General features: G+C 38.4%; 2 protein-coding genes across 2 annotated transcripts; one reads left to right on the top strand and one right to left on the bottom strand.

The window, feature by feature from the left end:
- The first annotated feature begins 18,078 nt into the window (after positions 1-18,078).
- Positions 18,079-43,219, top strand: LOC139713501 (putative nuclease HARBI1). Its single transcript, XM_071625230.1, has 4 exons — positions 18,079-18,159; positions 40,492-40,758; positions 42,180-42,316; positions 42,932-43,219. The coding sequence occupies exons 1-4, from the start codon at positions 18,079-18,081 to the stop codon at positions 43,212-43,214; spliced, it is 768 nt and encodes a 255-aa protein (XP_071481331.1). The 3' UTR covers positions 43,215-43,219.
- On the bottom strand, positions 39,415-53,182 carry LOC139713344 (uncharacterized). The gene is made up of 5 exons (XM_071625090.1): positions 52,862-53,182; positions 49,628-49,735; positions 47,904-48,072; positions 47,248-47,366; positions 39,415-46,335 (listed from the first exon to the last, which is right to left on the bottom strand). The coding sequence occupies exons 1-5, from the start codon at positions 52,883-52,885 to the stop codon at positions 45,763-45,765; spliced, it is 993 nt and encodes a 330-aa protein (XP_071481191.1). The 5' UTR covers positions 52,886-53,182; the 3' UTR covers positions 39,415-45,762.
- Between the last annotated feature and the right edge of the window lie 18,907 nt (positions 53,183-72,089).

Genomic DNA, 72,089 nt, shown 5'->3' with positions numbered 1-72,089 from the left:
ATGGCGGGTACATATTTACGCGTGATTGATAGTGATACAGTGGCGCTGTCGATTTCCACAGCAGCCATACATAATCTTTTGTCCTTTCTTCTTTCCTTTTTTCACTTTGTTCTTTCACCCTTTTTATTCTTGGAATCGAAGGACTTCCTAAGAAATGTCCCTCGACTGATTTAACCAGGACTCTTGAGTCCTGGTAAACCTAACCTAACCGAGTAACCGTTAACGTTTGCTAGGCCTAACATAACAGTAACACTGACTTAGCCCTGTATTGACTTTGTCTTTGGCCGACTTACTGAGATGGCGAGTGTAACTCTTTAACGTTAGTCTAAACGTAGTCGTTAGATATGTCAGTGTCAGTGTCACCGGTTATTGTATATGGTGCCATCTCTAACGTACGTTAACAAGTTGATGTTATCTATGTCAACTTATTTAGTAATAGTGGTACTGTCATCCTGTTGGACATCGCCGAAATATCATCCGTGACGTGTTAATTTCGTGTCACAAAGACAAAAGTTGCCAAGATCTAATAGTATTAGATGTCTAGATCTAGATGTAGTCTAGATCTAAGTAATATAAAATATGTGTAACTTAAAAGTGAAAGGTCTAGACTTCACTTAGTCTATAATTAGACCAGACATTCATGAGGCAAAGGCCTATTTAGTAGATCTATTCTTATTCTATTTTAACGTCAATTCCTGCTAACTCGCCACGTGTTATTCCTAAGGCCAAGGACTTCCGGGTTAGTGATTTTTTTTTCTTCATAAATACCAAACAGCAGACGTGTTTCATTTGCATTCTTGCACAGACTTCATGAAAATATGTGCAGTATCAAAGAAATATGATGCACATGACAATGCCACTGTTTTATAGGTGAATGGTTAATACATTTAAAAGCTGAATGATAATGTAGAGTCTAGGTGTAATTAAGATGTTACAGTCTCTGATAAGAAACAGGTTTGATTGTCGTAGACTGTTTCCCAAATGCAGGTAGTAATATTCAGCTATTTCAATGCAATGCCTTGTTTACAAGTACATATAGATTTATATTCATGTGAATGATAATTCAATTTCTACATGAGACTTACTAAGTGCTAAACATAATATCTTGCATTATTAAAATATGTAAATGACGAGACAATTTGAATATGCATCAAAGACGAACAGCAGTATTTTTTGACATTCTTTGATCCTGCATAGGCCTACCATTTTGTTTTATGTTTAATATAAATAGAGCCAAATAATTTCAACTTCACTTTTGTTGGCTATTTTTTTTTCTTCTCAAAATTAAAGTTGTATCTTGTACCATGATGTTTGATTTTAATCAAAAGTTCTTAATTTCTGTCTTTTCTTTCAGATGACTGGTGCCATGTAGTAGCGAAGAACTGGACTGTCTCAGAAAAGAAAAGGAAAAGTACAGGGTCGTGTACATCATCAACGGATGTGAATACAATGGTAATGTAGAGTCTAGGTCTAATTAAGATGTTAAAGTCTCTGATGATAAACAAGTTTGATTGTCGTAGACTGTTTCCGAAATGCAGTTAGTAATATTAAGCTTTTTCAAAGCAATGCCTTGTTTACAAGGACATGTAGATTTATTCATGTGAATAATAATTTAATTTCTACTTGAGACTTACTAAGTGCTAGACATAAGATCTTGCATCATTAGAATACGTAAAAGGCGAGACAATTTGAATATGCATCAAAGACGAACAACAGTATTTTTTGACATTCTTTGATCCTGTATACCATTTTGTTTTATGTTTAATATAAATAGAGCAAAATAATTTCAACTACAGTTTAGTTGGCTGATTTCTTTTTCTCAAAATGAAAGTTGTATCTTGTATCATGATGTTTGATTTTAATCGAAAGTTCTTAATTTCTATCTTTTCTCTCAGATGACTGATGCCACGCAGTACGAAGAGCTGGACTGTTTCAGAGAAGAATTAAAAGTACAGCATCGTGCTTATCATCAAGGAATGTGAATACAATGGCTTAGGAAAGAAGACAATCTACAGATAGGATTGAAGGGAGAAATTGGGATGAAGGGCGACAACATAAGGACGGGATATCTACAGTAAAATGTGATTGTAAAGTGGAAACATGAAAGGAGATTGTAAGATTGAAGGTGAAAACAATGCATTCCATTCTGCGATGTCGTAATTACAATTTTGCTACACTTTAATAACACTACAGAGAGACATTTATATCAAGGCAAGCTTCATGTGGATATGGAATGTTAGATTCTTTTTAAGTGTTCATTGGTATGTATTTCATGATAATAAATCTTTAAGGTTCTGTGTGGTAATCATAACCTTGTGATACATCTTGATAGATTTCTAAGTGCACATTTGCAATATTTAGATGATGCTGCAATCGGATTAAGTTAGACGGTTGAATAATCATTGCATAGTTGTAATAGTTATCGACTGAGGATTAACATGCCCTTCATTGATTTATTTTTCGTAAACAGTGATAATTGCGAGAGTCAATTTAAATTGTCGGGGGCATAACCAAATGTTACACACTGTCAAAATGTATATATCAGAAACTTTTAGCTGACTGTACGAATTTTCACAGAAAATAGATTTATGAGAGTCACAAATGGTAGCTTAGACCCATTAACAAAAAGTTCCAGCTTCATCTTCAACCATGTTCATGATACATGTTCGTATACATTTTGCAAACATTCTGAATGTTGATTGAGACATGTTATACATGTATGTATATTTATGAAATTAATGCAACAATTAATCAAATATGCATCTCTGCTGGATGATATTATAAATCCAGTTAATGGCAAGCCAAACTCACCTCAAACTTAATTCATTCTATTCTCCTTTATTCTTTTATTTATTATTTTGTTGTCTTCAACCCTTTTTTAATGTGTCACGTATGATTCTTATAAACATGGGAACATGCACTCCATGTAACTGATAGGACTTAAAATTTGAATAATTGACATAATTATTCAACCATCACTAGACAGTTCTGTTATAAGATGTTTTTTATTTAACTAAAATTGTAAATTATGATACGTGTATGTTCCCACGCAAACTCACAACAAAACACAGAAATATGATTTCTTTTAATAATAATTCATTATGTCTCTCAATGTACAATTAAAGAAAGTGATTACAAAAAGGATGCCAAATATTGTATATTAAGATAATAGATTATTCATTTGTCTCCATCCGTAGTAACACACACAACTGCAGTGTGCAGTTTGTGGGCTGCTGTGAAAAAAACAAAAAAAAAATCACAGGCAGCCCGGAAGCGGGATTCGAACCCACGACCTCTGGATTACTAGACCAGCGTCATAACCACTAGACCACCGGAGTGCCCTAGCACTACCTTTTCACATGAATAATTAAATGTAGAAGGGCTTGGGGGCGCTTCGAAGTTTACTGCTCTTATTAAATATGTACATGTCATTTGCTACTCAACTAAAGATGATTAAACACACTGAAATTCTTACTTTAAATAATATTCATAATCTGTTTTTTTTTTTCTTTAATAGCTTGGGGTATACACTTTATACACTGTACCGGTCTACATTTCGCCTACAATATGGAATTCTTTACTTCGAGACGTTCGTTTTTAACAAAAAACAATTTAGAGTCCTTTAAAGGTAGGGGATACCTTTTACAGACCTCCCAAAATGCAGCAGAACATTAAATATGAACCTCAGGGGACTTGTTTAGGCTACTGCTGAGAAATTTGGAAGTCAACAGTTATCTGCAATTTGAATAATGCACAAAACTCAACTACTCAGTAGTTCTGTGTGTTAGCCACACTTAAGCCTTTTTGTTGCAGTCTTCTGTATTTTTTATCTATAAACACAAATCTAAAAGTATAAGAGCTGATGTAATAGCATAAAGAGTGTGTGGCAAGAATGTATATAGAAATGTTTGTAAGTTTTGATGAACTTTCTTCACAAAATATACATGATGGACACACATGCAGTGCATGGGTCTGCAAAGGTAGCCTAGTAATGTACTGGAATTTACGGTGAGCCCCGAAAAAAATTCAATTCAAAATCTAACGGTCAATAAAAATGTACTAAATGTTACCTCCCACTTTCAATACTTTATGGGAGTTTCTAAAATGATACTCTCTTCAACATACCATGGTATTTATACAACTCTTCATGTAAGGCATGCAAATGGTATTCCCTACCTTTAAAGGTGCTGTATAACAGTGGCGTTTTTTTTTTTTTTTTTTTTTTTTGGGGGGGGGGAGGGAGTCAAATTAGCCTTGGCCCCTCTCCACCGTCTTTTTTTTTTCTTTAGCTGCATTTTTTTAGTCATCACATGAAAATTCGTCTGCATCCACCCCATAGTTTTGCTGATGACCTTTCTTTTTAATTATTTTAGCCACACACAATTTTGGCCGAATTTACCCACCCCTCTTGTGAATTTGCTAGTACATGTACTAAAACACATTCTCAGAATGTATTTATAGTACTGGTGGATTAAGGATTCACAGGGAGGGGGGGGGGGGGGGTCGGCCAAAATTTCTCTTTTCTCATATGTAACAAGCCTACGGGGCGAAAGGCTGATATTATGGGCTTTCTACACACATTTTTAGATGCTGATTATTGGTTAACATGAGCACGATCATTTATGTTGTGATTAATTTGTTTCCTTTTCATATATGTATGACTTCTACTAGAGACTTAATTGGCTTGGCACTCCTTACATGGACCTATTTTAGACACCCATTTCCTTCTCTCTCTCTTGCTTTTTCTTTACTGTCCTGTGAATAGTGTAACTACATGTACATGCAGTACCTCTTCCCTTTTGTATGATATACATCAAGTTTCCATCTGAGCATATGGGTGTGCAGCACTCTCAAGCTTTATGCATATGCAGCAAAATCTTTGTGTGTTCATATACATAGTTATGCTTGATATATTAATTTGAGAATGTTATTCTTTCTCTTGTATATGTTCCGTCCGCACTCTATAGATGTAAATGTACATTGTAAGATTTGGTGTGCATGTTCTAACTGTGTTCCTCTTTTTGTGAACACACAAGAGCAGATATAATAATGAACTTGAATTACACGTATTCTTGAATCTTGATTCCATCTCCATTTGCCATTAGATATTTATTGATTTATGGAGCTCTTCCACAATTGTTATCCTTCCCATTGTCATTACTCATCTCTGAATAATTCAAATTTGATATTTTATTGAGGGCCTATTTTTCTTCGATACCTCTTCAATATATTGCTGCAAAAGGCATAATAAAACATGACCATTATTATATATTTAAAATGAAGCTTGAAATTCGGATAGTGTTGATATTTATGTATTTTTAGGAGTTTATCAGTTTCGAAGAGTATACATGCAGGATGAGTTTTGTGTTTTTATATGATCAAGTGCAGCTATCATAGAATCTATTGAGCAGGAAAGAGAAAGATGGAAAATGAGGAATTATGAGTGAATTCGCATGCGAGCCAAATGATAATAATGACACCGATAAAAATTGTGACAAAGTAAAAGTCACAAATATGTGGAACAATAAGAAATAAAGAAATTAATAGATTATTTCAGAGAAAGAAAAAACAGAGTGCATGAGTATGAAAGATGAGTAAATGCAAGTAATTATTACTGACTGGCACGTCTTTTTCCCAATATTTAACGGTATCCTTCATCTTAGAACAAATATTCATAATTATTATGAAAGAAGTGAACTGAATTTGAATTAAAAATAATGTGACAAAAATAAAAAAAATAAGTTAAAAAAGTGAAAAAAAACAGTAAAAAGTAAAAAAAATATGAAACACAGTATACCGAGTACATGTATTATCAAATGATATGTCCACATGCAAAAGTGTTAGATAATATATCCACAAAAAAGGGGGGGGGGCAAAGAAATCTTTGGAACGATCAACGACAGCTCTAATAACAATACTAAATGAAGATGAAAACAATGACAACACGCTTTTTAGAACAATTAAGAGAAGCTGGCTTGTATTATCATCTTAATCATCACTAAATGTATTATAATCATCACAACAATCATTACATGACAATTAATTTTAATTAATAAGGTTATTGTTGATAAGCAGGTATAGCCCTAAGAGTATTTGTATGTAAACACATACGAAAATGAAATAGCGACGGTTCGTAAGTACACGCGTATTGCACGTTACCTAGTGTACAGGCCCTACAGCGCGGGTCTCACGAACCGGCGTAATACAACTTACGTCGGTTCGTGAGACCCGCGCTTAAGTACATAACCTATGGTGCGCGCAAGAAATGATGGATTTACGAACCGACGCAGCAAGTTTGAAGACAGAAATATCGTAATTTTTTTGAATTCACACTAAAATTACACTATGGATAGGAAGAACAACTTCCATTCTCATCACCCTGTCAAAATTTTCACACACAAGACAGGAAAAGTCATTGAAAACGTTGTCTAAAACTTGTGAGATCTTTAAACGCGATTTCCTCAGAATTGCAATTTCGCTCAAAAACGAAATAGCGTCGGTTCGTGAAACCACCGACGATATGATATGGTGACTACCGCCGATTACCCTCCACCCCCACTCCTCGGTACCTCGCACCATTTACATCTCCAAAATGACTTCTTGCAGGCACTTGGCAACCGGAAGGCAGTATTTGTTCTCTCCCTTGACCTGTCGTCAGCCTTCGACACGCTGGATCATTCATTGTTGTTGTCCAGAATGGAAGAAGTTTATGGTGTAACAGACCTTGCTTTGAATTGGCTCAAAACGTATCTCGCTCATAGAAGGTCCCACGTGCGAATTGATGGCGAGTCATCAGTAGATGTTCCACTTGAATTTGGAGTCCCACAGGGCTCGGTGATGGGTCCTCTCCTGTTTACGTTTTATCTCAAACCTGTAGCTGATATTTTTAATAGGCACAACGTTCGTTATCACATGTATGCAGATGACATACAAATCTACCTGACTTGTGACCCATCTCAAAGAGACGATGTAAACCAGACATCAAGGAAGATGTCAACTGTTATGTCTGATGTTAGGAAGCGGATGCTAACGAATAAGTTGAAATTGAACCAAGAGAAGACGCAGTTCTGTGTCATATCTTCTAGATCACACCAAAAACACCAGCAAAATGTGAGCATTTCCCTGGGTGATATAGTGCTAAAGCCCTCGCCATCAGTTCGCATACTGGGTGTTGTTTTTAACAGCCAAATGACTACCGATGACCAGGTCACCAATGTGTCGTGCAATATCAGATATCATTTGAGGAACCTGGGTCGCATTAGAAAATACCTCGATGAGTCTTCTGCACATGACGCAGTGAGAGCACTTGTACTCTCCAGACTAGATTACTGTAATAGTTTATTATATGGCACTACATCACAAAATATCCAACGTTTACAGCTTCTCCAAAATCATGCTGCTAAATTAGTGTACAATAAGTCCAAGTTCACCCGTGTGACACCCCTCATGAATGATCTGCATTGGCTTTCTATCTCTAAGAGAATTGAATTCAAGACTGCTACACTTGCATACAAAGCCCTCCATAATGAAGTACCAGTGTATCTTTCTGAGCTCCTCCACATCCGTCAGTCAACATATAACCTCAGGTCCACCACACGTATTGTGCTAACTACCACAAGAACCCGAACAACAGCCGGACGTCGCGCCTTCAATATTGCAGCACCTCAATCCTGGAACAGTCTCCCTTCAAATGTCCAATCAGCAGTTAACACAGATCAATTTAAAAAACTGTTGAAAACTTATTTGTTCCAGAAGTAAGGCCTCCAATGCTAGTGATCTGACAAGTGTAAAGTCATTGTTTATTTGTTTTGCTTTGTACTTTCTCTGTTTTGTTTTGTAAATACTTTTTTTTGTATTTTAACAAATAAAGACAGAATAAACTGACCAGAAAGAATATAAATTATTAGTGGAAAAGTGAGCAAAGAAAATGGGATTCCATCGGGATATTTGTATTTGTTTATATTTGTATTTTGTTACAATTGTTGAAGCGCTTTGTGTCTGTTTAGAAAAAGCGTTATATAAATATTGGTTATTATTATTATCAATGCCAGCGAAGGGCTCACTAGAGCACTATTTTGTCAGCATGTGGAGGTCTATTACAGGCCTATACGTGGAGGCACAACCATGTGTTGAAGGAGCTTGCAGAGGTGGTGAGGGTGGCAGTGGAGGCAAGGAAGAAGCATGGGCCTCCTAGGGTAAGGGGAATCCGGCTTGTGAAGGAGGGGGTAAGATGCAGTGTGAGAAGGAAGGGTCAAAGGGATGATGGTGGGGGGATCTTAGCAGAGCGGCCGTTCCACGGTAAAAGGATCATGTCAATTATTGTAGCAACACTTTACATGTACATGTTACCACACGACATATTGTTAACATGTAAATAAGATTTGTCCTCGAAGGTTCGTTAGTGTCATGACGGCATGTACATCACTCTGCAGCAGTGTAAACAGGGTGAAAATGTGATTATGCTTAAGAGGGCCTGAGGTGATACTAAATAGCCGTGACATTATGTCACATCATATCAACCAAAATTGTGGTGCTTATAAATCTGCTGACAAGAAACAAACCCAAACAAGGAAAAACAAAACAAAAGTTCCCAGATTTTTTGCTACAAAATTTGGTGCCCAATTCATGGTTTCCAATAAGGTTTTTAGAATCGGTTCCCATTCAGCTGATTGTGTTGCCACATCGGCTGACAAGCAAGGTTCTAACATATGTCACCTGACCCGTTTCTATAGTTGCCCTTTCCAATCACCTCACAAGCAAGCAAAAGAAAAAAAAAATGTCCTTATTTGCAGCCTGCGAAGCCAAAAAAGGTTTTCAGATTATGTGCTTCCATTTGCACGGCGCAATCAGCTTTCGAGCAAAACTAAAAACATCAACAATATAGCTGCCAAACGAGCAACAACAACAACAACAAAAAGATACCGCAGTACACAAAACGCAGAGTTATTTTCTTTTTGTAAACAATTGGGCTAGAATAATGTAGAAAACAGAGAAACTATGCCTAGCATAACGTTAGATGCTGAAGCGTCAAAATTAGCATAATTATGCCAGTTCTGCCAACGTAGCTCTGCAGGGTGCTATCTTCAACTATTATTATGAAGGATGCCCTTCTACAAAAGAAGAAGAAGAAGAAGAAGAAGAAGAAGAAGAAGAAGAAGAAGAAGAAGAAGAAGATGATGATGATAATGATGATGATTACTATCGGAAATTCGGAACTTGGGTAGGCCTATTTGCTCCAAGTTCATCGTGTCACTGCCGGCAACCAAGGATGGCCTGGTGGTACTGTCGCTGTTCGAATGGCAGATGACGGGTCCGAATTTTGCTCGACCAAAAGACATTGTTTTGATACATGTAACCATGAGCATCACCTCCTAAACAATGCGCTTTTTGCAGTCTCATTTTGCATCTTTCCACATTTCAAAGCTTGTTTGATAAGAAATCCTTTTCCCCTTTTATTTCCTTTTTAAACCTTTTTTAACTTTTTAACATGATCTCAGAGAGAGAGAAAGAAAAAGAGACACTGATTAAAGGGTCTACTGAAGTGTTTGTTGTCATTGGAGATTTTTCAAACTACTCGCGCTTGTTGGAACCATGTTACCAATACCTCAAAGCATTGATACAACCAGCTTCTACCGAGTGTCGTGGAAAGACTATGCACGATTTTGGCAAGACGCCCATAAATTGAATGAGTCTTTAATGATTCACTGCGCCCATGGTGTGCTCCGTAAAACGAGATGTGATCGGTAGTGCGAGACTGACACCATTAAGCGAATGACAACATCAATGATAATAAATGGAATGTTAAATGCTATAATGCATTATCAATTTTCTCTTTCAGGGATATACAGCGCCTAATAGAGAGATTCACACTGCGACACTCCATATCATAAGAAAACGAGATGGTGCAGAAAATAGCGAATTCACCCACGCCCAAGGTGAATGCATCTAGTCATGGCAATTCTCCTGAAAGGACATTCACATCGCGAAGAAATTAATGATTCGCACCATTTTATCAGCAGATGTGGCTCAACTCATATGGCTTTTGCAACATGTGAAAAATAAAGAAGAGGATTAAAGTGAATAAAATACATTAGCAATTGTTTTCCATGACAGTAAAATAAAAATCAGAAAAGTACCATTTTAATCTCCGTGCAGTATCCGAGTACCACTCAGATGGTAAAATGTTACGAGCATGAAAACAAACTCTTTCTGTGTCAGGTCAATCTCGTAAAACAAACAAACAAACAAACAAAACAAACAATGTGAAATAGATACCGTCCTTTCTCTTCGACCTGATCCTCCCTCATTCTATGGTGACTCTGCATCACAAAACTAACAGAAAGTCGCATCCATAGATTTGAGTTGTTGTTAAGGGGCAGATTCTGATAGGGCAGACTTTACACTTTAAAATGATGTATAGCTCAATTGATGTGGACTAAATATCTAAATATTGGAAAGAAAGCAAACACTCTGGAAAAGTGTGAAGCGAGAAAAGAGGCTCTAAAGTACAGGGTCTATTCAAGTGGTTAGCCGTGCTATACCTGTGCGTTGAATGGCACAAAAAAAAAAGACATGATATAAACCACTGGAGCAACAACAATGAAGGAATTATCAGATTAAATTGAGATTGACGATGCTCTTTTAACACATTCGGTGCATGATGAATGCCAACGTTCAAAGCAGGAGCATTATCCCTTCAAAAGGTATCAGACTAGAAAGTCAAAAGGTATCAGACTAGAAAGTCAAGAGTGTGCAAAGGGTTATCAAGAAAAGGGGCCTCTAAGACGTACCTAATCTTACTACTCTACAAAAAAGTGTTGTCGAAAAATTGCTAAAAATGCACGTTCTAAATCATTTTGTGATCCCAAACCTAAGGAAAATGTGTAGAAGAAGGATAACGCTTTCAGAAGATATGAAAACTTAATATTATTGACTTTGTTGACTCGTTTCACTCTTTTTTGAGTCCTCACGTATCAAGGGGTCCGATTTTTTGTTCATTTGGTAATGCACGGTCACGATAGGTTTAAACCCAAAGAGAATGTAGATTGAGTGAAAGCAGCAAAATTAGTAGGACACATTTGTGAAAGTTTTAGGAAAATCGAAAAAAAATTGTATTGATGCAAAATTCATGAATTGTTAAAGTCTTGGTGGTGAAACCGCTGGATGAGCTAGAGATGTTATGATGTCATGTGTCGACATCAATAAATTATAAATAAAATATAAAGGGACTTCCACCAAAAAAAAAAAAAAAAATCAATTTTCTACCATAATGAAAGAGTACTAGACTCATCGCTTTCAGAAAGCAAGGGGAATAATTGCTACCCTGAACATATGTCTGTGCCAAGTTGATGGAATGTGTAATTTTCATAAAATATGAATTTTTGTGTAATTGCCTTTATATTGTGTTTATATTGTTGATACTGTGTTGCTGGCTGATAATGAACAAGACCTGAAAATAATTGTTGATGTAATATACCGCCAAAGTAAGGCATTTGGCTTGGACATGAATGTGAAAGAGACCAAAACGATGGTAATATCTCGAAAGGTGGAAATACCATGGTAAACATCCTCTATCAGCAATACTCTCCTGGAACAAGTCCGTGAATTCATCACATATTTAGCACACAGTGTTAATGAAGATGGGAAGAATGGTGGAGAAACATTACATGCATTAGGAGAAAAATTGGAACGGCAGTAAGTTACCTAAATGAGTAAAGTGTTAACATCAATGAAGATATCTACTGCAACCAAGCTCAGACAAGTAAAATGTTATGTGCGTTCAACTTTCCTTTACTGTTGTGTAACATGGACGATATGGACGATATGAAAAGGCTAGCTGCATTCGAGATGTGCGGGGATCTTCAGACGCCTGGGCCGTATTATCATGGCCAGACAGGAAAACAAATCAGTATGGTTCTAGATCATCTGAGTGTCACAAAAAAAACCTTGATGAAAGGGATTAAATCAAGAAAACTCAAATATTTTGGTCATGTTAAAAGACAGCAGAACATCCCAAAAAGTGTACTTGAAGAGAATATAGAAGGCAGGGGGTGCAAAGGACGCCAGCGCAGTGTGTGGTGTAACAACATAAAGGAGTGGACAGGAAAGAGTGTGGCCGCATGTAGTAAGGCGGCCATGAACAGAACAGAGTGGAGGTCCATAGTCGCCAACCTTCGGACTAAATTTTAAGACGGCACTTAAGGACGTTCCTCGGTTAAAGTGAAGTCCATGTCATTTTCTTCAAACTTTCCATACCATAACTTTGAGCTATCTTAAGCCCAAATATGCAAATAAAACCATAGATTCATGTGCTTGTTTTTCTTCTACGGGACTTTGAAGAATATGACTAATCTGCTGCCCTGTACCAAAATGATAGCGTTACAGGATCAAAACCATGATTGGCAACAAAATCTGCAATGGCAAACTTAAATCCCCATAATTATGTCAAAATCCACGTTATTTGCGCCGAATTTGCAAATATTGTAGAAAAAAGGTACCCAAATCGAGGAAAAGGTTTTAAAGTTAGGGTTTACACTCATTCTTGAGCAAGCAGCGCCCTCACGCGGCAGAAAACACCGAAATCTCTCAAATCCTTCTCATCGACGTTTTCTGTTAGGGGTGAGGTAAAGGACAAGATTTATAAAACTCATGCTGTACATCCCAAACCCATGTCATTTTCACGAAACTTGACCAAATTGTAGAAGAAGGCTTAGTTATTCCACAAAAATGGTAAAAAGTGGGGGTTCATGTGTTCGTTTTCGTGCTAACAGCCGGGGTGATCCGGGATGTCTATGTGACTGGGGCATTGTCTCGTGGGATAAGTATGTACTTGGCTGTTACGGTGAAATAAGGAATACAATATTTTGGGTAGATGGCTGCAGTTGCAATTAAACATAAATTGACCAAGTTGAAACAAATACAACTCTTTTATTTTCAGAATTTTGTGTTCATTGAACAGCTTGTTGGTATGTGCTCGGATATGAAGGTTAAATCAAATTCTGAGCGCCATCATTTGCAGAAGAAAACGTGTATCTAACAATGTCGAATATGTATTCCCCCAAGCAAGAATTCCGTAATTCAAGTACGGCAATACCAAACTTGAATAAAGTGTAATCAACGCCGAAGAAGGAAGATGATATTTCAATCTATTCATTATGCCTATGTTACGTGCAATTACATTACAAATATTGTTTATATGACACTTCCATGATAACTTATTATCAACACAGACACCTAAAAATTTGATAGACGAAACCTCTTCCAGGGAAGTAGTGTCAAATATGACATTACCTGATAATCTATCTATTGGAATTACTGAAAAACATATACTTTGTTTTCTCAATATTCAGTGACAATTTATTTTCATATATCCTTTGTTTGACATTCTTCAATGCATAATTCAATGTAGTAATTAAGATATTAGGGTCAGGGTGGGAATGAAAAAGATTGGAATCATCCGCAAATAATATGAAAGAGAGTTTAAATGAAGATCTATAAAAATCATTAATGTAAACTACGAATAACAGTGGGCCTAGCAGACCTCCTTGCGGAACGCCACATTTGATTTTCTTCATAGAGGAATCAAAACTGTTCACATGTACATATTGAAATCTGTCAGATAAATAACTCGTGAACCATTGCAAGGCTTTTCCTCGAATACCATAATGGGATAACTTAGAGAGAAGTTTACCGTGATTAATCGTATCAAAAGCCTTGGAAAAGTCCAGGAAGATGCCTATTGCATGCGAAAATGTATCAAGGGCATGTGTTATCTTTTCCACAAAGGTAAGTAAAGCGTGGGTGGTGTTGTGATTTTCTTTAAATCCAAATTGAAAATCCGTAAACATATCACTCATATTAAAAAACAAATTACAGTTTGAATATATTCTATTCTTTTCAAAACTTTAGAAATTGAAATTGAGTATATGAATATAAGAACGACCCAAGTCCAATTTTTGGCCAAATTCAGTTTGACATGGGAAATTGTAGATTGTGCATGGACTCATCTTGTGTGTAAATGATAAGTCCTAATTACCCCCGGAAGTGCCTGAAATAAATGAGTTAAATCTTATATGAATGTAATAATGAAGGACTTGGGTCATTCTTACATTCATATTATAGCGCCCTCTCTCGTCCTTCTCTCATCTCTATAGCAGAATATCATGTATATGAATAAAAGAACGACCCAAGTCCATATGAATCAAAGAACGACCCAAGTCCATCACACAAAATGGCGTCTCCACAATTAATGTTAACGTTAATTGTCATAATAATATATGTTCTAATTTGTATATACAATGTTGCCTTCCCATCACAGTTAAATAGAATATTATTGGACAAACAAAAAAGATATGAAGTTTTTTTTAGTTTACTTGAAATGGTCTTCCATGGACTTGGGTCGTTCTTATATTCATATACTCAATTAATAACGATATTGGACTGTAATTATTGCCATCATTCTTCTCCCCTTTCTTATGTATAGGTATAACTTTGGCAGTCTTCATTGGTTTGGTATAAGCCAAGTAATGAGTGATAAATTAATGATATATACTAAAGGATCTATTATTTGAAGAATTACATTTTTTTCAACAAATAATTATCGATTCCATCACAACCTGGGCTTTTCCCTTCTTTCAAATTATAATTAATGTCAATAACTTCTTCATTATGCGTAGGGTCTACAAATGTAGTTTTGGGGTTAGGTATATCTAGAAGATAATAAAACACTTTATTAGATGAAAGGATACTTTGTGATAAATGTGATATGGTGACTACTGGCGATCACCCCCCCCCCCCCTCCCCCACTCCTCGGTACAGTTTTACGCCCTTGACCTCGCACCATTGACCTCAAAATGCCACAGGCCGTATCGGGGCAATTACCCCCAGAGGGCAATTATTACCCCCCCCCCCCCCCGCCAAATACCGGTTAGTGGTAAGGTAAGAGTAAAGATTAGGGTTAAGGTCAAAAGAGATATGTGGTTAGGGTTAGGTTCAGGGTTAGGAGTTTGGGTTAGGGTTAGGATTAGGTTCAGGATTAGGTTCAGAATTAGGATTGGGGAAAGGGGAAGGGTCCGGGGTAATTGCCCAGGGGGTAATTGCCCTTACTTCCTTATTGTTCATCCGATTTCGATCAAAATTATACCGTTGCGCTAGTAATATTTTACTCTTTCTTTTCAGACTAACTTATATTTGTACTGGATTTCCCCTTTAAAGGGACTGTACAATACTGGTTGTGGTAGGGATTCATGTTTTGAACATTCCTAAGTGAGATAATGAAAAACCTCTTATGAAATATGAAAGAGCATGTACTTTAAAGAAGGATTCAACGTTTATTTGACAGAAATTGGTTTTCAAATGGCCGAGATGTGGCGACATGCCACAACTTTATTAGGCTCTCTTTATTTCACCTTCTTTTTGGATATCTCAGCCATTTCAAAACCGATTTTCATCGAATAAACTTTCGATACCCCTTAGAACTGCATGTTCTTTGACATCTCATAAAGTGGTTTCTGAACATCTCGCAAAACGTTAAAAGCTAAATCTTCACCTCGACCAGAACTGTACACACCCTTTAACAAGGTATCGAGGGAAACCTATAATCTAGCGTCACGTCATGTCAATTATTGTAGCAGCACTTTACATGTACATGTAACCGCACGACATTATTGTTCACATGTAACTATGATTTGTCCTCGATGGTTCGCTAGTGCCATGACGACATGTACATCACTCTGCAGCAGTGTAAACAGGGTGAAAATGTAAATGTGATTGTGCTTAACGGGCCTAAGGTGATACTAAATAGCCATGACATTATGTCACATCATATCAACCAAAATTGTGGTGTCCAATCTGCTGACAAAAAAAAAAACAAAAAAACAAAACGAACAAGCAAAAAAAAAGTTCCCAGACTTTTTGCTACAAAATTTGGTGCCCAATTCATGGTTTGTAATTGGTTTTTAGAATCGGTTCCCATTCAGCTGATTGTGTTGGCAAATCGGCTGACGAGCAAGGTTCTCACTTAATGGCGCCTATCATGTTTCCAGAATTGCCCTTCCCAATCACCTCACAAGCAAGCAAAAAAAAAAAAAAAAAAAATGTCCTCATTTGCAGCCTGAGAAGCCAAAAAGGTGGTCGGATTCTGTGCTCCCAATTGCACTGCTCAATCAGCTTTCAAGCAAAACTAAAAACATGTCTTCATAACTTTTTGCTGTTCATTTCATCAATAATATAGCTGCCAAATAAACAAACCAAAAAATACCGCAGTACATAAAAAAACGCAGTTATTTCATTTTGGTAAGCAATTATGCTAGAATAATGTTGAAAACAGAGACTACGTCATTATGCCCAGCATAATGTAAGTGATGAAGCGTCAAAAAGAAAATATGCCGGAAAGCATAATTATGTCAATTCTGCCAACGTAGCTCTGCAGGGTGCTGATCTTCAACTATTATTATGAAGGATGCCCTTCTACAAAAGAAGAAGAAGAAGATGATGATGGTGATTATTATCATTGTCAGCTCTAAGATCTGTATTTATCTACGACTGACGATAAGTCTGGTTCTGCTATGAGATACACTGTAAGTAATGCGCTTCGACACTTTGTGAGTTTACTGAACAAAAAAATGCAACTCTTATGCTATTCATTTTTCCGACAAAAATCCAATAACCATATATATATATATATATATATATATATATATATATATAATACACTTGGTGATTCTATCCTTCTATGAAGAGTGCTCGATATCCTCAAAAGAAGAGCTTTAGACAGAAGTATAGGAAAAAGTTCACTCGGTTGACAGCAGGTTCATCTGTATTTTATAGCTACTCGGAGTTTCATGACATGACTGACAATGACTTGTCAGTCCTTGCGCGCACATGTACTTTGATGCGCGAAATGAGCGTGAGAAAGGGGACATGCCGCGCACTCGTGTATTTGACCCTACGTCATTGTAATATGCGATTGTCATTGGTTAGTTCCTTATGATACGGCATTTCGCATTGGCATAGGAAAGGAAATGGGCGGGGATAAGGATGGCCTAATTTGCATTAAGAAGTGCCTAGGAAGAACTTTCAGAATACCAATTTTGTCTTTCCTAGGCACTTCCTAAGTTTCTTCCTAAGTCAAAAACTTAGGAAGAAACTTAGGAAGATTTTCAGAATACCACCCCTGGGATTTCTATACATCAATGCAAATTTCCAGATGCTGTTACTCATACGTAATAATGAATGTGATTCAGTACGCATTGGCCTCTATTGTTACTTTGTTACTTTGTTATAGTGTCACGCGCTATAAAGCGCGTCAAGTCTATCCGATGCATTGAACAATTGCAATTATTATTGCGTAATAATGAATGTGATTCAGTACGCGCTGGTAACTACGGTCATAGCGCACCAGCTTATGGTGTCGATGCATTGTCCAACGGTTTAGTCATTGCCTGATATACGTTATAATGTATATGATTAAGTGCGCAGTGATCACTATGGTCCAGGCGCGTATAGTTTGTTTTGTTTTGTTTTTGTTATGGTATCACGCGCTAAAAATGCGTTAATTCAATCCAAATGCATTTATGGGATGTATTTAATCATTGCCTGCTGATGATTGCCCCTAAATAAAGGTGGCATGAAACTCCGAGTAGCAATAAAATACGGATGAACCTGCTGTCAACCGAGTGAACTTGTTCCAATACTTCTGTCTATATGTATATATATATATATATATATATATATATATAATAATTTCCCACAAAAAAAAATAGTACAAATTCGTTCGTAGTTACACCAAAATATTGAAATATGCAGAAGCAATTCAATAAAATAAAAACGTTCAGGAGTAGATCAATGAAATAATTACATTAGTAAATCCTATACTCATATAAACACATCCTACATGTCCTAAAGTCATGTAAACACATCCTAGACTAATCTTATAATCCAGGGTGTAACCAAATACCTCTGGTTCAATACTTAACTGTGTGCACGTGTGGTTTTACTTATTTTGTCCAACGGAGATGGGGATGAAGCGGGTGGTGAAATAGTCCGTACGGTAATGCAGACGTTGCCAAGATAATCGCGATGTCGAGGATGTCGTCTGGCTGGCTGGAATTGTCGTCGTGTCGACCGAGATGCCACCGCGTGCACCGGAGAACTACCAAGGTACGGGAATTCTGTCCGGGTAGCGGGAATTGCCCTCACGCTAACCGAGATGCCGTGGAGGTAATGGTGATGCCGTCAATATGATGCCGTCGAGTTACCTGACGGTGACGCCGTCGAGATAACGATGATTCCGTCGAGCGTATTAGCGATGCCGTCGAGTTACATGACAGTGACGCCGTCGATCAGTGGCGTAACTACGGGGGGGGGGGGGGGGGGCATGGGGGGGGGGGGCACGTGCCCCCCCCCCCCCCATCCGCTGGTTAAAACAAAAAAAGAAAGGGGAAAAAAAGAAAAAAACAAACCCTACCAAAATGGTAATTCAAGGGTTAGTAAACTGCTTTTGAAATCGACATGAAAGGTTGATCAAGAAAAAAGATATTTTTCTAAGATTTCTTTTAACCATAATTAAAGAGGTATATATAGTGAAACATTGTTCAAAAAGCCCGGAGACGACAAAAGATTGCGATTCAGCTTGATTCGTGGTTGGCATTTTGAATATAAGCAGGATGTGCGCAGTGTATACTCAGAACATCGGAACGGCAAAAAGAATCGCTGCAATGTTGCGCAATGTGATGTAGGTTGTACACATTTGCTATCAAAGCTAGATCATTGATTTTGCAGTGTTGCTTTACATACTAGTCTATATTAAAATGCCTTGCATTGCCAACAATAAGACTTGACCTTGGCTATTTCCTAACTTTTCCATATATATGAAACACACACACTCACAAACACAAACAATTAGGGGATGCTCTATATAAAGTGCAGATTTTGGACATCCTTCTCCCGCTTGGTCACTTCGACGCCCCCTCGCTGGTCATACCTCCTCCAATCATGAACATAAACCGACACCCTTGACTACCACTGGTGGATCCAGGGGGCGCACTGGGCGCCCCCTCCCTCCAAAGCGACAAAAATATACATGTAGCTACAAACGACAATTTTTGGATTGTAAAATGTCAACATTTTCAAGCTCGCTCGCTTCGCTCGCTCGCATTTAACCGTTATATGCCATTCTCCTCATGTTACTGCCAGTAATTGCCAGCAGTTGCGCCCGGTGAGCCCCCCCCCCCCCCCATGAATTTCCAAAGCGAAAAAATATAGCTACAAACGGCAGTTTTGGGACTGTAAAATGTCAAAATTTTCAAGGTCGCTCGCATTTAATCGTTATGCCATTCTCCTGATGTTGCTGTCAGTAATTGCCAGCAGTTGCGCCTGGTGCACCCCCTCCCTTTAATTTCCAAAGCGAAAAAATATAGCTACAAACGGCAGTTTGGGGACTGTAAAATGTCAAAATTTTCAAGCTCGCTCGCTCGCATTTAATCGTTATGCCATTCTCCTGATGTTGCTGTCAGTAATTGCCAGCAGTTGCGCCCGGTGGGCCCCCTCCCCTTAATTTCCAAAGCGAAAAAAATATAGCTACCAAACGGCAGTTTTGGGACTGTAAAATGTCAACATTTTCAAGCTCGCTCGCTTCGCTCGCTCGCATTTAACCGTTGTGTGCCACTCTCCTCATGTTACTGCCAGTAATTGCCAGCAGTTGCGCCCGGTGCGCTCCCCCCCCCCCCCTGAACTTCCAAAGCGAAAAAATATAGCTACAAACGGCAGTTTTTGGACTGTAAAATGTCAAAATTTTCAAGCTAAGCTCGCTCGCATTTAATCGTTATGCCATTCTCCTGATGTTGCTGTCAGTAATTGCCAGCAGTTGCGCCTGGTGCACCCCCTCCCTTTAATTTCCAAAGCGAAAAAATATAGCTACAAACGGCAGTTTTGGGACTGTAAAATGTCAAAATTTTCAAGCTAAGCTCGCTCGCATTTAATCGTTATGCCATTCTCCTGATGTTGCTGTCAGTAATTGCCAGCAGGTGCGCCTGGTGCACCCCCTCCCTTTAATTTCCAAAGCGAAAAAATATAGCTACAAACGGCAGTTTGGGGACTGTAAAATGTCAAAATTTTCAAGCTCGCTCGCTCCGCTCGCTCGCATTTAATTGTACCGTTATGCAATTCTGATGTTGCTGCCATGAGGTGCCCCCCCCCCAATGTCTTGACCCACGGTACGCCACTGCCGTCGATGTATTGATGATTCCGTCGAGCGTATTAGCTATGCCGTCGAGTCCAGCTCGTCGGTGTCGATCTATATAGGGATATTATAACCACCTCACATAACATTATATATTCACAGGGTAATATCAATCATGAACCACAGTTCAATACTTCCTTATACTTAACCAATAATGCTCCTGTATAACACCATCACCACAAACCTATATATACATTCTACAGAAATAAACCATCGCCATGTCTATAATCATAACTCACTTAACATATAAACATGGTAGATCATCTCATATAAACCATCTCACAATCAAAAACCAACTAAAACTGTATTCTCTTAACATATTATCAATTTCTCATTATAATCCTTCAGCAAACAATTTGTGACCCGCTACAACAAAATGATCCCAAAGTCGGGCGAGGTCGATTATTTGAAAATTGCATGACACAAGTCCCTAATCTTTCTGCTTTTGATTGATATATAACACGTCTTATAAAAATAATCGGCTGCGGAGATATCGATGTTTAAAAGAGAGCATGTCAAGACGTCTGGGAAATGACTGTTTCGAGAAAAGCGCCCTAAAAGTTCTCCTTGCGACACAATCACAATCAAGAGATACGCAAGTCAGTATTCACCTCCGGACAATAGAAGTTAAGCCCTAGCAACCCCCGAAATGCTCATTCAAACACAGCGTCGGCGGTCTCCTCACCAACCAATCAGTGACCAGGATGTCAGGTGAAGCGGCTAGGCATAGCGCAACCCGCCCGCACGCACCAGTCGACTGGGCAGTGAGCGAGCTTCACGCTTCGGTTAGCGGCAAGCAGCAAACTGACCAATGAGATCACTCTGGTCGTTGTTAGGGGCGGAGCCTATGTGTGGCGCTCAATCCAAATGTTCGAACCAATTTCTGCTTCGTTGAAACGCCAAAAAAAAAAAAACATGGCGCAGAAAAATGCTATTTTTTGGTCTTTCCTTTCATCATTTTGCTTTAAAATTTCGACAGATGATAGAAGACATGTCAGACTCTAATAATATGTCAAATTCAGAAAATCGTAAGTTTTGACCAATTTTGATGCTCTAACTTCACACTCGATTTTCACAGCTTCCACCGTGCGCGACTTTAGGACCATTTTGTTGTAGCGGGTCACATTTACAGTCTAAGTTATCATTTACCAAACTCCTAACTCCATTCACTTTAACTATGAACAACAGAACCTGGATTGTATTTTCCTGATACAACCGTAAAAAAAAAACACACACACACTGTATCCACAATTATCGCTGTAAATTCAAAAAATTCTCATATAACATTCGCCTGCTGACTTGGCCTGCCGTTCTGCCAAACTAAAACAAAATTCTATTTTACCATTATACAACATATCCAATCTGATATACAGCACAATCTTTACTCTAAAATAATCAATCTACATATTATAGTGAACCAGCAATCATAACATAAATCTCTATATGTGATCGTGCACCTCAAAACGAACATAAAGTCGCACACACTGATTTTGCGTGAGGATTGAAAATAAGTGAAATGGGTCAACCTAGCCGAACTTGACTTTTTCATATTTTCTGAAAGAGCGGGTCTTCGTTTACATTATGCTAAAATTTGGTATTATAAAACGAGCAGGAAAGTGTGTTTTTTAGCAGTTTATCTCGAACATTTTTGGTAGAATAGTGTGATTAGGTTGTGTCTTTAGAATCCTTTTTTCATTTCTGAAAAACCTTGTCCACACTCTTCACTTTCAACTCTTATAACTTTTGAAAGGATAGTGTTACTGCTTTGAAAGTTGGCATTAATTATGGACAGAATGTGTTAATGAGGCATATTTAATTTCTGTGTAATCTGATAATTCCTTCATTGTTGTTACTCTGGTGGTTTACTTCCTGTTTTTTGTCCCATTCATCGCACAGCCAGCACGGTTTGGTAAAGATTAAGCGCTTGAATAGACACTGTACTTCAGAGCCTCTTTTCTCAGTTCAAACTTTTCCTGAGTTTGTGCTTTCTTTCCAATAGTTAGATAGGTTCGGAGAGTCCATTTGATTTGAATTATAAATCATTTTAAAGCTTAAAATTTGCTCTTTCAGAATATGGTCTTAACTAAAAATTCATGTTTGGCCACTTTTTTGTTTGTTTTGAGGTGCAGGGTCACATATAACAAAAAAAAAAAATCACAATAATGACAAACTCATAATATTACAAAAAGAAACTTAATACAGCCACAGAAATACTTACGTCTAATTTGGTGTTCAGACCCTACACACAGAGAAATTACCGTTCTAATTTGCACCCTAGAGGGTGCATATCGTTGTAACACCAGCGGCTCCATTTAGGGTTCTATTTTTGGGGGTGCTTATTTAGCACCCTATATTTAACACCATATACGGTGCATATTTGCACCCCTCCATTGGGTTCCCTTTCTGCACCCAATGGGGTTCATATCGTTGTAACACCAGCGGCTCCATTTAGGGTTCTATTTTCTGGGGTGCATATTTGCACCCCTCCATTGGGTTCCCTTTCTGCACCCCATAGGGTGAACAAAAATTCAGGTGCAAATTTGCACCCTTTCTGGTTCATATCGTTGTAACACCAGCGGCTCCATTTAGGGTTCTATTTTTGGGGGTTCTTATTTAGCACCCTATATTCAACACCCAAAAAGGTGCAAATATAGACCTCTATACAGGGTTCCTCTTCTGCACCTCATACCTGCACCCATTATGGTTCATATTGTTATTGTTGTAATTTTGCACCCTATGGGGTGATAGAGTCACCGCAATATAGGATGCAATACAATTTGCACACGTCTCTATATAGGGTTACCTTTCTGCACCCCATATGGTGAAAATTATAACCTTTTCGTTAAAACCAAAATAATTATATACTGGATGCCTTCACTAACTTCACAAACAATTACCTAAGGTCTACTGGATGCCTTCACTGACTTCACAAACAATTACCTAAGGTAACACTCCAGACATGACGCAAAATAGCATGCATAGATTTACACACAGTTTCTCAGTCAATTAAATCCACATTCTTTCGAAAACTGAAGTCAGAGACTTCAATTCAACAACAAATAGAACATAAACATGATGAATACAGTGCATACTTACATATAAATTATTAACATTTTAATATATGTTTCATGGAAGAGGGACAAGTTAACAGCGATTTTCTTTTTCATGGTTTACTTTAAAGTGAACATCAAATATACATTGTATTTCTCCAAATTCTAATACGAGATGCATATTTTGTCATAAAAAGGGCAATGTAAATCAAAAATGTATGAAATTTGGTCAGTACATTGAATAAGAAAAAAAAATATTCGTTCTTTCCATCAAATGATTACTTTTTCTTCTTTTAAAGGAAGTTACCACATTGAAAAAAAAGCACTAATTCTTTTTATTTAAAAAATCCCTGAAGCTTGTGCAGAGTAATAGTGAACTATGTGACAAACATCTTTCACATTGTCCTTCTACTTCTAGAATGGATCATAGATATGTACCTTGAATTTACCGGTACATCTTAAGGTAATCAAAAGCACCTTTATGACGCTCTTAGACATTAACAGCGATATGTCAACTCTGATTTCTCGTACACAAGTTATTGCCAAAACAATGAAGGGTATGGCAAAGTTCTGTCATATATATTTGAAACTCACTACTTGTACTGACATATTCCATCCAATTCCAAGCTTGAGAGCTTGCAAATGTGCCTCATTATACAATTAGTATACTTCACATTTTGTTTTTCATATACAATTACACCAACGATAAGAAAGGTGAAAAAAAAAAGAATCAAAAATGAAGAATGCACATTTAAATTTGGTTACTTTTTTATGCACACAGCTAAAGATATGTCCCAGTTATAAATCTTGGGCAGAATAGCACATCTGAAAACACTTTTCATTGCATCAAATTAACATTAACAATTCCACAGAAAATGTTACCTCAGAAAGGGAAAATAAGGTTAACCAATCAGTGGTATGGCAAACTGGACATAAAGAGGAAGGAATATGTCTTGTGAGACAAGTTTAAAAACAATTTTTTTTGATATATTGTTTTTTTTTTTTCAAGCGATGGAAACAAGAAGCACATTGTACTCAGTAGACCATAAATATAATTACACAATGTATGCAGTTTAGCCCCAACATTCAAAATATTGTAAAGAGCAGTCGATTTTTCACATTCATAAAGCAGGCATTGGTATTGGCACCATCACAAGCACAATGATCAGAAGCAAAATATATTATTATTACTATTATCATCATTATTATTACTATCACTATTATTATTATCATCATTATTATCATTATCACTATTACCATCAATATTTTACAGAGATTTATGATCATGCATGAGAAATACCTCAAGTGTTGATGTTACAGTCTCACAACTCTTCCAATCATTTCAACACTTAATTTTCACCAAACCTTACACAAATATATCAGCACTTTATACAAAGCTTAAAATTATAATCAGAATCAGAGGGCAAGTCCACCTTCATATAGATCTACATGTATATTGAGTGAATGCGCAGCAATAAGCCAGTCCGGAGATAGCTCATGTGCACATAGGTACAACTGACCTTTCATTTTCTCAGTTGGTTAGGCACTTCATTCAATTCAAAGTGACATAATGCAGCAGCTTGCCCACCATAGCCATTTATGGAACTCATATTCAAACAAAGAATGAACCTAACCAGTGTAGATGAAGTGACCAGTATGGTTCGTCAATCAACACTTAGGGAATCATCTATCTTATTAAGTGCTGTTTTGAATATGTTAACAAACTTTTTGTGTGTGTTAACATTGCCAAATACCAGGCTTGCTGTCAAGTGGATGTACTGGCAGGCACCATTTATAAGGATTCATGAATAATCCTAGCATTACAGATGCTTATCTCAGTGAAATAAAAAAAAAAAACCTGTCTCTTGGTACAAATAACCTTTTTCAGCACATGCTCACACTGGTACCCCGAACTGGCTTATACTATTAGAACACATCAGTAAAAAAAGTGAAAAGTGGACATTGAGTTCAAAAGTTAATAATCTTTAAATCATTTGTGCAGTCGCAGCAGAGTGAGAAGAGTTTATGATGTCACATGCGTAGAACAATTCAAGGAAAACCTAAAGAGAATTTCACATTTTTTTCTTTTAGGAAAAACATGCACATTTTCTCAACAAGTCATTGACGTATGTAAGGGCAATGATAATAGTTTCTACCTTCTTAAAGAGTGAAGTCCAGTGTTCTTTTATATGCAAAAAAAAAGTAGATATGATATGTTGAGTTTTTCTCAGGTTTTGGAACAAACTCTATTTTTCAATCCTTATATACATAAAGGGTTTGTGAGAAAATCATGCTTTTGTCAAGTGTCACAAAGCTACTCCACTTATGACATTGCATTGCCAGAGATTGCCCAAAATTGACATACATTGTGTGGCTGTCTACTACATAAAACAGCAGGCGACTTATTTTTTTTTGTTTGTTCACTACTTAAATAATCAATTCAAAGTGTGCATGTGTTGTTGAAGCACTGAGGCTATCGATGGTGAAGAAATATCTAAAATGTGAACAATACAAGCTAACCCCATCTAGTATGAAATGATTATAATGGAAAGCATAATTTGAGTATTTCATATCCATTAGCAGATTCATATTTTCATCCATAATCCCCCCTCCCCCCCCCCCCCCCCCAAAAAAAAAAGAAAGATAAAAGTGAATAGAAGTCAAGTTCTCTTTAGGTTGTGTTTAAATTTGTAATTTGCAAGTTCGTTCTCTTGTATTTTTCTATTATATATTTCTTTACAGTATTCTTGTAAATATTCAAGGCCAGTGCATTCTAAGAAAGGGAATAACCTGACAACAGTTTAGAAGACAGAATAAATAGTTATCGTTTTTTATGAAATGAGAAATTTTCACATATATTTTGTAAAAAAAAAAATGCTAATCTTCATTTCATGGAGTGGCTTCATGCTCACCCTCGGCTAAAAACAGGGAGGTGATTACTTTCTGGATTAAAATAGAAAGATGTTTCTAGAGCCGTGGTGTTAAGCAATTCTAATGGGGGGGGGGGGGGGGGATTCAATGTGACCCGTCTCAAATTGTATATGGTTTAAACATACATGACATATGATATAGGAGTCTCATTATTATGCCTCCGCCCTGAATGGTGCCGGAGGCATATGTTTTCAGGTTGCCTGTCTGTCTCCCGGTCTGTGCGGATGTATCTATGGAAAAATTGATGGGCTTTCATCAAACCTGGTTCAGGGATACTACATGATGCTGATGATCTTATTGGCTTTAGGACTATATCTGCTAAAAGTCAAAGAAAATTTAAAAATAACTTTTTTGCTACTTCTCTTGTCAGGGAAATCGGTGTACTCGTGTGTACTGGTTGGTTGGCGCATTCAGTTGGGTACAGCAAGGTTTCATCCTCTGCTTTCACAGGAAAGCCGACTCCCAACTTCTTGTTCTCGTAGTCAAGGTATAGCTGCTCCTCTGCTTCAGCAACCTGCAGCTTGGTCTTCATAGCTAATCTCATCTTACGCTGCATAAGTCGAAACTCCTCGAGCTCTAGTTTTTGATGCGTTTCTATAGCAGCTGCTTCAGCTGCCAAATAGTATGCCCTTCTGGCCATCACTCTCAGAAGAACTGGCATGGCTTCCACACTGACTCAACGAGGAACCAGGATTGACATCCTGAACATCTTCCATCTCCAGCTCTGGCATCCTATATGGCTCACCAGTCTCTCGAGGTTGACCTGGATCACTCATCCTGAAGACCATTATTGAACTTGATGCATAGTGAACTCGATGATAAATAATCAAACACAGGTCCCTTTGGCCCAGTATGAGACCAAGCTAACACCATGCATCAGCATGGATCAGCAAGGTTCAACCTGTAATTGAATAAAACAAAGTTCAACATACAATCAATATTGGAATATCTACCTGCTAAAGTATGGGATCAAGACAAGTACCGGTAGTTGTACTTCTGAAGTGATTTACCGTTTACATACCTTGTTTGTGTGACTTATTGTTGTATTTATTATTATTTTTTTATTTATGTCATGTCTAGCACATGCAACTTCTCCAGTAGATATTATCTAAATTCACATATCGTGTATCATTGCTTATGCTCTGTGACTATGGCATTGCTAATTTATAACACACATTCTATTTTCATTGATAGACAACAAGGAGTCAAGGCCAACCTAAATTTTCTGACTTCAATCTTCATACATGTCTTAAATTCTCCTAAATGAAACAGGAACACTATTTTTCTTCATTAGGCACATCATACATGCCTACATCGTTCTTTCTGTCAACTTCACAGAAACCAATATCCAATTGAGCCTCAACTCGGCTCAAACGTAATAATTCCCATTAACGAAAATGATGCGACTATATCCGGTCACCTATTTACGTACGTACCTTGGTAACTGCGTCCAGCAGCCCCATACGCATAGCGTAATTACGCTATGCGTATGGGGCTGTTGGTCGTAGTTAGTACCGTGGTTGAGGCTTTCCGTATTACCGTGCACTTTCATTGACTTATTCGCTATGCTTTACTGTATGTATGATGGCACTTCTGACATGTAAGTACACATGTACCTCGATACAACTCTTTCGCATCAGTTTTCACCACTCAGCATTCTATGAGCATAATTCACACATATCATCATCGATTACTGTGAAATATTTTCAACGGAATTACAGTACAGTTATCTACTCACAACGTTTGGCTCATCAAAAAGATTAATTCATCATCCCAACCTCACGGTCGTCTGTCCATTTCAAACGAGGAACGTCAGTAGTATGCACGTACGTACGTATACCGCGCGACCAACGGCGTGGCGTGCGCATGCGATTTTAGCTTTGCCATTGACCAAGTGCTCAACGGTCCACGCGTGCACGCATAATACGTGTACTCTATGATAACGTCATTGAAATGATATTCTTGATCCCGGTGCCAGAAGAAAAAACAATTGTTTAATTCAAGTAGTAATTTTTTTATTACAGTATTACTGATGACACTGTTACTCTTTAACAACGTGTAGTTATATTTTCAAACAAAAATATACGATAATATCCAAAAATAGTGTGGCATTTCAAGCAAACACCATTCAACACCCACATGTCAGCTTTCGGGAAAGACTATGGAATGGTTCCAAATTCGAACCCTTAAGACTCGGCTCCCTTTAGGGTTCGGATTTGCACCCCTACATCCATCCCGAACCCTTAAAGGTGCCACTTAGTTAGATTTGCTCGTAGGGTGAAAATAAGAACCCTAATAGAACCCTAATTTCTCTGTGTGTAAAGTAATGGTGAGGAGGAGACTTCAGCTGTTGTCAGTGCCTGCAGCATGTCTTGCGCGTGCCCTGCCCTTATGCGTGGGGCTGCTGTGCCATGTCTCTCCTGCCTGAAATGCAGCGCTGCGTTGTTATAGGCCAATCAGCTACCTCTCTACTCCTATCACCATATCCTGCTCTGACAAATGTTCAGATCCAACTGATTTTCCCTCCAAATTTACCTTCCTTGTCGCCTCTAATATAACTCCACCCTCTACTGTGCTTAAACTGGTTCCAACTAGCTTTCCCCTTTTTATTTCATGTCCCTTTTCTTTCCACTAATTCTCCCTGTTTGTGTTAAACCTATCTATCCCAATTATCTCCCCCTAACTAAATACCTATTCTTTCCAACCAACTCTTCCTTTCTACATTAGCCATTCTACCCTGACTCCACTGACCCTCCCACTTTCTTCCACACTGTCCTTTCTCCCTAACCACTTCTCTCCACCTGACTTGCCCGAGTCTGAATTTCTATGCTGTGGACGCCTGCTGTCCCCATTTCCACCTGATAACTTGCCTAAACAAAGAACCTCACACCTTCCACACTAGCACCCTCAGTCACATCGTGACAATTATCATCATTAGGCGTTTTCACATCAGCCCGATGTTTCGAAATAGAGCGCTATTTTCTGACTTTGGAAATTAACCCGCTCATGAAATAGCACGCTATTTGATAATGTGAACACAAATTAGCGCGCTAATTGTATCGCTCAGATCGAGAATATTTCTCGAGTCCACCTCGGGAAATTTCTGAAATAGCGGGATAGTTGCGCGTTATTTGATAATGTGAAAACGACTCGAGAAATTAGCGCGATGCATCCCATCATGCCTAGCGTGTGTGACCCGATCGATCGAGGCAAACTGCACACAAATCATGAGGAGTTTCTGAGAGTGCATACAAATTACTGATGCTATTTGCACATACTCTGCTGTCGAATTAGCTCGACAAAAATTCGGGCTATATAATTCTCTTCGGGTTGATGTAAATGAGAAATGAAATAGCGCGCTAATTCGCAATCGCGAAAAATATCTCGAGCTTGCATTTTCATCGGGCTGATGTGAAAACGCCTAATAGGCGTTTTCACATCAGCCCGATGTTTCGAAATAGCACGCTATTTTCTGACTTGGGAAATGAACCCGATCACGAAATAGCGCGCTATTTGATATCGTGAACACAAATTAGCGCGCTAATTTTATCGCTCTGTTTGAGAAAATTTCTCACGTCCAACTCGGGAAGTTTCTGAAATAGCGGGATAGTAGTGCGCTATTTGATAATGTGAAAACGACTCGAGAAATTAGCGCGATGCATCCCATCATGCCTCGCGTGTGTTACCCGGGGCCCTGTTTTATGAAGATAAAGTTAGCGTTGATTGTGAAATCAACGCTAACTTTATCCAACTTGAAGTCTGCTATAACTTTAAATCAACTGCAAGTTTCCGTTTTACGAAGAGACGTAATAGTCGATTATAGTTATAGCTCATCACCATGACTTAATTATTGATTTAGTCAAAACTAAAAACACGGGACGAGGCTGGTTTCCGGTACTGTCTGCTTAAAAACAAAACAATACATTAAGCAAAACAAACAACAAAAACATGATTGTTTGCCATGGCCATGGATTCGTAGTCTGCTTGTGCGACGCAGTATTATTAGCGCTATACAGCCGCTGAATTAGAAGTTTGCAACAAAACCGCAAAATACGCCGTTTTGCGTTGTATTGAAAAAAGTAGGTCGATAGATCTAGCACATCCCGAGCTCAACGAAAATCTAGGTACGCGCGTACCGTCAAGATTCCGCACATACGTAGGATTATAAAAACACTCACGTATTCATTGAAATGGATCTAAAAACGTACAGTAACTGTCTGTCCAAGGTGAAGGTCGTGTAGGCCTACCAATGCATTGTTTTTTTAGTCCTGTGTGTTTACGTGTAGGATTATGGAAACTTGTGAGAGTGTGGTGACTACAGTAGCTTATATTTACCTCTACGGCGCAGATCGGCTTTGTAAAGAATAGATCACGCGTCTACATCATCGACATGTCGAAATGCTAGATCGCCTTAGACGCTCTAATCACGGCCGTGATAAAGGCAAAGGAACGTAACTCAAAATTTGGGCATTTTGAGTTATGAGCATATGGCTCCTAAATAAAATGCGCCCTTTTTAATGGTGAATGTCTCAATTCTCAAATGTTTACCATTTCAGAGATAAAAAACACATCTTACACACCTTTTTTCACAACTTTGCCGTTTCCAGCTAGGCAAAACAACGTAACCCGAGATACGTATAGAAATGACAAAGAAAGCATTTTTGCTGTTACGGCAAATGAACGTATCTTTACGTACACTGTTTTTTCATGGTGGTTTCTCAAGAAAAAAGAAGGAAATTGCGACGCCAAAAGAACGTATGTCATCATTATACAGCGCTTTGCTGTATAAAATCAGGGCCATGCGCGCTACAGTCAGTATGGTTAAACAACGTATCAACATCGTGGCCATCACAACACACGCTACACCGCATGTGTAAGATCTACGGCTACGTGCTGCAGATTCATTTCAGCCGCGGCACTGAGTGTATGTAGTGCCACCGCAGCGGTAACACCGGTAAGTTTTATGTTTTGTTTTGTTTTTGTTTTTGTTTTTGTTTTTTGGTCAGGTCTAAGTTTGATCTACATTGTAGCCCGACCAGACGCCGTGCGAAGTACGGCGATTGGGCTGTACAGACTGGACGACAGTACGCCTTGCTAGTAGGGTCCAGTACTTTCGATAATAGTTTTCAATAAGATTTAAGAAATCGATGAGTAAAAAGAAATAAACAAAAAACACAGCAAGCTATGAAAATAAAGAGCAAACTTAATAGAGCTATGAGTATGACAGCCTTTCCTTTCGGTGGACTTGGCAAAACGTGGCTCATTGGTGGTTGTGGTTGTGGTTCTACCTATGTAATAATGACTATGTAAATGTAGGATACTTGTACTACTACTAGTGGTCTAGTAGGTCAAGTAGTGACTCTCAAAAGAAATTTACCTATGCGCAAATAAATTAAGTGGACCCAAATATACTGTTATGATCATTGACTTGACGTCTTCTACCTCAAATTTAGTTTTCGTCTAAAAGTCTAAAAAAGTAACAGCTTTATAGTAAACAGTAGACTCGACTTCAAGCTAATGACAATAAAGCTTGATACTGATGAATTCCATTTAGTCTTCCGTGGCAACATGAACTGATGGAAGACGATAATTGTGACCCGTCACAACAAAATGATCCTAAAGTCGGGCGAGGTCGATTATTTGAAAATTGCATGACACAAATCCCTAATCTTTCTGCTTTAAAGTGATATATAACACATCATAATTATAAAGATAATCGACTGCGGAGATATCGATGTTTAAAAGAGAGCATGTCGATACGTCTGGAAAATCACTCTTTCGAGAAAAGCGCCCTAAAAGTTCTCCTTGCGAAGCAATCACGATCAAAGGACACGCAAGCAGAGCTACCAAGTCTCACGCATTCTGAGTGAGACTCAAGCATTTAGGGTCTATCTCACGATCTCACGCATGGCACCCATTTCTCTCACGCATCGGGCAAAGTCTGTAACTTGGGCCTATAATAAGGAGCATAGCTCAAAAGATTAAAGTAATAGTTGCAATTGAAGGTATATTTTCCTTTTGTCTTTCAAAATAAGTAAAAAAGAGTCACTTAAGTATGCACCTGATCGCACCATTAAGAGCTAAAAATTGAAAAAGCGCCCTACCGTACCTGGCAACAGGGGGAAAACCCCTCCCACACCCTCGCTCGCGCGCACATTCGCTCGCCGAGATGCCGAGTCATGAAAATCTCACTCATACAAATTTTTTGAACTTGGCATCCCTGCGCAAGTCAGTTTTCACCTCTGAACAATAGAAGGTAAGCCCTAGCAACCCCCGAAATGCTCATTCAAACACAGCGTCGGCGGTCTCCTCACCGACCAATCAGTGACCAGGATGGCAGGAGAAGCGCCTGGGCATTAGGCCATGGGGTGAAGCTGAAAAAGAGGCTTAGAAAATGGGTTTCGTTCCAGCAACACTGGCACTACTTTCTGAATGCGGAAATGTGATGTTTTGTACATCCTAAATATACAGTAAAAAGTTCTCCTCGAAATATCCTGCAGTTTTTGCGAAAATCCATATTTTATAAACTGCGACCAGCAGCCCAATACACATATCGTAATGGGGCTGCGGATTGTAGCATCTAGGATCATGACAGGGAAGTATCGCGGACAAATGTCAACCTTAAATCGAACAAAAATTCTTCAATTTGAAGACTTACAAGTAAGGCTGTAGTATTGACAACAGGGTTCGTGCAAGGTTTGGTTCTACATATAGTCATTTTCTGTTCGATTTGATGACTTAATATGACTAGGTCGAGAGGAATCTGGGAGAGCTACGCTGAATTGACGGTCAGCGCAGGCGCACACATCACTGCGCACAAATTTCGTATCCATTGACTGGATATTAGATGTCTGTGTGTGCATGCGCTGGCCGTCAATTCAGTGTAGCTCTCCCAGTTTCCTCTCGACCGAGTCACATTTAGTCATCAATTTGAACAGAAAGGAACTATTTGCAGAAGCAAACCTTGCACGAACTCTGTTATCAATACTTCAAATTTATTAATAAGTCTTCAAATTGAAGATTTTTTTCCCGATTTTAAGTTGATATTTGTCCGCGATAAAATATCCGTCATGATCCTGTATGCTACAGTTCATAGCCCCATGACGCTATGCGTATGGGGCTGCTGGCCGCAGTTATGCGTATGGGGCTGCTAGCCGCAGTTATGCGTATGGGGCTGCTAGCCGCAGTATACTCAGTAGTTCCCATAGTGTTTCTAAGCTGAAATGCATATACACATTTGTAAAGCACTGCTTTTGGCCATATACCTAGCAAAAAAAGTGAAGTTTTGGTTTAATAGTTGCATTATATCTCATGTTTCAGCTTTTCCTGATGCTGGCTATGCAAAGGAGGACAAGAGCAAAGTGGTTCAAGACCATATGAGAGAGAGCACTGACTGACCGTCAGAGGTCAAGGCAAATGCCTTATATTCTGTTCAAAGACATGTTATTAATCAAATGACTAATCATTCAAGGCAAAAAAAAAGAAAAAAAAATCTGTGTGTTTGTTTGTGTGTGTGTCCGCGTGTGGGAGAATCTTATTGTACACACACACACACACACACACACACCCTCACATGCACACACACATATGCACACACATAGTTATGAAGATTCGATATACCCAAGTGTGTTAAAATATTATTCTACATGCCTTGGCCATTTATCACATCAGCATCATAAAAAAGATTATCATAAACATGAACACACACAATGATATAATACATGTACTGATCAGTGCATTACACATACACAGGTGCATAAAAACGCTGACATATTATATACACTCACACGCACACATACAAACTCATTTACACACATGAGACATTACTATTAAACAGATCATATTGTTTATCAGTAAACATGTTTTTCTTTTCTTCTTCTTCTTCTTCTTAAGAAGCTTTAATATACTTAGATCACATAGCAATCACGTTGTTCATGAAATATTATACATTACTTTAGCACTAGAAAATTTAATCTTCATAAAATTTCCTGAAGTTTTCATTGCTATCATTAGGTTGCAACATGGTGGGACACTACCTCCTTTCATGTAAGATAGCTCAAAATGATAATCAGTCAAATTTTCTAGTTTTAATAAATTTCCTGGAACATTCCAAGGTCCAAATATCCTTGAAAGGGTGTAAAAGTTTTGAAAAATGCCAATATAAAATAAAGGCAAAATTATAGTTTACCCATTCATGAGTGACAACTGTTGGATTCTGCATTGGAGGCAATGTGTACCTGAAAATCTTGGAGAGAATAAAACAGGTTTGGCATTAAAGATTATGATAATATTGCAATTAACATACAATATCAGAGGATCTGTGCAAACCTGACTCAACTTATGCACAATTTTCATTTGGCTGGTGTGTATTAGTTTTAGCAAACTGATTTTGTACTCACACCTACATTATACTGACCTTTGTACATGAACATTCTGTTTCATTATTAATAATAGTTACATATTTTTTTTCCCCAGAGTGGGAGAAACAAATTTTAATCGTAGTCATTCAGTTTTATGAAAAAAAAAACACACTTAGGAAAACATCTTTGTTCTTAGAATAATTCAACCCTAATCAAATCATAATAGTGGGCAGAAATGTTTGCTAAGGGGCGAACAATCACACACTGAGGCAAGGAGTCAAAACATGTTGCATAAACAATGGCATTCAAAATACAGGAAGCAATCTGTATTACAAAGATATTTTATCATGCACAACTTTGGTAAGATGTCAATTCTTGAATATCAATCACATTGACCAAAGCATTGGTGCATATACAGTACATTCTGTTGTTTCTGAACTTTGCACTGAAGTTCTTTGTGTATATGTGTGTGAATGTTTCAGTGGTGTATAGGCCTATATATTGCTCCATTTTATCAAGGACAACTTATACATAGTAACATGACAATGTTTTCATGCTTCAATATCAATCATATTAACCTCTTTCCCTTGGCAAGTAATGAGCAGGTTGACTCTGTTGCAAATGATGCATTTCACAGGCAACACAGCAGAACCTGAAGAGCTTCCAGAAGAAAATCTTGATCTTGATGTGAGCGTCTTAGGGGAGGAAACAGATGCTCCTGCTGACGGACCAGGCTCCTCCTTCAGCTTTCGTTTCCTAGCGAGATTCAGGTGTTTGCTATCTATAAACCTCTTGTAGCACGTTTCATGGAATCCTATTTAATACAATGGAGAAATGAACAGCAATGATTAGCCGTTGGATTTTGTTAGGGGGAAAAAAGGCTAAATGCTAGAGGGAGGGGTTGAACACTACACTCAATATATCATTAAATGTACGGTAGACTATTGACTGCCAATATTTGAATCTTGTAATTACCAATACACAGGCCCTAGTACTATGCCAGGTAATCATTAACACCTCATGATCATTGTCATCATCAACTACTTCAACTTGTACTTGCAGTGCAATTACTGATTTTAAATTACATCTACAGCTTTCAGCACCTGATCACATGCAATATCAATTATCATAATTATGAATACAACTGCCTTATCATCATTAATACTAGTAATCCTTGGCCTTTCACTATCACCACCACCCACTGCTTTATACTTTGGCACAACATAATGGTAATCATATGTTTTAGGGAGTTTAATTGTTGCAATTATGTTATTGTCATTGTTGGTCATTTAGATCTATTTATATCAAATATTAATAAGTTAATTTAATGAGATGCTAAATGTGTGTTTTGAGGGAGGATTCGCCAATTTCGGGGTGAGAGAAACAGGATGGATTTTTAATATTAATACTCCATGGCCATGATTATGAAAATATAAATCTACATGCAGTTTAGACCTTTTTCAATCCAGTCCTGTGTGTCAAGACTTTTACAAAACAATAACACCGATCAGCTACATCAACCTAACCTGGGCTGTACATAGAACAACATGTAAAATTACATCTAGGCGATAGCTAACGGCGCTATGCCATGCCAAGGTGAAATTCAAGATAATTTATCTAAGTAACAGACACGCTAACGGCTAAGCTACTGCATTAGCGCCCATTATAACATACACAAGCAACGTTCATAACATAGCTATTAAACGTTGTACAATTGTACTTGTAGTCATCATGGTCATTAACATTATGAGTGAGACTGCACTGCAGTGTCGACTGCTACGACTCGACTGTACGCACGTAAACTAACCTCCTACTACGTAGGTTGCAGTCAGTCCAAATGAGCTGAGCAGCTGAATCACTTCGTTCTGGTCTGCGATTTCACGGTCTCCCCCACTCAATTTGATCCACTCTTTGGCACAAAAAATAGGTTTCGTCTATCTTAGGTTTGTCATAGCCGTGAAATTTTCAAACTTCATCGATGTTACATGCATAATAACGCATAATAAGTTTCGGCTGAGCAGACGACGTAGACGCGTCGACAGGCTCACAGGGGGCGGCCATTTTGACTCGTAAACAATAATTCTCGATTCGGATTGGATAACATACATCACATGATCGTTCGCGAATGAATATCGTACACGGCAAAGTGTACATATTCAGCTCCTCAGTGACAAAAAAGTTCACTGTTTCCCCCTAAATTACCAAAATACTGCAGGAGGGTTTGTGTCGAACTTTTTCCTGTAGCCTTTTTGGTTATTTGTTTACACGTAGCTGTGGAGAAATTTTAGTGCCGCAGTTGTCGGAACGAAACAAGCGAAAAAACCAGCTCACCCCATGGCCTACATAGCTCACCCCGCCAGCACGCACCAGTCGACTGGGCAGTGTGCGAGCTTCACGCTTCGGTTAGCGGCAAGCAGCGAACTGACCAATGAGATCACTCTGGTCGTTGTTAGGGGCGGAGCCTATGTGTGGCGCTCACTCCAAATGTTCGAACCAGTTTCTGCTTCGTTGAAACGCCCCCCAAAAAAAAACATAGCCCAGAAAAACACTATTTTTGGGTCTTTCCTTTCATCATTGTGCTTCAAAATTTCGACAGATGATAGAAGACATCTCAGACTCTAATAATAATATGTCAAATTCAGAAAATCGTAAGTTTTGACCAATTTTGATGCTCTGACTTCAAACTCGATTTTCACGGCTTCGACCGTGCGTGACTTTAGGACCATTTTGTTGTAGCGGGTCACATATGTTCTAATAATGACATTAACATCATTACTTTGGCAAGAAAAGTAAGGACAACAAATAATGTTAGGTCTACATCTTTGCTTAAACACAAGTAGTCTTAGATCTTGTTTGTTATTTCTTGAAAGGATGAAGAATGTGATTGTGGTGTTTTCATACATACATGAATTTACCCACTTAAAATTAGCCTAAAAAATAAAGTCATAATGGTACTCTGTACCTGCTAACTATGGAGGCCTGATTTATTTATTTGTTGTATTCTTTGTGCAATTTTAGTCAGCTGTACATATTCTTTAAAACATTTATTTTTGTTTTCATTTCGATACAAAACAATGCATTGTAGCCATGGTAGATCCTATACATGTTATACGTTCCACCCCTCCTCGTAAAAATGTTGAGGGCAAAAGCTCATGGAATTCAAATATCTATTCTTAATTAAGTTAGGTAGTTTTAAATACTATGGAAAGTTCAAATTTCAGACCCAATTGTCCACTTTAGATGATATTAACATTCGTGTTGAAATACATATTTGCTTGTCTCTCTTTTCAGTGTCCACACCAACCGCCAGCCTAGACCAGCACAGAAAAGGAATGCAGTGTATCAAGTACAATAAAAGGTACAAGTTGAATAATCACCTATTAATTCATACCAACAAAAAAAAAAGAAGAAGTAGGGGGAAGAAATGAATCCCACATTTGTTATTATCACTGGCGACACAAGCCGGCATTTGGAAAAATTATAAAAGAAAAAGTAAAGAAGGCAGAATCCATGATGATGACTCTCTGGTAATTTGAGAATACCACTTTTCACAGTTCATTCCTTAGCGATAAAAAAAAAATAATATTAAATGAAAACTGATGAAAATAATAGTCACCATTCTCTCTCAAAAACAAACACACAGCCTTGTACATCCTCAAGGGGTATTTGTATGATGTTGAATAATAAATATTGTGAGTTTATTTCAATATTTGAAGAGTTTGTTTGCAAAAAAAAAACGATAAGTCCGTATTTGCCAAATGGAGATATTTGCGATTAAAGGTCAAGAAAAATAAAAAAAGCTATGTGATTGATGCCCGAGCAAACACAACTTTTGTGAACTAGCCCTTCTTTTTACTTATGAACGGTGGCACTGACACCTCCTTAATTAATTTACCACCCCCTCACCCCCCCCCAAAAAAAAAAATAACTAGATGGCATTAAAAAGTATTGAAAACATCAACAATAATTATTGTTATTACTGTTATGATTATTACAATCATATTGCTTTTAATACTAGAAAATCAATAGGGTAATTATTAGTGTAATCATAAATGAATAGTGGACCTATAAGACAGATTTGTAAGAAAATATAAACTAAAGCATTCTAATCACAAAGAAATCAAAGAAATAAATTGTTCAAAAGATTGTGGGTCTTAATTTTGTCAGAAATTACTAGTATGTGGTAAGTATAAATGCACCAGCACATACACGCAGCCTCGTGCACACACACACTAACAACACACACACACACACACACACACACTCACACACACAATACACATGCGAAACTAATTTCAAAAACCCTCCCGCAATGTTTTACCAAAAAAAAAAATTAAAATAATAAAAAAGAATAGGCCTAGTAATAACAATTATGGCCAACTTAAATCACAAAGATAGTTTTGTGAAGACGTATTTCTTTTTCTAAAATAAAAGAATTCTTCTATATTTCATAAAACACTATCCAAAATATTTCTGAACAATTTCCAAGCTTTGAACTGAAGATGAGTAATCATTAACTACCCCTTGTGAAGTATAGCTGACACAGTGTACAGATTTGTTCGGAGGCCCTCGAACAAAGTGAAAAGTAATTAAAATATATTAGCTTTATAAAAGATACAAGAGGTCAGTTTGGAGAAAACTCTTAGTACTGGATGAGTTTTCTACATAATCATGATCAAATACTGTAATTTATGCCAAAAAAGCTTTTAAAATGTTTTCACATACCCCAAAACTGTCTTTCTGCTTTAAATCAAGACAAATACAAAATAACTGCAATAGCATAGTATCATGTTAAGATTTGAAATTTATTGCTTAAAATACCACATACTGTAAACATCAATAAAAACTGAAATTCTGCAGTCAACGCAAACATTTTCATCAAGAAATAAATAACATTGTAGTATAGAAATTTCAGTTGTCAATAGACTTTTATAAATTATACGTAAACATATATATACATATGCATATATTAGTTTCGGATGAAAAATATCTGAATTGCAAAATCTTTAATCTGAATTATGCTATAACATATGTACATTTAACTCAATGGATTGAATTGAATACTTTCCAAGCTGTTGATTACAAAAACGATGCAAGCGGCACAGAATAGGGTCTACGAATTTAGTATGCTGTTATAAGCATGCTGCTGGGAACTTTTTGCTTATCTTGACAGCCAATCACAGCTCTGCGTTAACGGTCATTTCCTGCACTTATAAATATCAATTCGTCTCTGACATTCTATCCATTCATGGAACATACTCTGATGATTTAATGTTGAGAAGCTTTAATATGTATCTACTCTATTCGATTCTTTGATTTCTTAGTACCAAACATTTGTACATTTCATGCATTATCATATACATGGCAATTACACTTTTGGTCAATCAATAGTTAATGTCATATTCCACTTGGTACTTATGGATTCACATTGTTTTAAACACATGAAAAGCAAGTACAGATGAATTCATGTAAATAGCTTTGAAGGGGAGGCTCAGTAGTTGTTTAGAGGGCACTGTAGAAATTAAAGTACTTAAGTGAGATTTAAGTGAGGAAATAAAAAAAAAAGACAGAGAAATCATATAGACTAGCATGTTGCCAAATGAACAAAAACATTGCTGAACCGTCACTTACGTTTTCATTAAATATCTCACAGTGGAAGAAACAATTGAAGATGTAAAACATTGTTTTTCACCTTTATCATAACTTGTCGACAAAATAAAGTGGCCCAACATTTCTAAAATCAATGATCATAACATCAGTGGAAATATAAACTGTGATATTGAATCTTTTTTTTTCAAATTGAGCAACTACTGATCCTTCCCTTCACACTAATTACTGGCCTTGAGCATTACTATGGAAATGTATATAAAAACTTTAATCAATTCAATAATTATATTTTCTTTTTCCACAGTTCATCAAATTCCCTCATTCTCCCCAAGATGTTCAACAGACACAGCTTGATTTCTTCCGTTTGGCCCAATTCCCCAAGGTTGTGGCAGCCATTGATGGAACCCATGTCCAGATCAACGGTGTGGCTCTTGGTGATGTAGAACATCTCTACGTAAACCGCAAGGGGTTTTACAGCATTAACGTGCAGCTTACGTGCAATGCTAAATACCAAATAACAAGCGTGTCAGCAAGATGGCCCGGAAGCACTCACGATAGTCGAATTCTAAGAGTAAGAAATGCACACTAAAATTTCTTTCCTTGAATTATTATCCTTATATTTTTGAAACTTAATCCATCAACAGAACTAAAGTCTGGACATTGCACAAGAATTGATAATTGAATGTATGCACAACACTTAAATTCTATATTGGTTCTCATTTTAGAAAATGTTAAAGGGAAATTGTCATCAAATTCCTTATTTTTCTGAGCCTTTATAGGGTTTATCCATTCTTTCTAAGGAATTCATACAATCAGAAATATAACAAACTAGAAATGTCCCTATGGCGACTGGTATGCCTCCTCTATAATGCATGGTTCTCCGAATACATGTAGGACTATAGCACAATGTCTTGACAATGTGTGTCATATGACTGGCAAAATATCAAAATGACAGGTTTGTCACAAATGCATTGAGTGTTCACAATCCTTGAACATGGTTTATTTAGATGAATGTCTATACTGTCTAAGAGTGCAGGTATTTGGGGATTTGAGGATTTCTGTACCCAACTTTTGATCCTTTTACAACTTTAATGAAAAATTGAAATTTAACACTTTAAATTGATATTTGACATTTTGACCTTTGACCATTAGGCAGGAAACTTGAAGAGAATCTGTATTGGGTAATATATGCATACACTAAGTTTCAAGAAAAAATCCTGCAAGAATTGCATAGATAAGAAAGAAATAATGACATTTGGATGAGTTCATCTTGACCTTTCACCCCCTGATCTTCCACCCACGACCCCTAATTCCCCTACATGATCACTGCCAGTCAGAACATGCATAGGTTCCATGGAGATACCTTGAAATATTTGTGAGATCATGGAGAAAAAAGTGAAATTTTAACATTTTCACTTGACCTTTGACCATTGATCTTTAATCTCATGACCCAAAAGCTCTCTCTGGGGAATCTTTATTTGATAGTTCATGTATACACCAAGTTTCAAGAAAATACATCCAGACATTGCATAGATATAGGGGAAATAGTGAAATTTTGAGCATTTGACCTTGACCTTTTGACCTTTGACCTGTCGCATGTGCACCAAAAAGTTGATAGGCACAACTACGCCCACTCATACATATACATGCCAAGTTTCATTAGGATACCTCTAAAAGTTTTTTAGATATGCTGCCCAAAAAATAGAATTACGGACAGAAGGACGGACAAACAGACGGATGAACGGACAGACAACCCGAGAACATAATGCCTCCGGCGACATTTCAGGGCGGAGGCATAAAAACAAGCTTGATTTGCAAAAAAAGCATGAGAATAATGCGAATCTTGAATATCCTCCATTAACAATTGCTCGTATTTTATGATAATACATGTACTACAAAAATTTCAATAAAGAATATCTTTAATCATATGAATATAATGGGGTATAATTAGAGATAATGAAACACAATAAAAATATCCTCCTTTTTTGATAGACCAGTGCAGTTGGCCGTGGCTTTGAGGCTGGACTTCTGAATGGACTGATGCTTGGGGACTCGGGATATGGACTCAAGCCTTGGCTAATGACCCCGAAACTCCTGCCTGCCACACAAGCTGAAAGAAGATACAACCAGTACGTACTAATCTCTTTCACTGAATTAACTCTTTACGTGCCATGATCGCACGTCCCACCAGTTGGACGGCGTGCCAACTTCGCATATTCTGTTCAAACGCACTATTTCGCTTGAACCAATCTAAAAACCGCCTAATCCAATGGTACAATGAAAGCTTTTCTCGAGCTTTTGTTCCTTTTACATACAGTTTGCATTCTATGTGGTGATTGACTATCAAGTGTTGTTCCCGACTAAATTTGCATGTAAATTCTTAGTTTCTCTCACAGTTTTATGTGCAAAAGCCATGCTTTTACACTCTGGTCATAAAAACAATAAATAGAAATAGATTTGTCATACAATTTATATCAAAGCTAAGCTTGGCATTCCTCTTCAACTTTGCTCAATATTATGTCCAGCTTACCAGAAATTCGTAGAAGTTATAAAGGTTGGAAATACAGAAATCTTTCTCAAAGCATGACTAACTTCATGTCTCAAAATAATGTGGCGCACAGGGGGTTTCCACCATGACAAATAAAGAGTTAATTAAAAAGTGCAAGTCTTCTGTTTTTAAGAAATACAATTTTACACAAAGACAAAGCTTTACTTCTTGATGTAATAACTTCCACTCTTTACAGAGCACACAGCTGCACCCGGGTTGTCATCGAACAGGTGAATGGACAGTTAAAGTGTAAGTTTCGCTGTCTCCTAGGGTCAGGCCTTCACATGTTGCCAGAGCGGGCCAGTGATGTGATTACAGCATGCGCCTGTCTGCACAACATAAGCAAGCGACTCAACCAACCTGAAGTCGAAGTGCCACAAGCTCTGTTTCAGGAAGAGGCCGAGGAGCATGAGGAAGGGGCTGACGCCGTGTCAGGACGACAAGTCAGAGACGACTTGATTAATGACTATTTTGCCTAGATTACACGCTGCTGTGAAATGAAGGACTGAATAAAATACATGTTATTGAATTTTTAGCATTTGATAGAAGAACAATTCAAGTTTCATTTGCCATCAAAAACATCCATTTTCACAAAGGCATTTTGATTACATGACAAGATTACTAACAACTAGGGATTTAACAAATTTACTTATTTAGCCTGCGAATTCATTCTTGATTGAGCAATAGCAATTCATTACTTTAAATCTCAACATAAATGATCATGCTGGCTTACAGAAAACGAACACAAAGACTGCCTATCACTGTTTGTAAACCCATTAAGTATGTGACGAAAAAAGTGCATTAAGTGGTGTAAGTCTCTGTCTTCATTTTATTAAGGTTATTACAGGCAACTCTAATTTGAATGAACTGCTATTTCTCAGTCAAGAATGATTTGTCAAACCAAATGAGTAACGTCTTTAATCCCTAATTTTTAGTTAAGTGGTCATGAAATCAATATGCCTTTGTGAAAATGGATGTTTTTGGTTACAAACAAAACTCGAAGTGCTCTTTAATCAAATGCTTCAAACAATAATTTCATTCAGTCATTCATTCCTTTGTTATTAAGGTGTATTTATGTAACATTAATTCTGGGCCACCCAGTATATACTTCACATTATGATTATTAATGCCATTTAGAAGTTATCTGCTTAACACATCTTTAGTTCTTTGGAAGCAACAGTTTGAAATGGATGAAAATAATGTCATGAGTTCATACAAGACTTCATAATGCAACATACCTGCTATATTTAACACTGATTTCAATATTCATGTTCACATTGACAATATTGAATCTAGGCCATTTTCAGATCTCTTGGAGTCTTTTGTTTTGAACCCACTGGAGATGATGGGAGACTATAAAGGGATCAACTCTGTCATCCGTTCGTTAGTCGTCCGTCCGTAACACTACAAAAATTTGAACTCTGTACTCTGCGCTACAATTTGAATCAAACTTGGAGGGAAGAGTGGTTTTGCAATGTTTCACATTTTACGAAATTTAGGGGAGGTCACCTTAAGGTCAAAGGTCAAAATCAGGGGTCAATGTTAAGTTTCTGTGGCACATTTCTATTATTGCTCATAACTTTTGATCTATAGGTCCGTTTGTGACCACACTTGGATGGACAGTGTCCCTTTGGGAGGTTATGGTCTACACAAGGTCAAAGGTCACAGGCAGGGGTCAATAAATGTTTAAGGCCCAATATCAAGTTTGATGGCACAATTTCTAGTGTACGTTTATGTTTACATTACAGCACTTGCCTTGTCTGGTGTATTAAGCATGTGCATTTCACTACTCCTTTACATGGAGGCAGTGTAGATTTGGTTGGAACTCGCAAGTTACACAATATCATTTTGGGCTGACCGTGTCCAGATCCTTTACTTTATGATCATTTCTCTGTTCTGTGTGAACTCAAGTCAGTCAAGCCACATGAGAAATCTAAGAAAGTATCCCTCAGAAAAATTGGTTGTATAGATTTGGATTCTCTGAAGTATAAACATGGAGAATCATATACATGTATTAAATACATGTAAGTCTAATTTTTGTATACATTAGTTATCACCTGCATCAATTTGTAGATACTTGAGCCGTGAAAGTGCAGAAACCCTTTTTTCATGCATTCATTAGCAGTAGGCTTGATTATTGTACTGAGTTACTGTTTGGCTTTCCAGACTCACAGAACGAAGCTTCAGCATGTTCAGAATGCATGCGCACGACTTGTCTATTTATACATGAGTCATACTTGCTTCATTTAGAAATCCTATTAAATTGGGATTGTAAAAATTTCCATAATAATTACAAATAAGAACAGAAAAGCATCTATACACATTATAGCAGGGCTTTGGTAACTTCAATGTTTCATTGAATTTAACAAGGGGTTACTTCTGTAATATGACTGACAGTGACAAAACTGTTCCAGAACATTTAAAGAAGACTGGTCAAAATGAGTCAGTTAATATATTTACAATTCTTAGAACTTTTTTTTTTTTTTTTGCTTTCTCTGTATCATATACAAACAGAAAACAGGGTGCTCCAAACGATTTGAAGAAGACAGAATATAACATGAATGTAGAATAGCCATATTTTAACGGGTAGTCTGTACATATTAAGCATTATCTTCTTCATGAAACCACTTTTGTTAATAGGTGTTAGTGTTACACATTAATGGAAGTGAACATATATGACTGTGATCCTCGATTGTGAAAGTCCTCATTGTTAATGTACAATCAGATCATGACAACTGTCTACTTCTTTGTTCCTCTTTGTTTTACATTTGTATTATTCTTATAGAAACAGTCCCTCACATGTGAAACATACAGTTTCTTGAAATTTCTTGATAACATCACTGATGTAAATGTGATAAATAATAAAATCATCTCTAAATAGTTGAATTCAAAAGTTCCTTTTACAGCAATTTTCATATAAAGTGAAACTGTTTGGATGGTATTATTTCAAATAATGCACTGCTATTGTAGGAATATAGCCATTTTTGGAAGAACCAATTCAAGTATCAAAGTATTTATGAAAGAAAACTACAATTCACTTTTGAAGATTAATCCGTTTTGCATTTCTGCAAGCATCTCCTTCATGACCTTCAACTGTTCTCTTTCCACCTCCAACTGTTCTCTTTCCACCTCAAGCTTCTGCCTCTTAATTTCCAGCTTTTCTCTCTCAATCTCGATAAGATCCAATTGCGCCTGTGATTCTCCTTGCCTTTTTCTTCCCTTGTTAGGACTGACATGCCTATGATGCTGCTGCTGTGGCTGGTGATGCTGCTGCTGTGGTTGGTGAAGCTGCTGTGGTTGGTAGTGCTGCTGTGCTTGATGCTGTGGTTGATGCTGCTGCTGTAGTTGGTGGTCCTGCTGTGGTTGATGCTCTGGTTGAGGCTGCTGTTGTTGGTGGTCCTGCTGTGGTTGATGCTGTGGTTGAGGCTGCTGTGGTTGTTGGTCCTGCTGTGGTTGAGGCTGTGGTTGAGGCTGTTGTGGCAGGTGTTGCTGCTGTGGTTGATGCTGTGGTTGATATCCATGTTGCTGTTCCTGTTGTTCATGCCTGTAATGTCGGTCTTGTTGTGTAGGCAGCTCCTGTGTTCCATCGATTCCACCCAACTGTAATTGCAATTCATATTTAGTAAATTGTTACATATTTAATTGATCTCATTCATACACAGAAATTAATCTTCTTTTACAGAGGAACTAAGGTCATGAATGTAATTAACCAAAATATAATAGGAAGGAATTCCTTTGCAGAACAATTTACAGAGGATCTAAATCAGAGGAGAAATAATGAACAGTGCTGTGTGACTTGAGTAAGGACTTCAACTCGAGTCCAGTTTTTTGTGACTCTGACTGGAATCCATTTTTTTTTTTAAATTTGACTCTGACTCAGGCTCTGAAAATATGACTCATGACTCAGAACCAAGTCACTAGCAAGTCCATGAAGTAGCAGCCATGCGGTGCTTCGCCAGTTGTACTTCCATTTCATTTTATTTCATTTATTGATTAATGCAACATTTTTAAAAGCAACAATTTTTTTACAAGAAAAATAATAGAAATTTGAAGAACAACTTCAACTTCCTCATTTAAAAATTTACTTAAAAATGTTCAATAAATATGTAAAAGTAGAAATGGGAACTTTCGAATGTAATTTTCTACGTGTAATCATAAGTTCATCATTTCGAGGGAAATTTCTTGTTATTCATTTTTTAATCAATTTAAGAAAGTGAAATTATCCCTTGTTATATTGAATAGCACATAAATGAAACTATTTATAAACAACCAAATCCCACCCTCAAATGAAAAAAAGTTCAATGTTTCAAAAATTTGAGTACAGTAATATCATAAATTCTTAGAGAAGAATCAAAGCGGGAAAAAATCAACAAAATTAAATACCTATAATCTATCTTGAAGAGGAATTAAGAAAGGTGATTTTTTTAAAAGAATTATTTCATTATACAACTTCATCGTATTTATCTGCAAATAACGGGAAATTCATACATTAAAAAATATATATATGCTCACCAAGGCAATAATGTCACCAGCCTCGGCTTCAATACCAATGAAACCTGTCTGGCATTGGCTGGGAATAGTTTCAAGTACCATTTCATGTCTTTCATGAAACTTTGGTCGAGGTCCTCCGCCTACAGAAACCAATACGATTGAGATACTGTATTTTCAATCAGTATTTCATGGTTGTCTATCCATTTTATTTTAATCATTTTTCATAAGTTATATTTGTACATCAGCCTCCACTTGTGAATTCCTACAACAGTTCTTTAATCAAGATTTACTTTAAAAATACATATATCTCGATGTAGCGATATAATTACATGAAACACATACTATTATTAAGGTATTATGAATATACTTTGAATTAAATCAATTTTCTATTTGAAATTTCAAATATCTTACTGTTTTACTCCAGGTATTAAAATTGTCATTGAGGGTTTTGTTCACATCAACAGAAGAGATGAGCTGCTTTATATCTTTTCACAATTTTTCTAAATTCCAATAACAGTTATCTATAAAAATCAACAATGTAACAATTCTTGATTCTTGTGATAAATTGATAAAAGTCACATATTAGCACCCTTCTTTGTGGAGTGGGATCTCTCTTAAGCCTATCCACTATTCCATACAATTTTAGAAGTACAACTTACAATGTATATCATTCTCACCTGTCTGTCTCCTCTGGTCCCTGTACTTTTTGGCCCTAGAAACCATTTGATGCCATAGATCACGCAGGTGTGGGCCATCTTCCTTTTTTTTATTTTTCGAAAGGGGAAACCCCTGGCTCATTAGGGAGATAGCTGCTTGTCTCCAGGCATGTGCCAGTCTGGCTTTAGTCTGAATTAGAACAGTAACAATTATTGTAAGTATTCATAATATAATAAACAATATTACATTCACACATATACACACACACATATCGCCGCTGGGGCGAGAAGACCTTGTATTCTGCAAAATGTCAAATGTTCAGGAGAGCCAAAAAAATATGGCGGCCAAAGCACTATAGCGAATGGGAAAGCCTTTACTGTACCATACTGTGGTGGCTTCATTTTTTAAGTTGGACACCTGGGATTTGGACTTGACATCACTTATCCCATTATTTGACATTATTTTTAAAAAAGTCATTTTCACCAAAATTGCAGATACGAGGCCTCCCCCCCCCCCCCCTCCGACAATATATGTGTGTGTATACAGCATGGCCCAGAGCCCAAGTTTTTCGATAATTTGGGCATATTTGCATTACTCTGATTCCAAAATGAATGACATTAAGTTATAGGGGAATTATCAAGGAGAAGAGTGACACCAAGATTGTCAAATTTGGTTGAGTGGTTTTCAATCCACAGATATTTTTGTAAAAACAGTCTGAGCGTTAATTTCTTATTTCAATTTCCTGACTGCCAGCATCGGAGCAAAAGCCACTGCCTTGGGAGACTAACAAGGATTAATGCCATGCATCACAAGGAACGATGCTTGATAAGGGTTTTTGTTGAAAGTTGACTAGTTGTTGGTGCTGTTTTGGTTTTAATGGCGTGTAGCACTCACGATTGAGTATTTACACTGTACGCCTTCAATTGTTGGGTGGTCTCCGTTTCAGAGCTGTGATGAAATAAATCAAGAAAATAATGTTCAACAAAATCATCGCTAGAAAGAAAAATACTCAATGACATGTCCCCCCCATCAAACTTTTGTTTGGGGGAGGTATCTTTCCCCCCCCCCCCCCCTCCCCACCCTTCAATTTTTTAATCTAAATATTTTTGGACATCCAAAATATATATATAAACAAATTTATAATACCAAAATATTCAAAGAAAACTATCAAATAATTTTAAATACATCAAATTTAACACAACAAAAAAACATTGCTAAAAGAATCGTAATATGTCAATTTTAGGGTGTGCTCTGCGCGCAGTCAAATAAAAATACCTTTTTCTTATCCAATCTGTGTGTTATGTACATCTGGATCTGAATCTGGATGAATATGCTGAAAAACTCTGGATAGAGTATCACTCAGCACTGTGGTGTGATGTGCAGCTAATCACAACGGAGGTGACGCTGGAGCGCTTCTTTATATGGGTGTCCCCATTCCCCCTCTCCCTTATGACTCTCGAGCCCAAAAATGCATCGAGAATGCTGTTATGAAGGGTTTGTTTATTTTTAAAAGTTATCGTAAACATGGACAATATCATTTTACGAGGATACAATTCGTCTACGTTTTTTAGGCTAAGTTATTATTTTGCAGAGAATCACATTGCGAGCCAGCGTCCCTACTGCTTACATCCATTTAAAATCATAATTTCTTTTGGTCTCTCATTTCTACAATTTCTTTGATAACTTGTAGACTACAGTACGCTTTTGATTGACTTCAAGATGTATGTTTACGTAAATTACTTACATTCGGCTTGTCAGTCTTTGGGTGTAACTGTTGGTAGTTTTCCCTGACATATTTGCACAGGAGTTGTATTTCTCCAGGCTGATACCGTCCATGTACTTTATCAGTTTCCTGCGTCAAAACAAAATGAAATAAATACGATAAACTTGTTTCTACATCATCTGAATAAAGCAAAAGGCTGAATTAACATCTTTTAGTGTAAAAATTGAACTACAATTTTACAGGCACAGTAATAAACAACTCAGTTATCAAGAGACAGCTGTCAAAGACAATACTAATAGTGCTGGTTTTCAATACATTTTTTATCTAGTAAACTATATATTGATATAACTTAGCATGATTTCACCTAGATGTAGCTGACACTAAATAAGATTCAGCAGATTTATTACCTCCGCCAAGGTGGGAGGTTATGTTTTCGTTACCGTTGGTTTGTTTGTCCGCGCGCACTAAAGTGCGTCCTCTATTTTCTGCTAGGGCGAGGCGCACTGTGCAGCTGAGGGGTTATGACGTAACAAAGGCTTCTACATGTATATTGGGAAATCAGGCGGCTTTCAGCACACAATGCAGTACGTATGGGTGGAAATCACTGATGATCGCAAACAAGATCAGTGCAGGTGGAAATGGCCTGATGCTTGGCGGAAGTCTGCGCTCTCAGAGTGCTTTTCTAGTTTTTTATGAATTTTGTACTAGATCTTAAAAAAAAGCAGTTAATTTCATTGAGGTGTTAATGAGCGTCCATACCTACAATGCTGTATCAATGCTGAGAAATTCTACATGTAGATAGTGTATTACCAGGGGAACAAATTTGTTAAATTCGTAAATAATGTAAACATATTTTGATTCTTTAATTTCACATTTTTGGGTACAATGTCACAAGACATTTACCAAACAGAAATTTAGTACTTTTATCATTCAAATACTAATTTTGACTAAAAAAAATAGTTTATCATAGGGAGAAATTTAGGTGACTGTTTCAGCTGTCAAGATGCAATCTGGGTCATACAATTTAACATGTGTTGTATGTCTGTGATCAGTATAGCTTACTGTAAATGAAAACATACGTAGCAGGTTTGAATACTACACTCTACAAATATTTTTGAAAAGACGGTTCGACCATTAATTTGTTATTCAAATTTTCCAAATGGCAGCATCGAACAAAAGCCACTGCCTTTGAAGACTAACAAAGATCAATTCCACACATTGCAATGCACGATGCTTATAGGAATTTTGTTGAAAGTTGACCTGAAATTGTTGGGTAGTCTCTTTGCATACATGTACTTTTGGAAGGCCTTAGCCTTTGATAAGATAAATCAATTTTAATAAAAAAATTAATGTCATGATCAACAAAAACATCTCTCTAAAATCTAGCCATGCTCATCACACCTACTACATATGTGGTCTTAGAAAGGACCACATACACTAACTGTTGGAAAATTGAGGGACATCTTGAATAGTGCATGTGTGTAAGACACTGTGTTGTCAGTGTTGAACTGCATACAGGTGCAAACAGTTTTGTTTTTCTCAACAAGCACATGCATTTCATAATAAGTTTTGATTCTAACTACCCATTTAACCAGGTATTCTGTAAATTTTAGACTCATTTAACTGTAATTTGCAATTGGCAGAAGCACATTTCAAAACAGAAACATTTTGAGCCAAATTTGGGATGTTGTCAAGAAAAATTCCTCCATTACCGGTACAGAAAAAAGTGTAGGAGTGCTGCATGCTAGTAACTAGATAGTCTAGATTAAAAAGAAAAGTAATCAACCAAATTAGACAATTTTATTTCTTGTGTCGTTCGACTCGTATGAAAATTCTCTATAATTTCATGCATTTGGTTTTGACAAAGCATTCATTTTCGTTTTGGGTTGGACACCCTGTATTAACCAGCTTTTGAAATTAGGCACGACTTTAAACTTTAGTAGTACTAGTATCTACTGAGTAGTACGTCTATGTAGGCAGACATCCGATTACCGTACGAGTACATAACGTGCAGGACACTGCGCATAGGCAATGGAAAACGAATGAAAGTCAACAAAAAATAAACAAAATAACTACCCTTAGTAGAAAATGCGAATACTTTATCATTCACAAATACAACATTTCAATGAAACAGTAATGATTTCATTTCAACAACAGAGAAAGTCAATGCAGTTATGATTTGCCATTCATTTGTGTGTGAAGTGCTGCATGGCATGGAAGCCATGGTTGCTCCCCCGCTTTGCATTGAAAATGCATGTTTGGTTCTTAATACAAATTACATGTACAATACAATTTGCATCGGGGAAAAAGAGACGGCTTTGTGCAAGGCCCAAGGGTCTTTTAAGACACAGATTTTGTCAATACGTGGTTTGTTTATCAATAATTACAATTTACACCTTACCTACGCAAAATCGTAAAATGGGCTCCACCGCAGTGCGCCTGCACCCATGCGTTAACAAGCAGGCAAGGGTAGGTCCTAACGTTACGTATACTATGTCGTATTGCGAGGGTTTAATAGGGTTAGGGTTTACCTACCTAGCTAGTACTACTGTACGCAGTACGCTGTGCGAAAGCTATGTACAGCGACTGGGCTGTGTGTAGTTAGGGTTTAGGGTACTAATATTAATGTTAAATGTAGCAATGTACTAGTATGTAGGTAGGCCTACTAGCTATTAATATAGCCAGGGTTGTATTTCTAATCTTATATGTTTGAATTGGCACTTAAATTAGTCGAGGGACATCCACGTCCGGGACAACAAATGTTAGCAATTATAAGCCTAGTAACTGATGCTAGAGGCTAGGGAGTCCTTCCGAGAATATCAAAAAGTTGAAGACCAAAAAGCAAAAAAGGGAGGAAGGGAGGACGATCGACAGATGCTATGCTTTGGAAATAGGCCTAACCGCTGTATCAATTATCAATCTCGCGTAAACGCCGTTTGGTGTGTGGGGCCGCATTCACGGCACAGCATCACTAACGAGCAGACGAGTAATTAGTGTGCTGTGGAAGGTGCTTCCTTAGCACGCAGCTTACCTAAATTTACCGATGAACACCACACGGTTTGGCTGAATTTACGATTATGATAAATACGCAACTACAAAACGTCTTTATGAATGAGTGGGACTAAAGTCTTAAGATAGAAATCTAACGACGCCATCTACGAATCTAGTCTTCTAGGATCTATCAATGGATTTCATTTCAAACTACTACATCTCCAGGCAAGCCAATGATAATTCAGTTTTAGAAGATATACTTACAGATAACTCATCCAGCTCACTCATTCTTTAAATGTTATGGTCGTCTGCAGATACTTGAGTAAGGATGGAAGTAATCACCGGTGACGGGACGAGATACGCGAGAGTGTGAAAGATATTTTTTTTCAATCATTTTTCTGGCGCCTCGATATGGTGGGCGTGGCCTAATTCGTCAGAAGCCTCGTCCAACTCGATTGAAAAATAAATATACACTGACGATTTGTCAGAGGCTTCGTGAAACGGTTTTTCACGTCAGTTTGGTTATCGCTGACGTAACGTCATCGCTAACCAAATCGTCAGCGATGAAGCTCGTCAACGCTGACAAACGTTGATGAAACACCCCCCTGGTCAGTCAACAGGTTCGAAAGCAGAAGTATATCGTAGGCCTACATGTACATTGTAAAGTACACTTGAAATTCATATTGCACTACACGTGTACATGAATTTCCTAATCAGGTTCAAGACATACAGCTACATGTGTATCTGTCTATACATTATGTCTTTCTATCTATCCATCTATGGAGCCACCTCCCTACAACAACAAATATGTTTCATTACACTGTATAACAATATACGTCTACAAACACTGTTGGACGCACCCTTCGTTGCTGGTATCGTACATGTAATGCATACTGCGAATGAAGTTTGAATCACGTCATAAAAGTATATTACAGTTCATTAAAAGTACAGGAGAACAGTAATGAAAACTCGTAAGATACACATCGTCTTTCAATGGCAATAATAAGAATAATAAAGATTAGAATCAAAATTACCATAAACGTGATAAGAATACTAATAATTTGATGATAAAAATTGCATAAAATCACAATGTCATAACTACTGACATCAATTTCAACAATAACAATTATAATAAAGAAAAAAACTAGAAGATTCCTTGCAACTCGACGGAGTTTTCTCACATCAGCCTTTTGACTGCGTACAAAGTTACAATGCGGTAACACGTCATGACAAAGTGTATGCAAAAAATCATACATTCCACAAGAAAAATTCACGAAAAGTATAAATGATTCACGTCAGTTAATGTGTGCAAAGTACAATTGTGTAGATGCGTTTAACTACGCGAATTGTCCCTTAGAATTGAAAATGAGGACACCCCCTCCCCCGTCAATATTCTCAAGGAACAATGAAGGAAAAAACACTCCTAGTAGTGGGTGGAATCCCCACCACATCGTATTACCTCGGGAATTACATGACGTAAAATTCCCGATCTGCCGATCGATGAGTTCTTGGGTGAGTACCTGCTGCCAGTACCTCTCCAGGCCAACTTTCAGTTCCTCCTCTGTTGTCGCCTTGACGTGTCTCCGCACAAACCACTTCATGTGGGCCCAAACATGCTCAATTGGATTGAGGTCAGGAGATTCGGGTGGGGTAGGGAACCATGAAATGTGGTTTGTGCGGAGAAATTCGACGGACTTTTTGCTCCGATGTTTCGGATCGTTGTCCTGGACGAGACGGAAATTCCCGTCAGGGAATGTTGCCTCGGTGAATGGCAGCAGGTACTCACTATATAACTTCTCGATGAGAAATTCCTTCCTCATTATCCCTGTGAAGATTGCCAGTCGCGTCGCCCCATGGTACGATATTCCTGCCCATATGTTCACCTTGCCCATGTGCTTTGGACGATCAAATTTCCTTGGGGCCTCTGTACCCCTGCGCCAGTAAAATCCCGACCCGGGGCGATTCCTCTCAATGTACACAGTACATTCGTCTGTAAACACAACGTTGCTGAAAGTTTCCTGCGTCTCCACCATTCTCAGGCAGTATGACAATCTCGCAGCCTTGTTCTTCTGGCGGATCAATTGACCATAACATGGGCGGGTCCTCTTCCAGCCAAGTTTCTTTCTGGCCTCGTTAATTGTCTGTTCAGCGACACGAACCCCGAAATCAACTTCCAACTTACGCTGAATTTCCTTAGCGGAAGTTTCGTGATCTTTTCCCATCATTTCGTCGATGAGCATCCTGTGCACCTCCGTCAACTTTGAGGGTGCACCGGATTTTGGACGGTCACCAGTTGACCCGGTCGCGAGGTACCTCTTGATGGTTCTCCGCACTGTCATTGAGCTCACTTCGACCAGGGATTCTCTTAGTTTTTGAAAAATCTCTTTGGCCGTCAATCCTTCGTGCCACCAGTGTATGACCTTCTCACGGTCGGCATTGTTCAGACGTGGCATGGCGGTGCCACGTATAAAAGTAGAGTATGTTTATAACATAGAAACGACAGAGTACACGTCACTCGCCCTGCGTTTTTCGATGAGCAAGGAAAAATAATCCACGAGGCACGCTGACTTCCAGATAATAAAAAAGAGTCACGCCGGCTTTTTCTTTACAAGTTGAGAAAATTATACACGAGTCGCGTTAGCTTTTACAAGCTGAGAAAATGAAACACGTGTCACGCTGGCTGAAACAAGCTGAGAAAATGATACACGAGTCACGTTGGCTTAAACAAGCTGAGAAAATAATACACGAGTCACGCTGGCTTAAACAAGCTGAGCCAATAATAAAAGAGTCACGATGGTTTTTACAAGCTGAGCAAATGATACACGTGTTACGCTGGCTTAAACAAGATACACGAGTCACTTTGGGCGACAAGCTGAGAAAATGATACACGAGTCACTTTGGGCGACAAGCTGAGAAAATGATACACGAGTCACTCTGGCTTAAGCAAGCTGAGTAAATAATAAACGAGTCACGATGGCTTTTACAAGCTGAGCAAAATCCCGGTAATTATACACTTGTCACGCTGGCTTAAACAAGCTGAGAAAATGACACATATTATAGTCACACTGGCTTTTACAAGCTGGCCAATTAGCGCTGTCCCTCGAATACAGTAAAAGGGCAATTGACTTTGAAAACGCTGTTTATAAGGTGTGCGAGATCACGAGAAAAATCCATTGTTAAAAGGTGGATAAAGCAGAGATGAAGAATCAATAGCGTCTTACGTGTAAGACGGCCAACAATTAGCTGGACAATGAGCGCTTTGAAGCTCCACTTTTTTATACTCCGTCATACTAATACACTGAATGGGCCATTGATTTTGAATACGCTCTTAGGTGTCCGATATCACTATAAAAGTTCATTGGTGAGTGGTTGGTGAAACAAAGCAAAAAAAAAAAAAGTCAAAAGCGTCTTAGTTTAAGTCGGTCCCAAAGCTGGTCAATTAGCGCTGTACTTAAGATGCTGCACCTTTATTTCTCCCTTTAATACACTGAAATGGTAAGTGATTCGGAATACGTTCTTCGGTGTCCGACATCAGTATAAGAGCCTAAGCGAGTAAAACAAAAATAAATCAATTATCGCGTCTTACGTGTACTCGCGAGAAGGTAGCACGCTTTACCGTCCTCACAATGGAGGTGAACGTACACGTGTATCTACAGCGTCCGGCAATTCAACTGCTTATTTATATAATCGGTACTTATGTCCGGACGCCAAAAGCAAAAGAAAAACAAACAAACGAACAAACAAAAATAGAACAAAACAAACAAACAAACATAGAGGACTGAATCTTGGGAACATGTACCATTTAATAATTGAATGATTCGAACTACAAATTTTGTTCGCTAATGTACGTTCATACTGCCTAATGAACACTTTTGATATACTATTATAAAGAGAAACAAAATGTTCGTTAACGTTTATCAAAGTCATGAATGGATAAGTGTTAAAGTTACACGTGATGAGAATTTCCACTCGAAATACTAATTCTATTCAGGGGCGGATCCAGGAATTTCATACAGGGGATCACGCCTTTGCAAAATTAAAGGGGCGCGGTCGCATCGGTCCTTCGTGTTTATTTCTTTTGTTTAAACCAAAAATAAGAGGAGTGTCCGCCCGGTGCACCCACAGCACTGAGTTCTGTGTGCGCACTTACTCTAGATCCACCACTGCTATGAGTAATGGAACAATAACACTGGACTACTCAGCCCGTCTGTCTTTTTCTTCTCATTTGTCCTTTTTTTATATTTGTGTATGCCTGTTCTTTGTTCTTCATTTTTTCTCCTTGATGTTCCCAATCTTCTTGTGGGTTGCTTATCCACTTATCCAACTTACCTGCCGGCGATGTATGCACTGCAGTCATGATTAGGGTGACTACAGGCTATCCGCAAAAATAAAATTCTTTCATGATTGAATGATATCAATAGCCACTATAACCCACTCGGCTGGGCTCGCTACACCATACAGCGAGAGGGCCTTGACAAAAGGCTACCGTGCGTGGTGCTGGCTAGCCTTTTGGCAAGGCCTCGTGGCTGTGAAAGAGACTAGTTGCGAGGAGACAACGGATGAACGTGAGACCAGGGAGGTGGAAAAAATCTCTCTTCCACCTCCCTGGTGAGACCGAGCGCTACTCTCTCTTGCGTTCATCCGTTTCTCTCGCAGTTCTCGGTGTGCCGAATTAGACTCGATCTTCAGCCACGAGACCTTGTCAACACGCTAGGTGCTGGCCAAAGAGGTTCTAGCTGGCACGCTACTGTGCGGGTCGCGATTTTTGTTTTCCCCAGTATGGGAAAAGAATTTATTAGTCTTGGTGACTTGGATAGAGAATAACTATCAAGTCTTTGACTTTATTACTCTCTCTAAGCCTGACGAGAATACAGCGTTACAAACTTAGCAAAAACGAAAACAAGATGTTGTGCAAAACCCAAACTGGGGTTCGAACCACCGTCCATCTTTTATTCAGTGGTAACTCCATGATCAGAGCCCTAACACAGGGCTCCACACTAACTTTTTTTTTTATTTGGTGGCCCGATGGGGCCACCAAAATCATCAATGTCAAATTTTTGGTGGACAGAGAGAAAATTTGGTAGCCCCCAAAAAACAATGAAAAACATTAAAATTCCTGCCCCCCCCCTTTTGTTTTTTTTTTTTTTTTGATGTGTAGAATATTGAGTTTTATCATAGTAAGAATTGGAAGCTGGACATATCTACTCATAAATAAACCTTAACAAACTCGCAACACTCACTTCTCACCTCCCTGCTCTCAGGCACTCATTCAGTTCCTTTTCATCCATCCTTCTGCTGAATGAATCTAGTATACGTAACTTTTTTTTTTTTTCCTCGGGCAGGTCATCTTTTCAGGGAAGAATAACTGGAACCTGGTAAGGCAGGTTCCCGAGGGAGCAACTGATACCAGGTTCCCCAAATATGAAGACAAAGGGTGCCTGCTGCTTTAGTGGCCTAAAGTCATGTGTTCTCTTTGTGTTTTAATGCTCAGAAAAGTGGGTTTAATAAAAAAAATTAGAGTTAATTCTATTAGCATTTGTGTTCTCTTTCTGTTTGAAAAATTGCGTGTTTCACAGTATTATGTGCCTTTTCCTGATTTAGTTTTTTGCTTGTTCTGATGTGAACTCGTACGAACATGCACATAGCGATCAAGGCTGAGATCAGTTAGATATGTGGGTTCGCTTTTAGTTCCCCAGTCACCTCTTTCAGGTACCTGGTTTTGTGTAGAACAAAAGATTCTGTGGGCTCATCAGCGCACGCTCTATTCATACCTCGCACCCGGTCGATATTTCCATCGTTCATTGGCACATGTTATAGTTGACCGTGGATAGGGGGATGCCATGTACCGCTTGACCTACCTTCACAGCTGGATTACCAACCTGTCTGCCTCTTATCGACGGGCAAAAAGGTCTCGTTTCATGCAGGGAGGTGAGAGGAAAATCGCCTCCCTGTTTCATGTAAGCACCCAGAGAATTGCGGAAGGAATGACGGCCCCTCTGCATAACCGCTTCCTAGCTACATTGTTATTGTAATCACGCCGCTACATAGGATTGCATACTGTATAGTGAAATCAAATCATTAATTTTCTTTTATTACCATTGTTTATGCAAGTCAAACGACTCTGTATTAAATTTACTTTGTATAATCATTTATTTCCAATATGTTACTGCTTATGTAAGTTAGGTATGCTGATTTGCAGAAAATAAATAGTATTATATCAAACAATCAAACAAAGATCACCTTACAAGCCTACATCCTTATCCTACAGACGTACGTATGTAGGATTATTAGCACTTTCATCATTATACAGATTGATTCAAACTTGAAGTTTTTAACAATGTCAGCAAAATACTTGCAAATGGGCCCATCAAGGAGCTTAGACACATGATCAACTATAACCTGCAAGGGTCGATGAATTCAATTAAAAATTAGCTTACGCAAGATTTAGATTTCAGTCGTTCTGGAAAATGTGCACTTTTATTCAAAAATGTTTAATAGCTCAATGAATCAAGTAAACATTCACGCCTATTATCATGTTTACCGTGCATTGTATCTTATCTCTTTCCTTGTTGGGAGCGGCTGCAGTGCAGTGGAGCGTGTAATAGTCTTGGCGCACACAGACTTTACTACACACAAGGGTTTCTGCCTAGTGCGCCTGTCGTGCCTGTAATACATTGGAAACTTGTACTACGTGTTTCAGAAAACATCTTCCACTCGTGATTCTTAATAATTCATAAACTATATATCAGATAACACTAGGCGTTTTCACATCAGCCCGATGTTTCGAGATAGCGCGCTATTTTCTGACTTGGGAAATTTTCCCGCTAGCGGTATAGCGCACCAGTTGATACTGTTTAGCGTTCTAAAATCATTGAGAATGATTTTCAAGCTTTAAAAGTATGACGAATAATTGTGTAGGACCTGTATTTCCAGTCGAAAAAACACACATACACACACACACACATACACATACACACACACACACACAAGCACATTCACAAATTTTAAAATGAAAGAGCAAGCTTTATGGCACACTACACTGTGTCCCGCCTGCTTTTTTTTTTTTTTTTTTCCCCTAGACGGCACAGATTGGGGCATGGCGCATATTAGACCTATGGGAAATACGTTGGGTTATGGTTAGCGTTTAGGGTTAAGGGTTAGGGCCTAAGAGTCTGAGTGTTAGGGTTAGGGTTATGGCCAGGGTTAGGATAAGGGTTAGGGTTAGGGTTTGATGGTTAGGGTTAGGTTTAGAGTTAGGGTCCCCAATCTGTACCGTCTAAAACAAAAGGCGGGTCGACTTTAGGACTGACCGCAAATGCACCGTTAGCAAACCATACGGGACTCTGGATCAGATCTGCCCTTTGCTATGATACATCAATGCCATCCACAGATAAATTCAAAGCCGCTTAAAATAAGTTGTAAGTCAAATCTCCACCTGACCACAGCGTAATGGAACTTTCGTTCTGTTGCTGTGTATTGTAGTTATCCGTGCTGCTGCTGATGATGACGATTTGTGCGGAGGTAGTCCCATACATTGAAATTAGCGTTGCTAATTCGTCAAATGAAACTCCGTGGCCGGCGATGGCCGTGGCCCGTGGTGCCATGCCCGTGATCATTTACCTACTAAACCTTTACCGAAGATACTGGAAGATTGCTGTATAGCAGCAGTCGAGCTTCCAGGTCTATCCTCATCTACACTGTATCGTCAGTTCAAAAAAAAAAAAAAAAAAAAAGGCAAGGCAGACAGGCTGGTACGCCTAATTACTGCTCATCCCACATCCAGACATCAGAATTGACTATTGCCAGTATTGGGAATAGGGGGAGAGGATGTGGGAATAGGGGGACAGGGGACATCTTGTGTGATATTTGCATACATGTGTAATCTATGTGGCGATGGCATGACCGAACATCTAATTTACAATTACTTTAGCGCTGCTCATTAGCCGTACAGTGTGCAAAGATGTACTAGAATCTAGTACTAGTAGTAGTAGGTTAGATTTCATGCCAACTGCAACTCTCACTCACATTGAGAGTGAGACTCGCTCAACTCTGCTCATTTTGGTCCTTTCTCACAGCTCACTCACCTCATCATCCTCAGACTGACTGCTCAGTTTACACGTCTAAAGCTTCATTTCATTTGCATGCATTTCTATTGATCTCACTCATTTTGACACCCAAATTATAGCATGGGAGTCTAACACTGAACTACAACTAGATCTACTACTAGTTTCCAATGTTGGCGGCCCTGAGATTATGGATTGGATTTTACGGCTCATCGGGATCACCTATACTAAGAAAGAATGATCAGAATTACGCTGCCGCTGTATACTAGTATACAGCTAGGGTGCCAGTTTTCGTAACTGCAACCGGCAGCCCATTCTATCATGCACAGCGTAGATGCGTATGGGGCTGCTTGTCGTAGTTAGTTTTCGACACTTTAGCACATTTCCTTGTTTACCATCAAAACTGCACCGTTTTACCTGAGAATTTCGATATGAATTGAGCTATTTAAAAGGCCAATAATGATATGCCTTAAACAAATTCCCATTTGAATGCGCTCCTGTTCAATTTTAAGCGATTTTTCGCACAATCATGCAGCACGCATCACACATAAAACACATGGTGCATACAGTACGCATACACTACATTGTAAACGCAAACCAGCAATCACACCAGCGCAAGAACTTGTTGTTTCATTGTCGAAATCTGGTGCCACATTCTCAAAGCCAACGCCTTCTACAAGTTTGCTCATTAATTACGAATTTCAGTCATGCAATTGCTTAAGGCGATTACAGAAATCAAACATCAGGATATGGCAAACAAATTGATACTAAAGTAAAATAATGGTCATGAGTGAATTTCATTTTACGGCGTTGTCATACAAAATGCATCATATTGTTTTGAACCCCTAAAAATGGCTGATATCAGCATTTCTGCTGACACTGTGTTGCTTTTCCCCTAAATATTCCACCATCAGATTAGGATGACAAGTGACAAACAGGGTTTATAAAAACTAGAAATGTGATTGATAACTTTGTTGATTGTTGAAGTCAGACGTTTGTATTGAGTATAAAATTTAATAAGAATTATCTGCTGGGCGTCGAAACCTGGGTCCTACCTGTAGATGTGGCAAGCTGGTGCCCTGACTAACGGTATAGATAATTTTCAGGAAATCATCGAGTGCTGTCCCTGTTGCAATGGACGTATAGTGAGTGACTGAGAACTGGGTGGGCTTTTTTAATTTTTCATATTTTAATTTTTAAGTACCCGGTATATTTGCAGTAAATCATAGAGATGTAGAGTCTTCCACACTTGTGACAATTAGGTTTAAGAGAGTGTAGTCTGAATTATTCTGGTAGAGGTTTCAATTACAAGGCGTGTGAGCTGAGTTATCAATTATTACTTTTGTTTGTTTGATTGTTTTTTTGCTGTCAATGACACTGAGATAAAAAAAAAAAATATGTTATGATTGATAATTCTCAGATCACACTCCTTGTAGGTAAATGTGTGTATAGTACGTGTACATGTTTAGTACATGTACATTGTACAATGTCTGTCTGTAGTTGCCTCTGCTTGAATTGGGGTTTACTCCAACATAATGTTAGGGACATGTTATTATGAATAATGGTTTAGAATATCATCTAATTATGATTAATTTTGAGTAATGGTTGGAAAAATTGTTATGCATTTTCTAATCCTTTCTCTATTTGTGTCGCATTGTACACTTGCATGTAGGTATCCCCAGTACTAACCCCGGCGCGGGGCGTCGTAACCAGTAGCGTTGGGTCGCTGCTGCGGTTACCACAGTACAGTACCGGTACCTGACCGTGCATATTTATGATGATTCTCCTCTTTATGGCCTCCAGGATAACCTGCAGGACATAAACGAGAAGATCTACTTATCATATTGCACACTGCTATATTTTGTTTCCCTGGATGAACACCATTCAATCTCTGACAGATTTTATCAAGTACCGTAGAGCACTGTTGTTGCAAGCGCTTAATGACTTTCTAACAAGAACAGAAACATTGATTAAGAGACTTTGTCAGTTCATTGAAAAACCTAGAACAGCATGGCCGGCACAGCATTTTCAAAAAAGTGTGGGGGCCCACTTCCGGGTTTCATGAGCTAGCAAGCAGGAAAAAAAAAAAAACAACCAACAACAAGATGACAAAAAAAACACACAATATCTTTTCTTACCATCCACTTCCGGTTTTTTCGGCTGACAAGCGAAAAAAAAAAAAAAGGTCCTCGGCTCACCTCTACCAGTCCACTTCCAGGTGTTTTCGCCTGACAAGCAAGAAAAAGCTATTCAGAGAAAGAACATAACCTTACCACCACCATACTTCAAGGTGTATCTATATTTTTCTTAGTGCCACTTACCGGTACCTATTTCCGGGTTGAAAAAAGTGTGGGGCCCAAAGTGCTGACACCTTCTGTATGGTGCACAAAAACTGAGCCCCCACGGCCCCCATGGCTGCACCGGCCATGAACAGTATGTGATCACGATAATCTACCTCACAAAGGTGCTAAATATGTGGTATGATACAACAAGAAGAATGAAATTGATAAAACATATATGTTCTATCAACTTAATTCTTCATTCATCTTTACAAGAACATTTATTTTACTTTTTTTTTCAAATTTTTAGTAAAGACGATGGTACATTTATGTCCTTTGAAAAGCAAAAGGGTGTTGTAGTAAATGTGAAGTTCGACCATTACAGATATTCAATGCATGGAACTATGATATCCTTGATAAACGTTATGAAAGCGAGTACATTACTGTATATGAAGTAGTAGCTGCACTTCCAGCCAATACTCAACAGGGGGCATGTCTTAATTGCCGCTGAAGGTATGTTTGTACATCACCAATGAAGCACTATAAGAGGTTTAGTGAGTATTCATCTTGTATTGTTGATATCTGGGTTCTGACCCATTTCAGAAGAGGTTTCAAAGATGTAAGAATTCTGTTTTTTAACAGGTAAATACACAAGGTCTGTCACCAAAAGGAATTGAACGGTCAAGAAGGGATAAGGAAAATGAAGATTCTGACACAGCAGTTAGACAGATGATAATACATTACATGTGCAAATGTGTACAAAAAGTTTCCACCAAATCTGCCTGTATGTTCGCATGAACGAACTTGTTCTTATCAGTTATGTAGGCCAATTAATACTCCACAAGTCGAGTGTTGTTACTGGTAACGGGGTCAAATATCATTCACTTATTCATAAGGTCCATGAAAAAATGACACACATTCATTGTGTACATGTATACATGTATTTTAAATGTGTCTGATACTGCTTGTCCACATGTACTGATACTGTAAAAGTGGATATATATTTTTTAGCGACATATTGTTCGCATTTGGCCGGATAAGAAGAGCTTCACGTGTTTTTAAATCTGTGGAATCAGGACATCAGGCACAGAAACATATGGCAAGCAAAAATATTTGCATGCTTTTATTTTCGCGCTAGTTTCTGGTTGCGCGGAAAGCGTGTACATTTCGAACCACAAAATTTTCACTTTAACAGTACATGTGTATTCAGTTAATACAGATGTTTGGACGATTAGATTGCCTATGGACATTTCAGATAAGATTGTGTACAGTATAATGGTAAAGTTGGGATGAAAGATCTCTTCACATAAATATTTTGCCAGGTGCTACACGTATAAGGGTCACTTGTACTGAAATTTTTCTCCTTTGATTTCTAGTAATTATCGATGTTTTGAAGTGTATTGAAAGTTATATCCGTTTTGTTTCCAATAAGCATGCTTCATATTACAGACAACACCTTCAAAAATTCTTTGCTGTTTGGACTGTTGATGAAGTTCATATTTTTTGAACATGTTTTATTTTTTTTACAGTAAATACACTTCATATGTAGTCATGCACATCTTCAAATTTCTTTTGCAGCTGTTGGTTTATGTGACCCTCTATTTGATGTATATGTGTAACCTTGGGGGTGTGAATACACTGTACTAGTAGATACACATACCTGCCTTCAGAGTACTCAAGGGCATTTTTACCCCCTCAAACCTTTATGCAGTTTGGACTGTTATTGAAGTTATCTCTGTCTCAATTAAGTAAAACCTTGCCAAAAGTGCAGATGGCATGTACAATGTTGTAATTTACATGGTATTGCCTCAAAAGCATTTGTGATATTCTAGCTTTATTTTTCACTTACAAATATTCAAGCAATATTCAGAATCCTGTTTGTGTAACATGATATAGTGTAGTTTATTGCCAGTGTGAAAACTTGATGGTAAATCATTTGCATAGATCTGCTTGACACAGTGTAGCTCTGCAATTGTTCAAACTAGCTGGTACATGCCTTTGCCTTTTACATGAGCTGCACCAGACGAATATATACACGGTGTATATATATATATATATATATATATATATATATATATATATATATTTTTTTTTTTTTATGTTCACTGTACATCACTGTCGTAGTCGAGACAGACTGTTCCTACTCGCATTCCTACTCACAAGATCGCCGACAGTTGTACCTTAATTGCATAAGGGTCTTACATGTGACTTAGCTGGAGACTGAGACCAAGGCCACCACCAAAAAATTAATCAACAAAAATAAATGAATGAATAAATACATAGATGAGTAAATCAATTAATGAATAAAATAGTATAAACCACATTTGACTATGCTGCTAAAGAGTAAGAAAAACTGCTTATACAGCTCTTACTTTTGGTAACATACTATACATATTTTTGTTATGTGTACTGGTATGATACATTGCCATGAAGATTGATGGATACCTTGAAACTTTACTACAATGTAGTTCTTTCAACACCTACATGTAATAAATATATGGATACACGTGTATGTATATACATTTATAAAGGAAAACAACTCGTCGATTGTGCTCCTTTCTCTGTTATTAATAATAATAATAATGAAAAAGAATGTACTGGTATTTTACTAAATAATGATAAAGGTATGTGTAATGATGTATCAAAGGTTCTTTGCCTAGTTTCATATGTAGGCCTACTAATGTAGTGAGAATAGATACAATGGCCTCCCATAGTACCAGTCCTTGGGATCAGCAGTTTTCTTTTGCTACGTCAAAATGTTGTTTTCACCGAGAAAAAACAAACAAAACAAAAAACAATAACAGAGTGGATAATGTAAGCGGAATTTCGATATACGGGTAATGTAACTGTGTTCACGGAAGTGAACGGTATAACTAGTAGTTATAGTATACTGGTAATTGAGTGTATGCCTAGGATGCTTTGAATTGAGAGAGGGTGGACTGAATGATTGGTGGCATTATTTTCAGTGGGAATTCAATTGGATTTTCACCGTGGAGAAAGAAACTGAGAATCAGACAGCACTTCCAGTCGAAGAAATCATCAGGATTGACAAAAACAAACCAAATAAACATACAATGTATTATGAATTACAAGATCAAGGGAAGACAAACAATCGAAGAAAGAGAGAGAGAGAGAAAGAGAGAGAGAGAGGCCAAGAAAGAGGCAGTAGGCTACTTGTACATAATGCCCAACCACAGACACAAGTACAGTATATCACAGCTAGTAGACGCTTATAACTGACCATGTCAGTTACGCTGGGGTCGCTCATAACACACAAACAAGGGCATCCAGAAAACGTCAATTTCTATATGTGGGACAGTACGATATTTTCGCGATTTCGTGCAGAGTAAAGGCATGATATCCCGATATCCCTATGATTTCAGCTGGCTGTTGACCCATCTAATCATCACGCACGTCACACCTTGTAGGTATCATCTTACATAATCTTCCGTTTACATGTTACTATATACGTTCGTTGGTGCCCTACGATGAAAAAGAAGACTTGTGGGAGAATTTTAGACGAGAACCCATAATTTCCGGTGCCGTACATCGGTAATGAATACAATGTAATTGCCATGCTCGAAGTTGATGGTCTTTCATGTCGTTCGTGGAAAATTTGAACAGTATTGCATTCAGGTTCTAACCGTAACCTGTCAAATCAAAAAAAAAAGAACTTGGATATTCTAGACGGGGTTTTCGGCTTGCCAACTGACTGGCAATGCGCAAATAACAACCCTTGTACGCACATATTGTCGGGAATCGTCTCATTTCATAATTATGCCGACCGAGGGGAATGGCGCATGGACTCGCACGCGGTACACGCCTGATAACACACACGTACTGTACATGTACCATGTAAGCACTGCGCGGGAACCAGGGAGGTTGGGATGGGATCATGCGGGAACCAAGCACTGGCGGCACGGGGCCGTGCGAAATCGCACCCCAAAGCCGCACGGGTCCGTGCGGCAGAGCTGCACGGGTCCGTGCGCCACACTCGCACGGGCCCGTGCGAGGGAGTATGGATCCGCACGCGGGCGTACAGATTCGCACGCAGGCGTGCGGATCTGCACGGGGGCGTGCAGATCCGCACGGAGGTGCACGACTACGCACGGGCGCGTACAGGGGCGCACGGAGCCATACGCTCCCGTGCGAGATCGCACGAACCTGCACGCAGCCGCACGAAGCAGCCCCGTGCGCACTGCGTGCGGGAGTAACATAACATAATGGTCTGACTGTATGTATGTAGTTCAGTACAAACATGTGAGATTACTGTAAAACGAGGAATGTTCGCGTGTATTTTAATTTTGCGAATTTCGCAAGAGCCAAAATTTGCAAAATTAAAATGCACACAAAATTTTTTGTCTGCATACACATTACATGATTCGCTGACTTGTATTGTACAGCTACTATTACTAGTGTACTGAGTAACCTAAATCAATTGTAGACCTAGTGCACGATAAAGTTGTAAAACAAACAGTACTAGTAGTATCCTAGCACCCTGTCACTCAAGATTTCTTTCAAAAAGCCTCCCAAAATACTAGGAACTTCAAAACAATCAAAAGAAACTAGTATATTTTAGTAATCAAAATTCGGTACTCGTAAATTAAAGTTGCTACTACGTACAGTACCTCAAACACGACGCATAGCATGCAGCTTGAAAACTGGCAGGCCAGTTTTTCACTATGACCTGGCTGCGACAATTAGCACACGTGGGGCGCGCTCGGAGTACGCAAGACAAAAGTACTGAGTAAGTTCGATAGGTGTACGTGTAACGCAGGCAAAACATGCAACAATTTCGGGGGGTATTTTCCCACGAAGGCGTATTTACCACGCAAGATGCTCTTACTTTCCACTTGCTTTCAATGTACTTGTTAACAAAATGGGGGTGTGCGCACTTCCTCTGGGCGTATCACCTACTTCCAAAATGCGTGTTGAGTACTACGACCGTATTTGTGAAGTACGTCACACTCAGACGACGAACGTGATCAGCACGATAAAAAGTGTGTCAGAAGTACGATGTTGAGACATGCTCAGGTGCATCGTGCTCTTATATAAAAGCTGATACGGACAGCGTGCTTTCAGTTCCGCATCGACATTTTCTGCAGTGAGTCCACATGAATGATGAAGAGACTCAGTACACCCTTTTATATTATTGTGATTTTCCGTGTGTTCTTCCAATTTGATGCACGATTGTCTTGCTTAAAGGACAAGTTCACCTTCATAGACATGTGGGTTGAGTGAATGCAGCAATATTAGTAGAGCACATCATTGAGAGTTTGAGGAAAATCGGACAATCCGTTCAAAAGTTATGAATTTTTGAAGTTTCTGCTCACTCAAGGCTGGATGAGAAGACTACTATAGCTTGTGATGTCACATGAGTACAATGATATAAACAAAAGAATAAAGAAAATTCAACATATTTTCACTTTTCTCGCATAACAAAAGAATACTTGACTTCTCTCTTTCAGAAGGCAGGGGGAATAATATTACCCTTAACATATGTCAGTAACAAGTCCAAGAAATTTGCACTTTATTCAAAAAGTAAAGTTTTGTGAAATTCTCTTTTTATTTTCTTTATATGGTTGTACGCATACGACATCATACACTGTAGTAGTCTTCTCATCCAGCAGTGACTACGCAGATACTTTAAAAATTCATAACTTTTGAACGGTTTGTCCGATTTTCCCCAAACTTTCACTGATGTGTTCTACTAATATTGTTGCATTCACTCAATCCACATGTACATTTGTCACATGTACATTTGTATATAAAGGTGGACTTATCCTTTAACACTTCCGTGCTCCTTACGTTTCTCTTACTTCGTAAGTACGACATCTGAAAGCGTACGCTTCACTTGCAATTCATGTACAATTATCCCACTCATTGCGTGCGACAGAAGTAGAGATCTTACGTGGTCCTTACTTCTTCCTACTTCCAAAAAGGCGTATAGACCACTTGCAGGCCTCACTCTTTGAGCAAGACACACCCACTCATTAAGTACTTGCTACATACTTCCCCTCCGATTTAATTTTCACCCTGCGACAACTCCACGCTTGACAGGAACTCCAAGTCCGCATGATCTCTAAACACGCATGACGGGATGTAAGAGAGGCTTTAGTACTAGAATGCACAAGTGCACTGCGCACGCACTGCAATAGCTACGTAGGTCCGTGCTTGCAGCTTTACTGAGTTCTGAATTCTGGATCTGAGCATCGACGATTTACTGTGCTAGTAGTATGAAGCTCCTTAGTAGTATCTACTGTGATGACGGACACAATGTACAGTGTACATGTGGATGCGGCGAGCTGGCTAGCATGCATGCAAACACTTGCTTTCTCGGGCCAGCTGCCTGTGCGGTGTGTGTGAACATGTCATGCTCTGATCTCTTCTACTAGAAGTTACTTTTACTTGTACAGCACAGTACAGTACAAATCCTATACTTCCAGCGGCGGGAGTCCACAGGAGATTTAATGCTGCGAGGGTCCGAACACGTTCACAATGCGGACATGATGATGGCGTGCCCTTAAACCCTTCAGGGAGATGTAAGAAACCCGTGGCAGTGTTAACCCTAAAAAGACTGGGCTATTTTGGTAGCTCGAAAGACTGGGGGGGGGGGCCTCAAGGGCCCCCCCCAAGATCTCGGCCATGGATCGCGCGATCGCCGCGGAACTTTGCACAATGGTAGTATGCGATGTAATCTACAAGATCGTGTTTTTAAATTTTAGAAAATAGTCTTCTTTTATTTTATTTTGATTAATTATGATAATTTATGCGAGAAATCAGAATCTTTCATCTAAATCAGTAAATAAAGCTCTAAAAGTGCTCATTTTTGGTATAGTTATTCTTTGTGGCATTCTTAGCAAATGCACTTGAAAAAAAATTGGGTATCAAAATTAATTTCTTATTTATTTTATTGTTTCATGAATTTCTTATGTATTTCTTTGTTTTTTCGACCTTTTGTTTTCGTTGTTTTTTTGTAACAAAATTTGTCACAGACACTTTTTGAAGCATAATACTCCTAAAACAAACTAACTTTAGCCATTGAGAGTAAAAATAAGCATATTTATATGAACCATGTGAAAAAACTCAATTTGCATTGACTTTGTGCACAAAATCACATTTTTTAGCCATTTTTGGCCTCACGTGCATGTACAAAAAGTCATGTAACTTCAGAACCGTACCCCCAGGCGTCACAAATTTGGTGTCAAAATGTGTGGGAAACTCAAAAGAAAAAAGTCATGGAGCATCGCGGCGAGAGCATTGCGTGTTGCAGAGTAATCATGCGAAATGTCGAGGGGGGGGCCTCTGAGCCCCCCCCCCCCCCCCCCCAGTGCAGTTAGGGTTAAGATGTAAGCAGCCTCTCAAGATAGCCACGTTTAACATCCAAACTCTGACGATGCCAAAGATTGGGAATGGTGACTCAGGGTTAAAGACCGATGAACTGGCCTGGAATATGAAGAAGCAGAGTGTAGAAATATGTGGGATCCAGGAGCACAGACAGGTGCATGAGACAGACAGGATAGATGACATCAACTGCTATAAAGTTGGTCAGGGGTATGAACTCTACACAGCATCAGCATGGAGGAATACAATGCAAGCGGCAACAGGAGGAGTTGGTATTGTTATCGACAAGATAGCTCAAAGGGCTCTTATTGGTGTGATCGTATTTCAGACAGGCTGATCAAAGCAACCTTCCAGGGAAATCCTGCGTTAACTGTAATTGTTGCATATGCACCATGTGAATATGCAGCTAGCACTGACAAAACTGACTTCAATGACAATCTTTGTCAAGCAATTGAAGCTGTTCCTCGCCATCACTTCTTGGTGGTGCTTGGCGATCTCAATGCACGACTCGATCCAGATGATGTCCTGTTCACATGCAATGACCAGACGAATGACAATGGCAGATGACTGCTTGACGTGATGGAAGAATATCAGTTATTGGCCGCAAACATGCTCTTTCAGAAACGAAAGGGAAAACTATGGACGTGGATGTCACCGAACAAGACCACCCTTCAGTTAGATTATATTCTGACACGTAAGAAGTGGCGTAAAAGCATTGTTAACAGTGAAGCATATGGGTCCTTTTCCTCTCTTGGATCTGATCACAGGGTGGTGACTGCAACAATAGACTTTGTCTTAGGGCGCTGAAAAAGCAGAAAGTGAAAAGAGTGAAATATACTTGGGAGGATCTAACAACCGACCGTCAATTACAGGGGCAATGTGCAGTGGAAATAAGAAAAAGATTTCATTTACTCCAGGAGGAGAATGAGTCTGCCACAGAAATGTACCAACGCTTTATTGCTGCAAATCAACAAGCAGCAGAAACATGTCTCAAGCAGATCAAAAAGGTTCACAGGGAGGAGCAAAGCTTAAACCCTAAAGTTACTGTTGCCAGGAAGAAGACGAAAGCTGCATATAGGGCGTTCATCGCAGACAAGGGTGAAGATGGCAAGAGCAGAGAAGAGTATGCAAGGACAAGGTAAAACTTATATAAAACATTTATGCAATTCTGGATCAGGAAAAATTGAGTAGGCAAATAGCTGAAGTAGAGCAAGCACACGAAAATAAAAAATGTAGACTGAGCTGGAAGCTCATCAATGACATCTCCGGATGAAAGGCATCTCAGTCTGTCAGGATTCGACGTGAAAATGCAGAAAAGAGAGTTGCAACCTGGTACTCACACTTCAAGAACCTCTTGGGCAACCCTTCTGAGCTTCTAGAAAGTAATGAACCAATAGCACCTATTTTTAGTGACCTTCCCATACCAGATGGTCTGTTTACGATGAGTGAGTACATGAAGGCTAAAGCAGACATGAAGAACAACAAAAGCAGTGGGGAGGATGGGGTAGCCCCTGAAGTTCTGAAATATGTTCCTGTGGATGATATTATCTTAGAATTTATCAACCGCTCATATGAAGATGGCGACCAGCCGGAACAGTGGTCTACTCTTAACATCATCCCAGTACCAAAGTCAGGGGATCTCTCCAAGACTGACAACTACCGTGGGATTCGTCTGAGCTCAGTAGTAGCCAAAACATATAACAGAATGATCTTGAACCGTATCAGACCCTTCATTGATCCACTGCTTAGGGACTCCCAGAATGGCTTCTGTCAGGAACGATCGACAGTAGGACAGATCCTAGCACT

The sequence above is a fragment of the Diadema antillarum genome, unplaced genomic scaffold, assembly GCF_040938485.1.
Source record: "Diadema antillarum isolate AM-2024a unplaced genomic scaffold, OU_Dant_1.0 scf00000043, whole genome shotgun sequence".
Taxonomy (NCBI): domain Eukaryota; kingdom Metazoa; phylum Echinodermata; class Echinoidea; order Diadematoida; family Diadematidae; genus Diadema; species Diadema antillarum.
Note: the sequence above shows the minus strand (reverse complement) of the source record. Positions and strands in the feature narration are given on the sequence as shown.

Excerpts from the sequence above, each read along its gene's own strand:
- LOC139713501 (XM_071625230.1), top strand. The coding sequence starts at position 18,079 with ATGTCGAGGATGTCGTCTGGCTGGCTGGAATTGTCGTCGTGTCGACCG. Across the intron at positions 40,759-42,179 it reads ACGATAGTCGAATTCTAAGA|ACCAGTGCAGTTGGCCGTGG; the intron begins GTAAGAAATGCA and ends CTTTTTTGATAG. Across the intron at positions 42,317-42,931 it reads GCTGAAAGAAGATACAACCA|AGCACACAGCTGCACCCGGG; the intron begins GTACGTACTAAT and ends CACTCTTTACAG.
- LOC139713344 (XM_071625090.1), bottom strand. The coding sequence starts at position 52,885 with ATGAGTGAGCTGGATGAGTTATCT. Across the intron at positions 47,367-47,903 it reads GGACCAGAGGAGACAGACAG|GCGGAGGACCTCGACCAAAG; the intron begins GTGAGAATGATA and ends TGGTTTCTGTAG. Across the intron at positions 46,336-47,247 it reads CTGGTGACATTATTGCCTTG|TTGGGTGGAATCGATGGAAC; the intron begins GTGAGCATATAT and ends TTGCAATTACAG.